The following is a 72,089-nucleotide window of genomic DNA, read 5'->3' as shown; positions in this document are numbered from 1 at the left end:
CATTTTTACTGAAGATTAGATCAGTGGTCCTTAATGCTGTGACCCTTTAATACAATTCCTTGTGTTATGGTGACTCCCAACCATAAAATTATATCTGTTGCTACTTCACAACTGTGTCTTTGTGACTGTTATGAAGCATAATGTAAATACCTGTGTTTTCTGATCATCATAGGCTACCCTGTGAAGGGGTCCTTTAACCCCCCCCAAGGGGTCATGACCCGCAGGTTGAGAACCCCCAGGTTAGATGCTCATGAAAGTGAATGGTGATAGTTGGGCAGATACTTGCCAGTCCTGTGCAGTGATGTCAGGATTTGGATAAATAGCTCTGGTAAAATTTAGTCTTCCAAGGCCTCTTCATTTGGGGAAAAATATACTGCATCTGCTTGCCACTGCCAATGCCAAGAACTGACGGGGATGGGTGGTGACTCACCATTGCTGGATGGCTACCTTGGGAGGAAATGAGAGCCGGGAAGATTGTATGGCACTCTTTTGGACCATTCCTTTTGATAGAGGAGAATAACATGGTGTAACGTTTTGTTATCGTTAGCTGTCAAGCTATTCCATGGTTACTGCTTGGAACATCTGTTAACCGACTTTGTTAAACACAGCAGTATGTTCTTTCCATGTGTATTAAAAGAGGAAAAGCAGAGACTCAGAGAAGTATTTTTCAGATTACTTGTTTACCAGCTTCTATCTTGTGATAAAGATTGTCTAAAATCTTCCTGGCGTGGTTTTTCCAGACTTCGAAGAACACATATTCTAACAGGGATTTCTTAGGACCCATAGAATAGGAAAGTCTGCAGTGAACATCATGGTGCGTTGTCTAAAATACCAGCAGTCTATTCAAGGATGTCCCACAGGCTCTTCAGCAACCTATGGCATTTGCTGTGGAGGCTGCCTTGACTCTGGGTGCTGCTGAGGACGTTGCTTGATGAGGCTTCTTGGCTCTTACAGAGGAACTAAGAGTGGGACCTCTCCGTTATTTTGATATTGGTGACTGCCAAGCCTGCCATTGTTGGTTATCTGGTGCTGTCGACTACAGTTTCTCCTAAGATCACAGACAGCTTTGTGATTTTTGAGCAATGAGCCCATTAGTCCAGAATCATCATGAAAACACCATGAGTTTAGCATGGTGATTAGTTTGGTATAATCATTTCTATGTGTTTTCCAGGTAAGTTCTATTGACCTTTCTTAACCTGGTAATTAATTCTACTTTGACTTCCACTGATATCCCCAAATAACAATTTATCAGGCACCGAAATATAATGCCACACCCCCTGTGATAAACAATCTATAGATTACTATAATGCAGTTAAGCTGCTTTGGGTGCTAGTTTACTTCTTTTTGAAGTTATTACATTTTTATTTTTTTATGTGTATGGGTATTTTGCCTGCATGTGTATCTGTGCACTACATTTGTGCCTGTTGAGGCCAGAAGAGGGTTTTGGATCTCCTGGAACTGGAGTTCCGGACAGTTGTGAGTTGCCATGCAGGTGTGAGGAATGTGAACCTGGGTCCTCTAAAGAAGAAACTGTGTTCTAACCAACCACTGAGCTATCTCTCCAGCCCTTGGCTTACTTCTTTACTTTTTCCTAAATTCTTCATTTTTTCTTTAAGTCACATTTTTTATAAGTCTTATACCATTGAGTTCCAATTTAACCAAAGCAATATTTAAGAACATAGAAATATCTGGGAATTTTTTCTTTTTTTGTTTCTCATCTTGGGCAATCTTAAAAAGTTTGACAATTGCAGAATTGTACTGTTCTTATTATATGATACAGCTGCATTGTTAAGCTGTATATAACTAACCTGTGGGGTTTGGGGTTTTTTGGTCTTTTGTTTGTTGTTTCATTCTCTTAACTGACACCATCAAAGTCAATTTTAGAAAACCAAAAAGTCCATCCCATCGTTTCTCTTTGTCTTCTCACTTCCCAGCAATTCCAGTCAGAGTCCTTGATCTGTATAATGTTAATAACCATCAAAATCCCTTGACTAATCACCATGTGCCAGGCAAAATTCCAAACACCTGCAATTTATTACTCTCTTTAGTCCTTAACACAACCCCATCCAACGTGTGTCATTGCTATTTTCAGCTCACAGATGAACGTCTTAGAGACGTTAAGCCAAGCAATTGACATCAGCAGACTCAGCTGGGTTTGACTTTGGACCTGTGTGTCACTACCATGTTTCCCTTACCTAATCACGACGCTAGATAGGCACTGTCACACTAGGGTGACCCATGTGAGCCCTCTGACTGCTGACTAGAAGGGCTGGATGAACTGGAACACGAGATGCTTGGTACATAAAGCAGGAGCCTGCTGCAGTATAGAAGGCCACGTACCCCACAGCCAATCTAGTCAAATTCGGTATGCTCTGTTGTTAAATGGAAGTGATCTCAGTACTGACCTCAGTATTGCACCCTTTCCCATTCCTCTTCTGAAGGATCTGGAGTTCGGAAACGTTAGGTACAGTGTTGGAAGGACAGGCTGGGCTTCTGGCAGGCCTTGTAGCATCATTGGAAGTGATCCAAATGAGCATCTTTGGGTTTCTCCCAACCCAGCAACATCTGTTTCAGGCTCATCTGAGCTGTGATGCAACTCAGAGATGAGACATTTGCTGAGAGAGATAAATTACAGTTTTACATTGAATCCTCCCAACAACTCTTCTTCCCCACCCCCACCCCCCCATGGTAAAAAAGAAAATATTGAGTAGGAATATGGAGCACCCATCATCAGGACTAGTGAGCAGTTGAAAGAAGAAGTGAGTTTCAAGTCTCACACTTATTCAGTTTCCTACACTGCTGCCCAGGTCCCGGGCACAAACCCCTGCATCCCTCTGAAGCCTAAACCAAACCCTGCAATTTGCATGGCTTTTAGGTTTATTGGCATCTCTTCATAGTCAGTGTTTTTGCTAGTTTTCTTGTCGATATTTTGATGAAAGATAATATTTTTTCTTTTCTTCTTGAGAATAAAGTTCTTCTAAAGCACTCCTTGAATGGACTTTCACAGAGATGTTTTTAGAGTTTCCAGGGTCTGGAGGCCTTAAAGGAAAAGAAGACTGATGGGAACCTACCTCATACCACCTCGGTGTGAACCAACTGGGCCCTGGATCCCCTCTTTAGCAAATAATCATTTTCAGCTTTAATAGGAAGTGAAAGTGGTAAGACTTCTGGTCTACCTCAAGCTTTGACTGTTTGTGAATCAGTGTGATTTCCTTTTTGTTTTACTCCTCAACCACAGAGATGTGGTGGGGTGCTGACAGAGAAAAAAAAAAAAAACCTTCTCTTGCCTTTAGTGGACCTGCTAGTTTAAATGAACAAGAGCCCAGAGAGATTTCTCACTTTCTGCTTCCCACTATCAAAGTAGGCAGTGGACGGGTGTGTGTGTGTGTGTGTGTGTGTGTGTGTGTGTGTGTGTGTGTGTTTGGAAACGGCATCTATCTAACACCTTCAGGGCATCAGAGGGGGAGAATAAAAGGAAATCTGTCCCGGAGAGAGCTGTGAGTGTCCTGTTAGGTAAATTCGGGTTGACCTGCCTCTAAGGTCATGAACAAAAGCTGAACAAATGACCCATAATTTGATTTTTTAAATTTATTTATTTATTAAGGATTTCTGCCTCCTCCCCGCCACCGCCTCCCATTTCCCTCCCCCTCCCCCAATCAAGTCCCCCTCCCTCATCAGATCCAAGAGCAATCAGGGTTCCCTGACCTGTGGGAAGTCCAAGGACCGCCCACCTCCATCCAGGTCTAAGAATCATAATTTGATTCTTAAGTTTGAATATTCACTGTGAAAGGCTCCGTGCTATGTTCTCTACTTCCCCCCCCCCCCATTCCCATTTATTCGCACAGCACTTCATTCTCTAAGTTGTAAATCTATCCTTTTCTGGCTCCTCAGGGTGCCTAGGTAAACAGTTTCCTCTGGGGCTATTAGCAGAATGGGTTCATGTGTCTCATTAGCTTCTCCATGCAATTGAAACCATTTCTTGTCACTTGAAATAATCATTCCCAGATTAATACCTAGATGGCGGTTTCAGCCTTTAAGTTTCTAAAGCCATTATATTGAGGTGGGTGAGCTATGCCGAGGAGGACTTTCTAGATGAATTAACAGCAAGGAAAATGTTTTCTCTTTTGCTGGAGGATTGCTGGTTCTGAAGACATAAATAAGGAAAAAGAGCACAGAGCCCACCTTGAGCAGGGGAAGAAGACTCACCTTCCCCTGAATCACTGCAGAGCGCAATGCCGAGCCTGCGAGTGAGCACTGACTCTCATCTGATCCGTCATTTCTCCTTTATATCCCGTATCCTTCAAGCGAATCCCAGCTTTCCACACAGGTTCTGGCTCACAATTTTCCTGTGTCTTTTACTTTTTTATCTAACCTGGTAGGATTCAACATTCTCCTCACTATCTTAAAAATGCTTATAAAAACAAATGTATACTATATATGTAAATTACTAATTATATATTTATATAGATATAAAGTAGATGAATAAATTAAAAATCATATTTTAAATACCAGTATCAGGGTTTTTCTGATTTCTAAGTTATCAATTATTTTCTACCTGCCAAAATTCAGATACATGAGATGTCAAATTTCTGCACTTTGAGAACTACCTAACACACACACACACACACACACACCGAGAGAGAGAGAGAGAGAGAGAGAGAGAGAGAGAGAGAGAGAGAGAGAGAGAGAGAGAGAGGAGAGTGTAATTTATATCCAATAACTCCTTACAAGCAATGAGTGGAGAAAACTCAGTTCCTGCTCATTTCTGCAACTCAGCTATCACTTATCTATGAAATCACACACAGTTTAATAAATTCAAGGTTATAGTGACAACATCAACAGATCTCTTCTAAAATAACTTACAAATTTGCAATTCTGCAGAAGTTGTCATGAAACGGTTCATTAAAAGCACTGTCCTGTTAGAAAAATGCCCAGATTCACATCTTTAAGGGAACATGAAAGGTGGTACCCAACATTTAACTTGGGTTTGGGATCTTCTCAGGGCTACTACTTCATTCATAATTGAACAATGCATTTAAGTTAGCTATTTATTTCTACTAAAAGAGGAACTATGAATTCCAAGCAGTCAACAGATGGTACATATAAAAAGACCCAGACTAGAGTCTTGTCTCCAATACTTTCAATCCACTATGTCTATAAAGAACTGTCCTATTTCTGTGCTGCTATTGGTGAACACACTCTCAGAAAGGTATTCTCCGATGAAGATGAATAAACGCATGACCCTTGGCTGGTGATGCACCTGAACTATATGCCAACCCGTTGTTAGAAATGATAGTTAGAAAGCAAGGGATACAAAGAGTAGGAAATCCGCTTGACATTGGCTTTCTTAGCTCTTCCCTGGGGATGCTTTTTCCATAATCAGGGCAAATTCATAACTATCTTCATGAAGTAGAAAGTAACACACAAGACAAAAAAGCCTGGAGCAGATATTCCTGATTGGCTGTGATCTGTTCTTCAGTCACGTTTTTAGTATACGGCCCGTTTAAATGCCCTGGAAGCTGTCAGGCATGCTGCTATGTGTGTGCTATGGGCACAGATGGCCTTGCCCCTGATCTTAGGAACCACCCACTTCCTGGTTCAACTGGCTACATTCCTTATTTCTAAGGGGAACCATATCTTAGTTCTATCTAATCCACATTCTCTCCATATGTAAACTGGCTCCCATGAAAACACAGACATTTAAATTTAAAGTGAAGTTTATGTAATTATATGTGTAAATCAGCTGGCATCCTGCCTAGCACATCATGAATGCTCGACACATTTTATACACGAAAATGCATTATGACTATGTTATTACTGTTACTGCTATTTAAGTATCCCTGGATCTGGACTGTCCTAGGTAAGGTGTTGATAGACAGAGAGCTTACCTGCATCTGGAATTCCTTAGGGTGCCCTGTGGCAATGGGAATAGATACACTGGAGGAGGCTCTGAAAGGGTCTTAAGGTTGTCCATGTAACGTGTATTAAGCAAATAGACATGAACACGTCGCAGAAATCTTGGCATCCATCATTCAAGATAGACAAAACTTTTCTTAGCTTTTTGAATCTTGGAAATGTTGATATTAGACTCCTACCCGAAGAGATACTAGGATTTTTTTAAATTTTAGAGAAGATGCATTCATTCTTCTCTATTGATAATCTTGATTCATTGCCTCCATAACATCTTGTAAAACATTTTTTTTTGTTTCAAATAAACAGCACCTAATTTTACATTTCTTCCACAAAAAGTCACACAGGCTTCCTTTTATCACTGCTTTGTTCATTTGAGGCAACTAGAAGAGGAAAGGCACAGTTTTCTTCAGCAGCCTTCTAACCCCATACAGGATCTTCAAGACTTAAGGATTTACATGGCACTTTGGTTTTTGTTTTTTTTATCAGAGTGCTGTCTCAATTCCATGTCTTTGTGATGTGGTGTGGAATAAAGAATGCAGAATTCTCAACAGCTAAGATTTGAGTTTCTGTAACCAACAACAATTCTTCTTAGTGTAGATATCATTTCCCCCCCACAACAACAACTCTTACAGTGTAGACACCATTTCTTCTTCCCCCCAACAACAACTCTTTTCAGTGTAGACACCATTTATCCCTCCTCCCCTGTTGTCACTGACTTTGACCAAACTCATCATCCTGTTTGTTTATAATACTGGATTGATCATCAATTATTTTTGCTCTAAGGGACAACCAGCATCTTAAGTAATAGTATTTTTAAAAACTCATTCTAAAAATGATTTATTTAGTTTATATTTATGATAATTTTGCCTGCATGTATACCTGTGCACCACATGTGCGCCTGGTGCCAGAGAAGTCAGAAGAGGGCTGTGGACCCTTCAGAACTGGAGTTCCAGATGATCATGGGTGCTGAGGACTGAAAGTCCTTTGCAAGAGCAACATATGTTTTTAACCATAGAGCCATCTCTCTTGCCTAAAAACCTCAGTATTTCAATGTTGGAGTTTACAAAAAAAAAGCATTATATTTAGCCATAAGAAATAGCATTAAATTGTGTTAATACAGAATATAGCAGAGTGCTATATTCTATATTTAAAAGAATCTTCCCTTTCGGTTTCCCATCTCAGAATGTTCCAGAAGAAGTGCTAGATGGTTTCTTTCCTCAATACTTCCCTCTCTCACACACACCAACCCTACCTAAGGATACATGGGAGAGTAGAAACTCAATGATTGGAAATATCACTGTTATAATTGATTGACCAATGGCAGGTGGATGACTCAGTTATGAATTAGCTGGTCCACAAGGAAACTCACAATTCATTCTGAAACTTTCCCTTGCCCAACTGCATAACGCTAGGATGCTACTGTGCCCAATCTGCTTTTCCGTGAATTGATATTTTGTTCATTCAGTTTTTGTAGCTATACAGTTTTAACGTTCTTTTTTCACCATCTTCAGGTGTCCATTGCAAAATATGGTGCTATGGTTCTTCAGCAAAGCTTATATAAGCAGGATTGATGATTTTTTTTTTCGAGACAGGGTTTCTCTGTAGCTTTTGGTTCCTGTCCTGGAACTAGCTCTTGTAGACCAGGCTGGCCTCGAACTCACAGAGATCCGCCTGCCTCTGCCTCCCAAGTGCTGGGATTAAAGGCGTGCACCACCACCGCCTGGCTAGGATTGATGATTTTTAAGTGGTTTGTTTTGAAACCAGTTATAACATTATTCTCTACCAGAATCTTTGCAACACCCAAAGATGTTTACTCTTCTCAGAATGTCCATTCAGAAAAAAACAGCCAAATAAGAGTTGTGTAAAATAACATATAAATAAATATTCATAAAAAATACATAACAACTGCCAGTTGATTAAGTACCAAATGTCCATCTGTTCAGATGCTCTCTGCTTATGTAAAAATATTATGACTTATAATATACATCTGAGCATTTATAATATGCAGCTGAACAAGAATCTTTATAATGGCCCTAGGAACATGGCTTCCCAGAGAAAAATATCAAAATCAAGAGGAAAAAAAACCTAGAAAGATGAAACTTGTGAACCTGAAGTGTCAAAATATGTCCATAATGGTTATACAATCCTTTTGCTAATTGCAGAGGACTGTTTATATGTGTGCCTCTATTCTGAATATTTGGCCAAATAAGGAAATGGTAAAACAAACAAACAAAACAAAACAAAAAATGTATTTGCAACTAACGTCTCCATGTATGTACATAAATGAAAAGATGCTTAATTCTTCTTGCTCTTCCAATGTACCTATGTACCTTAAACCATTGGCTAGGTCTACCAGCATGTGTGTGTAGACACAGGTTTACTCCATACTGTGGTGAACTCAGGTTCCGAACACCAGCACTTATCTCTCCTGTCACCTGCACAGAGACCTTCCCTATTTCACAACCAACAGATATTCAAGTCATTCACCACTCCTTTTCTTTCTGCAGAGTTTGTTAATAATCCTTAGCTTAGAGACCCTTATTGTCTTTGAGAATCCTGTATGAAAGTACATGCAATGGTTTCTCATTCTTGCTCCATCCCTGGCAGTGTTCCACACTTGTTAGTCATCTGCCTGTCCTCCGCAAGAAGCCACGGTACACAGGTTCAGCCATGGTCAAGCTTTAACTGCAGACCAACCATCTGGTTAAGAGAACCTCCATCTGCCAACAGCTTTTGGCAGTCTGGAGGAGCAATTTTCCTAAAGTAAAGTGAGAGTCGCTCATGAAATAGCAGCAGAGAGACAATTTTATTGCAATTTTCCCACTTTGACACCCTTGGGTCTTCTAAGGCGGAGTCTATACTTAGAAAATGCCATCAATGTTACTCGACTTCACGATTCAAAGAGAGTTCAATGTTCTCCAGAAACTTAGATCAATCTGGCATAGCTCATTCAGACATCTATTTTCCACACTGGCTCAGCCTTTACGGACAGTAGGCTAAACAAATGACCTAAGGGATAAGACTCATTACGGGCAAGATTTCCCATGGAGTAGTCTGGTCATAATGCCACAGTTTTAAATAACCATCATTGTGGACAAGGTCATCATATCGTAACACACCTACTGAGGAATCTGTTTAGGTTAAAAATAAAATAAAGATGGCCACCTCTTTGTGACTCTTTTTGACATTTGGTAAGTTGGTCCTTACAATTTTGGAATCTCCTAGGGTAGAGGCTGTAGTACAGTCTGACTGCTCAGCCTCAAGATACAAGAAACTCTGATTGACCCCAGTGAACACCAGAGCTGGCAGCTCAGGCATCAGAAGCTGTTTGATCCACAAGACCAGCAGTCTTAACCGGTTCCCGCTAAATTCAAGATTCTCTCTGCTTGTTTATTACAAGTTTGTTTTCTTTATTTCACTTTTGTTTTTTAAGAACTTGAAATATTGTGTATCACACAAGCCACACATGCCTATAGTATGACTGTGTATAGTCATGCATATTCTCCATTTATTATGTCATATTAAAACAGGAAAACATTAGGTAAACAATGGTAGTTTTTGAACTACAGTAGATACCAAAATAGAAGGATTGCAAGGCATTTGCTGGGATACTTAGGACTGTGATGGAGGGCAAGCCAAAGATGAGCAGAAGTTAAGAGTAAACAGAAGGGGCAGTCAGTACAGAAAGACAGGAATGGAGAGGAGCCATGGCTCCATAGGCTCAAGAAGGGGTTCTCTGGAGGCCTCGCAGCTAGCCGTGCCTTGAAACACACACACACACACACACACACACACACACACACGGAGGGGGGATTGGTAGTAATTTCTCTTTATGAATGAGTAACTAGAATAGGTGACTTCTATATTCAAGCCCCCCTTGGTTTGTTTATCACCAGAAATTTGAATAGGAGACGAGCTGACTCTGGTTTAGCCTACAGAACAAACATAAAGGGTTCTGCTATCTTTTGATCAAGGACTGACTAGTTGGAATTGGGTTCTAGATGATTTAGGCTGCAGTGCCTATGAGGCAGTTTGCATATAGATGTCTGGGAGGGTGGTGAGAGCAAACAGCGATCCCACGGCTGCACTCCCGGCCTCTGCCAAGTGCTTTGTCGCTGTTATTTGAACGTGTCCAGAATCCAGGGCTCAAGGTAGTGCAGGACTCTGTTGGTGCTTGGCTCAGGTCTTAATCGGATGAAGTGGGAGATCACGAGTCAAACTCAGGAGAAGACATACGTGTGAGGGACCTGGTAAAATGCATAGAATCCACGCAGGGAGAAAGTCAGAGATTCTTTGTGAAGATCAGTGGCCTAGAGGTGAATAAATGAATACAGCCAATCTGAACAATAACAATTTAACTGCTGCCAAAAATGAGTGTACCCATAATGTTCTGGATGTGAGACAAGCCCCGGTGAGGTCCTGGACCTCCACTGATGATTAGACGCTAAGCAATGCCTGCCCCGTGGCTGGCGAACCCCTGTTTAAAAATGCCTATTGCTCTCACTTGGGGTTTTACTAAAGTCAAGTTTGAATACAAATCAGATCATTCATTTTCATCTGCCCGTTTGCCATTCTTGAAAACCCTACTAAAAGCCCACAGTTAATATCTGTGCTTCAGATGAGAAAAGACAGAGAAAACCTCAAAGGCCCGGAGCTTTACATACCGGTAACGTGACAACCTCCCCTTGTCTCTCCTGAGGGAGCAACATACAAGAAATGCCCTATTATGGGATCCAGAAGGAAGGAGGAAGCTTGGGCCGAAGTCCAGAGCTGTCTCTGGAATAAGTAAAATGCGTTTGAGTAAGTTCCCAGCATGGAGGTGCTAAACGCCACAAAACTGAGTCATTCACTGGTCCGTCATCAAAGATAAACTGTTACCAAATGAATCAAAATTCTTAAGCCGCTGAGGTAAAAGAGCAGTTTCTGAGCTCACACTGTCTAGGCAAACGTTTGAGTGTTTTCTTGGATGAATCTGCTCACATCCGCTCGCCTTAGGTGGCAGACTACACAACCGAAGGCCACGGAAGGGAGGTCCTGGAATAGGTCTGTCTCCTCTCGTTGGGTTTTATTCCTCCTGGCATCCCTGGTGGGGCTGGTGAACATCAGCTACAGAAAGCCTCTTACCTCATCGCTTCCTTTGATGCTGCTTCCCACACGTGGGGGCTAAGTCAGTCGATGGCGCGGGTTAATCATAGGGTTGACAGTCCCTACATCAACAGTCCTTTTGAGTCTCCTGCTTCCAGATTTCCCAAAATACTCTTTTAAAATTGACAACAGCTTTTTGGAAGTACAATTCATGCATTGTACATTTGCCTCACTTGTCTTTAAGTACGTTTGGGGAGCCAATCCACTATCCCCACAACCGATTTTTGAACATTTTCATCACCTCAAAAACTCGATCCTTTCTAGTAGGCACACCCCATTTTTTAGAACCCTTTCAGTCCCTGGAAAGCATAATTCGCTTTGTGCTCTTTTGGAGTTGCCTATCTGGTTATTGATGAAATGGGATTATCCAGCAACTTGCCTTGTCTGACTTGCTCTTTTGACTAGCATGTGTGATGCATTTAAGGTGTATTTATTGCTGTAGACTGGAGCAGTACTTCACAAGTTTGATGGCTGCACAATTCCATTGTATAAACTTTCCGCATTTTTCTAATATATTTAGGGATGATAGATGCTTTGGCTGTTCCTACCTTTTGGATATTGAAGACAACACATCTGTACAAGATCTCCCAGCTGAGTGTTCTCACTTTACTTGGCTATACATCTCAGAGTGGAATTGCTAGACAATAATAAGGTCTTTTAGTGTTCCATCTTTTGGAGACCTTGGCTGTGTTCCAAAGCAGTAGCACCATTTTATATTTCAACTAGCAGCAAATAGAAGTTATCAGTTCTCCACATCCCCACGATCACTTGCTTGTGTCTTTTCTTCTATAGTCATACTCCTGGATACAGTACTCGAGTTAGTGTGATCTTATTAATTAGCATGATAGTTTGTTTATACTCACTCTTCCACCTCAATCAATATGCACCTGCTCCTAACAAGTTCCACCCCCCACTAACTATAATGTCTTTCTGTTTGGGCTTTGGTTTTGGTTTGTGACCCACTGAGTTTGACCATGGCCGCCTGCATGAGCTATCCATTTAAACACGGGAACCTCATCAATGGCCACACCACTGAGGACAGAGCATCCGTCTTCCCTATAGCTGATAGTTGCTAGGAGACAATGAATAGTCGTGACTTTCTCTTGCATTTCCCTAATGGCAACTAATGTTAGTCATGTTTTATTTTATTATTATCAGTTATTCATTTATCATTGGTGGAAACTCCCCACTCGTATCTCTTGAAAGATGTCATGAACAGGCTCATGACAGGGTTCACTTTTCTGCCTATCTATGGCGAGATTATCACGCAGTAGGTGCCTGGAGAAAGATTCATGAGTTGATCAGCACCCAAGGTAAGACCAAGATGACAGGACTATAAAACTGTGCTAGACAAACACCAGAGCCTGAGAAATAGTTTCCAGAACTGTAGCTGTCAGTTCAACGTGCCAAAATGACTCATCTAAAACCCCCCAAAAAAGACCCTCTTCATTCCTTCGTGTTAAAATCTTTAAGGTGATGATCTTAGGAGGCGGGGCACTTGAGAGGAAGTGGTCATTGAGGCTCAGCTCATGACCAGCAGCCATAAAAGAGATCCTAAGAAGATTCCCAGCCCTTCTACCATATAAGATTGTGTTGCAGACATCCTAGGAAGCTGATCCTCACCAGACACCTAATCTGTTGGTGCCTTTATCTTGAACTTCCCAGGATCAAGAATCTAGAAAATTACATTCACAGTGTCTATGAGCCATACAGTCAATGGTGTTCTGTTGCAGTAGCCTCAACAGGTTAATATACTATACGACCAAACCAGTTGTGACTGCGTAGGCATTTCTGGCTGTGATTATCACCTATAATAATTCACAGGAGTGTGACAGCATTCAAGCAAGTGTGGTAGCCCAATCCAGCTGGGAGCCTTACCAGCAGAGCCCAGGTTCCTCCGAGAAGTGTGGGTCCGGGCTGCAGCTGCAACTCTGGCCCCAGAATCCCAGCCTGGCTTTTTTTATAGCTAGCCTCATAGATTTCAGTCTTGCTTTGCCAGCCAGTTACAAGGATGTAGAAGATAATCCCTTGCCCTGTATCTGTGTAGTATATCCTAGTCATTCTATTTCTCCATGAAACCATGGCTGGCAGAAACGCAAAGCAACTGCTCTGCCTCAAAGGACTTTTTTTTACTACAGGTGCAGAGAATATAAGAAGCAGGTTGTGTGGGTTAATAACATACTCTCTGGAAAGCAGGTCTACTCCATGGGTGAACTGCAGTAGGTTATGGTTTCAATTGCTCCCTACCTCACAGGTTGTCCTCTGCCTTTTCCCCAGCCTTACCTTCCAACCCTTGACATGAGCACTGTTTCTCTCCTGGCCTGTCTTAGAGGTGGTTTTTCTTCTTAGAACTAAGAGAGAAGCCTAGCTTCTAGTCCAGAGATGAAGCTAACTCCAGAGCAGGGGACAGTTCCACAGTAGCTGTCATGATGCAGAGGCTGGGGGACCCTGCAGTGCCTGGGATGGCCCCACAGCAAATGCCATGATGCAGAAGGTGAGAGACCTTACCTTATAAATGTGGCTTCATCTCCAGCATCTTCCTTTCCTAGGACAGACTAAGGAGAATGTCCCTGATTTGATAAGGGATATTTTAACTCAAAAAATATTTCAAAGCCTTGAGTCTATAAGCACATTGAGACGATCAAATGGAATTTCAGATCTTCTCAAGGAATGGACTTACGGAAAGAACTCCATAGTAGGTGGAAACTGATTACTGCCCCCCATAAGGCTGTTGTTCAAAGACTGATTAATAAAGTTTTTATATTATTATATTAATAACTAGATGCCTTCCTGGAGAATGGGATTCTTGATGTTACCCACTAAAGTGTTTGCTTCGTCTTCATTTATTTGGGATGGACTCTCAGTATGGGAAACGAACCGCAAGGCTCTTTCGTTTTGATACGAGCACACAGAACAGATACAAGCTATCTTGCCAAATGATTGCTTGGCTTGAGTTTCTGAGCTGCAGCATTTGCTACCTTGTGAACATGGCTGCTTTCGGCAATCTCAGTTGCCAGCATTTGCTTCTGACAATGGAATGACTTCTTCACCCCTGTTAACATCTCCCCCAGTTGAAATCAAAAGTTTTGAAGGAATCTGTGTGCAGTATCCACTACCGTAGAAAGATGTATGAGCTTGTGCTCTCCCCTTTTAGGAATTAAAACTTATCTTCATCATTCTTTTGCTAAAAGCAGGGTGTTTAGACTGGCCTTTCCAAACTTGAGTTATTGAAGAAGTGGGGTCCATAGCTTGGGATGCTGGGAACTATTTGCGAAGCAATCCAGAGAAGGCACACAGGTTGAATGCTTAGTGGGACGCCCCACAATCTCGTCCTAGCGTCAAAGGCTTGCTCCAGATAGCTCGGTGTTGGCAAAGTGTGGTTTGCATTTAACTTTTAGCCTTCACAGATTTGGAAGGAAATGTTTTTTTGGTTGGGGGAGATGTTTCTGATCCTCATACACTTACCTCATCAAAGTGTGTTTTCATTCTGCCCATTTGATGTCGGAGAGGCCTCCTTAGGGTTCATTTTATTAGCACTGTTAGAGGGGTTCCCTGGGAAGACAAGAAGTTACATTCTCTGTGAAAATCCTGAGAGGCCTTAACAATCTGTGCAAATTTGTAATTCTGTCTCAGAGAAACCAGACAAAATCCTTGCTTCCTTTGCTCCCCAAACCCTTGGAGAATTGGAGAATTGACTTGTAACTGGCTTCTTAGCTGGCATGCCCACTTCACCGCCTCTGTTTTCCACTGTGGCACTTAGGGTCTAGGCTTTGATAGCCTTGAATTCTCTGCCACCTTTTAAAAGGCTCTTAAATACTATTGCATTCTAAGAGGCCATTGGCCAGACTCATTAAGCTCCTGGCTCCTTCTTCAGAGGAGAGACATGTGGGGAAACTAAAGCTATCGAAAGAGTCATGCCTTTCCACTTGTAAAAAAGAAAGAAAACGACTAGCCAAGCCTCCCAGGTCACAGGACCAAACTAGTCATCAGTTCCTCTGAGATGTTAGACCTGTTCTATGACCCCTTCTGCTCACCTAGCAGGTGCTGGATTTCATCTGCCTGTTGTGGGTGTTTATTCCCAAGTATTGTTTCTGGAGTCTACTCCCCAAGCACGGCATAGTCATTGGTGGGCTCTTACAGGCAATTTTTATGTATATATGCATCTAAATGCCTTTGCGGGTACATCTGTCTCACAACAGGGGGGATTATCTGTCTTTGTCTGCATTAGTTAAACCTTGGCCTTACCATGTTAGAGGAAAAAAAGATAAACTCCCAGAAAACATTATATCAATATATTATAGGGATTATATTATATTATATCCCTATAATATAAGTCTGCACCCATTTATCTACCTCCTGGTCTCAGGCAGAGTTCCAAGTATTTGCTTCCTTTCCTGGCAAAACATAAAATTGTCCCTCACTGGAATCTTTCTTTGCAAGTGAGTCAAACTCCTCTCTATGGATAAAATTTCCAAATCTCATTCTGTTCCTTGCATGTGTGTTATGATCATTTTTTGAGCAAAAAAAATTGTAAGAGCATATCCTTTTTAAAATATTTATTTTCATTATGTTTAAAGTGTGTGTTTATGTGTGAGTGTGTGTGTGTGTGTGTGTGTGTATAGGTATTTGCATGTATATAGAGGTGTCCTGAAGAGGCCCGAGGCATTGGATTGGCCTGGAGGTCTAGATACAGGCAGGTGTGAGACACCTGACAAAAGTCCTGGGAATCCAACTCAGGGAAGAGAAGTATGAGATTTCAATAACTGAGCCATCTCTCTGTCACCCTCAACTTATCTTTAGCCAATTAAAGGGGTTTCCCCTACAGTATACTCTATTCTTGCTTTTCAGTCTTCCTTAGTTTCTCTTCCCCAGGCTTATTTTGTTTCATACTAAAGGGCTCTCCAAAGAGAAAGCGTCACTTGGTACATTGCCTTAATCTCCTCAAATTTCAAATTTATGGAAACATTACGTGTTCATTTATGCTGAAAAGAAAAATGATGGCAACATCAATGTATATAGGTTCTTTGTTCCATCTTTAGCAATATTTGTGTTTGTCCAGTGTGTACATGGCTTTTATGATGTTCTAAAGCAACGAGGTACTGTTGCTATAGGAGATGCTTATTGGTCTCCGTGCTGGGGCTCCTATGAATCAGCTTGACAAAAATTCATTAAATGTCCTTTGTGTTTACAGAGAAGAAAAATAAACAAAAACTAAAGGCTTTTATATATTGATAATTACTTACTTCACAGGATTAATTTTCTTGCTTCTCCCTTTTGGGAAATCTGAGAGATCCTGTTTGTTTGTTTGTTTGATTTGTTGTTGTTTTGTTTTGTTTCGTTTGCTCCATGTGGTTTGTACTGGCTTTTGATGCTGATGGCAAATGGCAAGTTTCTGTAGTCTGAATAATTATGATTGGAGCTCACACTCATATAACCTCCCTTCTATAACCTCCCTTCCCATAGGCCGAAGCATGTCAGAATTCAAGGTACTGGCAACAACTTAGGCTAAGTGATCTCACGTAACTAAGTGAACACAGAATTTCCTATATGAAAACAAAAGAGGCTAGTATGGAACAAACAACATCTTAATATGGTTCTGTTTCAATTTTTCTCATACTTTTGATACTTACATAAGAGTGAAAATGCCAGAACCTCCTCTCTAGGACATGATTAAAGAGTGCAGTCACCAGAAGTACAAATTTCATTCTCATTGTGTGTGAATGGGATGAATAGACGATGGAGGGACAGTTGGGCATCTTGGATCATATCAATGTGTGGGGTGCCAATCAGGATTACTCAAGGATGAGTAGATGCTGGACAGGTGGGCATCTTAGATCATATCAAAGTGTGGGGTGCCAATCAGGATTACTCAAGGGTGAGTAGATGCTGGACAGTTGGGCATCTTAGATCATATCAAAGTGTGCGGTGTCAATTAGGATTACTCAAGGGTGAGTAGATGCTGGACAGTTGGGCATCTTAGATCATATCAAAGTGTGCGGTGTCAATTAGGATTACTCAAGGGTGAGTAGATGCTGGACAGTTGGGCATCTTAGATCATATCAAAGTGTGGGGTGTCAGTCGGGATTATAGAAGGATGAGCAGCCTGCTGACTGCACACCAGATGAAGCATTTCAAGAAGGAGACCCCTGAAAGTCTCTGAGGGAATTGAGACACGACACTGAGATGTTGGAGGGACATCCGCAACCCACAAGAGCGATCACCAAACTGAAGCAGAAGCTTTGAACATTGCTTACATCAGAGTGCTCAACTAGTGGCAAACATTGTTGGGCAGAAACACTATTTGAATGACTGAAGTCAGTTCTCTTCCCTGCTACTGCTTTTGGAACATATCAAATATTTCTTCAAAACTCCCATCGCACTCAGTCTGTCGGTTATTTATTCCCCTTGAAGTGACTGGATTGTGCTGGTCAGCACTCTTATCACTGTGACCAAACACCTGAATCAAGTTAAAATGAGGGAAGATTGGTTCAGTTTGTGGTTTGGAGCATCCCAGTGCATGGTTGCTTGGCCCCATTGCCTAATGTTTGTGATGAATGATGAGTTAGAACATCATAGCAATAGTGGTGGAGGAAACAGCTCCTCTCATGAAAGCTAGGAAGGGACCACGGCTCCAGCACACTCCACTTTCTCCAGGTTGGTTAATCTGCTAAAGTTTTTTGCCATATTCCTGTAACACCATCAGATGCGATCAAGTCTGAAACATGGGAAGATTTGGAAGAAATCTGAGACCAAAACTACAGTATGGTTCTTACTAGAAAATCAAGAATTAAGTTGAATTACTAAATTGGCTAATAATCTAGACTAATTTTCGTAGATCCTAATATTAATGACAAGAATGAGAAATACTGACTTAGCCCTTTTATATAAATAATTTGAGTACTATCCTAAAGAAAGAGAAAACTGAGCTATTTTTTTTCAGGAAAAATAAAGAGAATTATGGGAAATGAAAAAAAAGCTATAATTTTTGTTTCATTTCTCAGGAACCTTGAAAATTATTTTCTATTTTGTAATCTTTGGTCCATTTATGATAGTCTTTATAAAATATGTACCTTAAGAAAAATAATTTAAATTCCTACCAATATCTATTAGTAATTCAGCATACAGTCATTTGATTCTATCATGTATAAAATACAAATTATGTTATTTTTATTGTCTTTGTTTATGTCATAAATCTCAGAACCTTTCTGTAGCTTTGATGAGGCAGAAGGGTTCTGTATTGGCTAGAATAAAGTATGAAATTGGATGTTTGAATCTGCAGTATTGCTAGTTAGGGACCTGAGTTAAATCACAAAAGGAGACCGCCAAGCACCTTTTCCACCTGATATTAATTGACTTTCATAGAGAAAGCAATTTAATATGCTATGGTGTACCTTGAGTGTCCCATCAACCTACATGCGTTTTTTGAAGCTGTGAGCTAAAATTTTGGCCCTTTCGAACATTGTCCGAGTCACTGAGGTTTTTTTTTTTTCTGTTTCCTTTTTTATCAGATGTCATTTATATCCAGAACCATTTCGGGGACAATGCTTTCTTTGATGGACTGAGAGACTTTAGTAGGGCCATACTGGTTGGTCACTTCCTTTAAATCCATCAGAATCAAGGTAAAGAAATGGCCTGTCAGTTGCTGGTTAAACACATTAGCTTAGGGGATTTTAATGCCGAATTTCTCACTCAGTTTATTTTAGTTAGATGTCATACCCCTATGTTTCCTAAGCCCAACTCGAGTCTCCTCCCTTCTCGATTTCCATCCCAATTAAATGAGATATTGCTGAGAAAATGCTGACAAAATCATTAATTGAAAATTAAATTGGCAAATGGAGCTTAGTAAATGTTGGCTCCATGGCTTCTTGGATGACTTTTTTCCTGGTTTTTGTAATTTGATCAAAAAAGGGTGGGTGAAAATAAATAGATGATGAATGATAAGAACTAGAGGAAGTGGGGGAAGACAAGAAAATACAGGAAGGGGGTTCAGAAAACAGGTCTGTTTTGAGCATTCACTTTTTGATATCTTTTATCTTAAATTTATCTATTTTACATCTTGACTGCAGGTTCTCCTCCCTCTTTTCCTTCCATTCCCTCACCCATAGCAACCATCTCCCCCTTCAATCTACTCTTCCTCCATTCCTGTTCAGAAAAAGCAGGCCTTCCATGGACTTCAACAAAATATGGCAGATCAATTTGCAGAAAGACTAAGCACCTCCCCTGTATTAAGGCCGGGCAAGGCAATTCGGTATGAGACATATGGTCTCAAAAGACAGTAAAAGAGTTAAAAGTTAGTCTCTGCTCCCACTGTTAGAAGTTCCACAAGCAGATCAAGCTACACAACTGTCCCACATATACAGAGGGGCTAGACATAAGTTGTTTATGTCTAAAAGCAAAGTTAAAAGTAAATGTACAGAGATGAGTTTGCTCATCTTCTGGGACTTGTACCCAGATTGACCATTAAAAGATAATCACTTCGTGGCTTGCTTCCCTGTTGTTAGAGCTCCCTGTCTCCCACTGATTAAGTCACAACTCAGAAGTTAGTTTTCAATGGTAAAAAAATGAGTTGAATGTATACAATGCTGGATTCCTCCAAAGATGGACTGTCAAACCTTAAGCAGACATGTCTTACCATACGGGCAGATAGATAAGTCTAAGCAAGCATAAAATGAAGACTTTCAAGTTGCTTATGTCCTGTAACCACGTATTGGGATTTGGGCTGGGACACTTTAAAAGAAATAGAGTGATAGAACACAACAGTTATATCATAACAAGGGGAGAAAATGAACAGATTTCCTGCCATTTAGGCTAAATATCAAGGCAGAATAGTTTTCCTGGTGAGTTTGTGTCTACTTACTAAAAGTCCAGCAGTAAATCCAGCAAATAGGATTCACCTTAAACAATGACAGGAACAGAGCCACTCTTTCTCTGCGTCTTCTCTTTAACACATGGGTTAAGAGTTCAGGTGACCCAAGCATGTAAGCAAACATGAACTATATGTTATGCTTCATGTCTGCAGGGCCTCAAGGGTAGCGTTGCCTCGATGGTATTCTTACAAAGTGTGTCTTAACATTTTAATCCAAAGGGATTTTATCTAGCAGAGAATCATCACCATCAATAATGTTGCTTATGCTCCTATCCTCTTTTCTTAAGGAAAAATTTGCACTGATGTCACAAATCCAATTAATGTTTGCCATAAATCCAATCAGAAACCACTGCTGAACAAACATGCAACCAAATAAGCTATCCAGAGGGACTCATGTCAGTTCCAAAGGAGTATAATCACATGGCTTTGCGAAGGCAGAGATTTTCCTGTATGAACAGACGTGGCATACTTTACAGCATAGTGTAGAACTTGGCCTCATGGTTTGGCAAGCATATTCCCTTTTCCTCACACCCAGACCCACCATTAGAAGTGCTTCTACTATGTGCAGCAGGGTTTGGAGATGTTCAGTTTAGCAGCCTCAGAAGCCCAGCATACATGCATGCTACATAAGATGTCTCCCACACAGGGAAGAGAGTTGCTTTTAGGCTATCATTAACCAAAAATGCACTAGGAGAACACCATGAGAACTCCCTGTTACCCTGGTCACCACGGAGGATTTCTGTACCAGAGGGACAACTCTCAAGGAGCCATCACAGAACTAGATGTGACTGTTCTTCTCCACTGAAGCAAAATCTGTTGTGTAGTATCAGTGATGGCTGGGAACAGAGGGACCAACATCTCACTCTAGGCAGTGACTTCATCCAGACAGACAATTCCAAAGGGAAGTTGAAGTGTAAAGGTGGGTCCTGTCTGATCAGGGCCCATGAGGGCTAAGGGGTAAAAAAAAGGCCTGAGGCCGTTGGTTCCTTACAAGTAAGATGTGCATGCTGATGTTGGAACAAATGTCCAGTAATAACCACTGTTGGGTTTTTATCGGTGACAGGTACATTTGTATGCAAATAGATGCTTCCCATCCTTAACCAATGAGCTAGTGGCAATTGATAGCGCTTGGCAACTGACGTCTTTTGGAGGAGGGAAAGATAGTTTTCTTCAGGGATGTGTCCCCTGACAGGCCACCCACACTCCATTCAGTAGATGGCCTTACACCCAGGCACATAATGGAACACAGTGAACTAAGTAATTTCAAACAGAGAACACATGAAGTTGAAGGAGAAAAGTTGTGGGTAGAATGGGGAAGACTTTGGGAAGAGGAGATGGGGATTGATCTGACCCAAACACACTACATGCATGTATCAAACTCTCAAGCAATGAAAGGAAACACTACAGGATGGTTGCCTCATGTGTGGGGTACATGCTTGCATTACATGACAAAGTCCCTGAGCTGTGTGTGTGCTTCATTTCAATCAATATTCTGAAAAGAACTGAGTACAGCTAAAATGTTATTTACAGCACAAAGTGCCATTTAACAATAAATTTAAGATATATACCTAGATAGAGTAGGGGGTTAGGGTAAGGTTTATTGCAATTGTCTCTGGATGGCTCCTCTTCTTGACAGTGTGTTCTTTAGTGGTCAGCGTTCCTAAGCCCATGTTATAGAGTTGTTCCCTTTTAGTATTCTTCATATTTGGTACACAAAGAACTTCCTTTTAAATGAAATCTAGGTTTAGATACTATAGCTCCTAATTATGATTCAGAAGCCCCCAAATACTGGAAGAGATGGTCTGAAAAATTTGCATTTAAATATTTAAATTTAAATGACAGCATTTTCAAGTTTTAAAACAATAAACAAAATAAGTGTTGTTTTATATTATTTTAATTTTATCAGATTTAGACAAGCAGCTGAAGCACGGGAAATATAGTTTAGGCGCCTGAACAAAGGTACCCCGCAAGTGAAGGGAAGAAACCATAGACTACTGAGTGAAAAATGTCAGGACCAGGGGTGGGCTACTTCCCTGTGAGTTGTTTCCCAGGAAGCCCCACAAGCCATAAAAGCTGTAGAAGCCACTGTCGACCACATGTCGGAACCGGATGGCAATTCCTGCTCTCTGAAGACACTGTGTGTTTTGGCTGTGGGACATGGAGGACTGGGCAGAGACTGAGCAGCGAGGAAACTTCTCTTCTGGCCGGTATCACAGTGCCAGGGGCCACCACATGGGCTGCTGGAAGACAGTTGGCACTCAGCTTGTTCCCTCCTGTCCTGGTGTCACACAAGCTCATGAGCAAGGCTGAGGGAAGCTACTTTGTTCCTCTTTTAAAATTCTTTCCACGCTGAAGTACTTGTGATGCAGAGGGTTCCTTGGTCATCATAATTTCCTATATTGCGCTATTAAGGTCTTCGCCGGCATGCTCAATCAGGGATTTTTTTCCTTCCTCTGTATTAAAGACCCAGGGCTATCTTTTATCACGTTTACCTCATTCTCTCCCTCTTCGTTGTGCAAAGTTTCCCATGGGGTCTCATGCTTTGGATCCCAGCAAGGGCTCTCTAGCTCGGTTCCGACTTTCACCGTCTTTCCCTAGAACCCTGCCAGCTCTAGGAAATGGAAAGCCAACTCTTCCATTTCATTCTCCCCCTTTCCATTTTCCTCGTAAAATCAAAGATTAATAGAATACGCATGCCTTTTCCCATACTGTGTGCAGCCAACTTTTTGTTAAGAATTCAACTCAGCTTCAATTGCAAGTCTTAGCTCTCAGGGTAAGGCTACAGTTTGATACCAAAGTCTGCTTTTCCTATGAATGCTACTCTTAGAGGTTGTGATAAGTTCACTAGCCATCAGCCCTTTGGGGAACATGTCCATACCCAGGAAGTGGAACCATTCATCACATAGGCACATTACCCTATTTCCTATCATGTGCTGAAGGATGCCTTCTCTGTGATTTCCTACAAGGCTCCACCATTCTCAGAAATCTCAGCCTTAATTGCATGTCTCATCACCATCTCCACGTGGAGAAGGCACACCACCCTACACTGCATGGGGAAAGGTAGCTGTGTGAGACTGGCCCTGGGTACACTCTACCGTCACACATACTAGTCTCAGTTATGGATCTCATTGCCCATCACAGGATTCATGCAATCACTCATCTTCTCTCTGTCTGGAGAGTGATGAACAAATATCTGTTCACCACATATAGGGTGCAGATGACAGCCCGAGAAACAGATTCCACCCAGATAAATCTTGGTGAGCCAACAGGTTTATTGGGGTTATAACAGGAGTGTGAATGAGGGGCTACTTATGGGTCCACGAGTTATTCAATTGCATCTCCACCACCAAAAAGCACAAAGCTGCATTCCTACTACTCCTTACACAACTTTCAGAAAGCTACATTAACCATTCTTATTTCCTTGGCAAAGGGGAATGTGAAGCTTATAACTTGCTCGCCCTCCCAAGTCTTAAAGACATACACACACACACACACACACACACACACACACACACACACACACAAAGATAGATAAAAATACAGACAACTAACTGCATTGTTGAGCACTTTGTTAGTGAATGCATGCCTACAATAAGTCCTAAAAAGAAGTAAGAGGTTAAGAATGCTGCTTGACACAGCAGAGGGTATCAGTGATGGAACTGAGATTGTGATTTTACCAGAATGGGAACAAGAGAGACAACAGAGTCTCTCAAGCTTTGCTAATCAAGGCTGTAACATAGGCAGTAATGCAATCATGTTCAGTTGATGATTCCGTCTGCTCCCACAGCATCATGTTTAGAAGCATTGCTGCAATCAACTGCTTTTCTCTCTGGTAGCGGCTTATTTCAGTCACTTGCATAGAGCACTTTGCTTTTGGACATTATTTAAAGTTGTAGTTTATATTGAGGTAATATGTGACAACAAGAGCAAGAGGAAGAGTGGGCAGACGGCTGACACGGATTTTGCAATAGGTCATGGGAATGAAAATCACGATCCTCTACAGTCAGTAAACAGGGAAGTGGCCCGAGTCTGGAACAAAAGGAAAGTGAAAGGACAGGAATGAGTGAGAGGGTGGCATCTGTGGAGTGAGGAGTCTGGACAGCCAAAGGCTGAAATACACACAAAACTCAGGGTGTTATTTTCCCTATTGTTTGCACTCTTATCTAAAGTAATTTGAAGGAAAGACATCTCACCTTTCTTAGCAAAGGGAAAAGAGAGATGTTCCAAGAAGGGCCTTGTCTGACAGCGTCCTTACCTTGATAAGCACTTTGCTGGGGGATATGAAACATCCCATGCAAATTCTTAGAAAAGACGTGGAACAAGTTCACCTGTTCCATCCGTGTGTGTGTGTGTGTGATGAAGAGGTGTGATATCCAGTGGGAAGGGTTCCAGTTCTCTCAAAGGCATGCAGTCAAGAAGGAACAGTAAACATTAGATTGTGTTACTGTTCCAACTGGCAAGCCCCAAAGATCATCAGGTCTCCCAGAATGTGTGCACCTATGAGCAGAACTCAGTGACCTAGAGAAAAAATGCAAATACTGACTTAGTTCACTCTAATTGCCAGTGACTTGCTGTTCTATTTATCCCATTTGTTTGCTGCCCTTCCACAGCTTTAGGAAATTTCCCCTTGACAGTACTCAGACAACTGTGGTGATGTGTGACCTTTAATAAAGAAAAATGAATATTAAGTAATTATAGACTGTTATACTTTTAAAATGCTATGAATTTATGACCATTTTTTTGCAGTAAATTTGAATTGTAACAATGCATTTTTCTGTATTTCAAGCATAGTCACTAGGGTATAGAATAGCAAACAAAACAGGGTAGATGATTCAGGAAAAAGAAAGCAAAGCTATGAGCAAGGCTGGAGCCACAGACATGTTCGGCTCTGAAAGCAAGCCATGATAGTAGGAAGTTGTCCCATACATAGGACAGAGGCTGAAATAGTCCTATACAGGCCAGGGGAACACTGCAAGTCAAGTGCTAAAGCCATCCTGAACTCACAGAAAACTGCAGGGAAAATACTGGACCAGTTTGTGTTAAAGCATTGAGCCTGGCAGGGACCAGCATTGCTGGACGATACAGGCAGGTCACAATCATACAAACACTAAAGCAAGGTTCTACTGTTCAGTGGAGAGTGATGTCATAATCCACACAGTGCAGATGTCTTCAGAGGGACCTCCATGCACTGCAACAGCAGGGCCAAGGGGGGGTAGCGCTACCTGAAGATCCTGCATGCGGGGATAAGGATGTCTTCAGTACTAACTTGCTCTCTTTTTCTAAACTGAAGTTTAACCAGAAGATTAAACAAAAAGCCATGCCCAGTATTGCCTTCTAAAATTGTAGTAACGGGAATATTCTATCTCTCCTGGTAGCCAGCCCTCTCATCTTATGAGTGCTCCATGAGGGAAACTAATATAAGACATATTTTAAAGGGGGAGAATAGAATTGATGTAGGATTTTGAGGGCCACAAAAGCATGTGAAGGATTGGAAACAATTGCCAAGTCAATGGTGTGAACCTGAGGAAAACAGTGGAGGCCGACCAGCTGTCTCTGCGGCAGGGCATTGTAAGATCTCCAGGAAGGCGTTTTTTTTCACAATGTATTTAATAGCCAAAAATCTTAATACAGTCTTTACAATGATTGTCTTTCCAATAGTGTGTTGTAATTGGTCTTTTCCTTCATCAGAGAGTTGTATCTGCCTTTTAAATTTTATTTTCTAGTCACACTGAATGCTAGATACAGAGAACATGTTCCTACTTTGCGCGTCCTTACCCCTGTTTAGAGAATCTTCAGTAATCCTAGAAGTGGCCTATGGAGCACTTTGTTATTTCTCTCAGCTCTTCAACCATGCGGCATTGCTGCATGTACCTGCTACAACAGAACCTGCCTGTTCCTCGCCCAGATGCAGAGGAACTCCCCACTAACTGATGCTGAGTTTGATCATTAGAATGTCACCAGATGTCACATGGTTAGTGACTTGAAATGTTCTTACAAGGTTGAGTATTTTTTTTCTTTTACTTTTTGCTTTGCTATCTATTCTGAATAACCAGCGTCCCAACTTTGTGGCCAATATGTGAAGACAACTTGAGCCAAATACACAGTTTGGAACTGAACCCATCTGATAATAGCCAGGATTGATTAAACTTTAGTAAAACCAGAGATGCGTGGAATGTAAATAATTATTTTTTGTTATAATCCAGTGATTCAGTAATTTTAAACAGTATTATGCCAATGCTTGACTGAAACACTTTATCTTTTGCTGAACAGAAAAATAAATTCCAGGCAGTTTTAAGCTATAAATAAGAGTTGAAAAATCTTAAAGTATTTATGTAGAGTATAGGGAAATATTCTAAAAATTTAAGAATAAACTAAAAGGATAAATATAAAACGTATTGTTTATCATATATTTAATAATCAAAACATAAAAATATTGCTTATTTATCCTATATTTAATACTCTGTAAAACAAATACACTAGGTAATGAGATAATTATGGAGCCCAGATTGGGAAATGATACTTGAATTACTTACGAACATGACCATCAACACAGTGTCGTCTATAACATTTAGGATCAATACAACCATAAAAGTCAAGCAAACAATAAAAAAAAAATGTTCCAATGACAGGACAGAAGAAAAACTCCTCATGGCCAAGTGTCAGATGGAAAGATGCAAAATTCTCTCTCATTGTTGAGGAAACATAAAACAACATGATAATGAGATACTGTTTTGTGATTAAAAGATATTCTAAAGTATAACCATCCGGCAGTCCTTAATCTTGGTGAGGATGTGAAATGATAGGTTTTTGTATAATTCTGGTAAGAGTATAAATTGGTACAAGCCTGCTAAAGAATGTCATCTAACCAGAACCAAATCCAAGTTCATTCAACGCCTCTGGTTAAATGTCACTAGCCATGAGAAATGCAAGTGATTATCTGATATCAATCCAACGTTCAGGCTCCTTCTTTGCCTCTCTGTGAAGCCATACTTAGCTGCTTGCTCCAGGAACTATTTGCTGCAGAGACAATGGAGCAAGGTTGCAAAGACAATCTGCTTACCGTGTTTAACAGCTTGCACACACATACTTTTCCCCAGAGTCTTGTCTGACAATGCCCACCAACCCAAATCCAAATCGTGGAGGCTTAGACCAGAGTCTCTAGGTATTGCTTCTTGGTTCACCAGAGTTCCATCACAGTTCCTGTTGTTCGGTTGGCAATCAGACCTGCTATTCATTGACACTCTATAGTAGAGCATCCTTCAAGAGTGAAACACAGCTTGCTGACCCAAAGTTGTGCTTGCCCTAACCCTGTACAAGACCCTGGTCCAGGATGACTTGTCTACAGTTCTCCTATTCTCTCCTGCAGTAACTGAAAGAAAGGCATCTCTAGAAATGGTGTCAGAGAAGGGTTTAGCTCTCATGCCTTCTCTGAGGATCTAAAGAAAACAGAAACCATCTCCCTGGGTGGGCTGTGGGAAAGAGCAGGTGGCAGGGTGACATTTCATTTGAAAGCCCCCCGTGTGCCCTTTGCATCTGGAAAGTGTTCACCAATCTGAGATTCAGATCTCAAGTGGTTTAATTACGGGATGGAAACAGTCACTATCATTCATAACCCACCCATGAGTTACGGCTCCACGCTCAGCTCTCTGAGTAGGGTGCACAGACTGACTTGGACTGTTGTTTGTGTTGGCGCTGGAGGCAGCTCAGCTGCGCCAAGGATGGTCCTCTAACTGGATCATTGTTTCACAGAACTGACCAGTTGTTTGACGAGGCTGGTTGTAGGATCCGCTTGTTTGGATGTGGTGTAAACAGAACCCCACTCTCTTCCCAGTTCTGAGCCTTCTCTCTTGGAAGGACTTGGCCAAAAGCCGTTTGACATAAAAACAGGAGACATGGATTGAACTCTTCAACATCCAATGTGCCACCACGTATTCTGTCTCTGTCCTGAATGACTGAGGAAACTCTTTAAAATGTCATAAGAGGAAGAATGAATAGTTTTTGACAATGGTTGTTAGGACCACACTTAGCAGTGACAAGGTAAGACCAAGTTCAGTTGTAATATGAAATGTTAAATACTAAAATGAACAAATCTAATAATGGTAACATAAAAATGGTCTATTGGTCAGTTACCATGCCACATTATTCCACGCATAAAAGCAAACTCATCTTTACAACAATGTTATGAAAGAGGTCATGGTTACTACCTTTTTACAGCAGAAGGAACTGAGACATAAAGATTTTAAGTAGTCTTCCCAGGATTATAGAGTCTGAGAAGGAGCTTAATGGAGCCTGGCGAACTATCTAGTTAATACTCAACGCTTTACACTTGACACAGCTGGAGTCCTAACAAGGTGCGGTCACAGGAGTCCAGGGAGATGCCATTATTCTCTTCAGGAATATGGGAGACAATTATTTAGCCCTCTAGCCCAGTGAAGTTGTCCCTGGCTTTGTACTCACTTTTGCCAATGAGAGCATTTCATACAGGACAGGCCAAGAAATTTACTTGCTCAAAATTGGGCACTTAGGTCACGATGTTCAAGTCTCTAGATTGTTGGCCTGCTTTTCTTGACTGTGAATCTGGCTTTTTCCACCAACTTTTGTTCTCTTTGAATAATTTTAATTTGCCTTATTTTCCATATTTTTATATTTATTTAGAACAAGTCACCCTAGTAATCATACTGTAGAAGTAATTTCTAGAAAACTTCTTGTTTGAATTAGGTTTCATTAATAATGTTATTGTAAAGAGTTTGCCAAACCAAGTCTTTAAGATGATTAAGGACTGGGAATTTCTCATCGGTTTCTGCATAGAATTTGGCTGTATTCATTAGATCCTCTTCCGCAGGCCATATATTGAATGACATACATACTGGGGACACAACCCCCCTGACTTTTCCTATGGGGAGATGGCAACATCCCAATGACTACCTTTATTCATTGTTCCTCATAGAACAGAGCTTGGCTTGAAAAGGTAGTTGGAAGCAATCCGGCTGGTGTCCCTTCAGGAATTGATATGGTGCTAACTAGTACCAAACAGCAGGAAACAGATACTGTAACACCTCACATGCTCTCTTCCTCGTCTCTTCTCTGGAATTCATTTGAAAATTGCCAAAGAAAACAGTTCACAGCTACCTTTCTTTACCCAGCCAATGTCCGTCCGAGCACAGCACTGGTATCTTTGACAGAGGAGTTTCCTGGAGAGACATATCTTTATAAAATATGAACGTTTTGCTTTGGTAAATTGAAACACCATTTGTACTTTTAGAAATAAGTCATCTATCAACCTGAACCTCATGAATGGTGTTGGACAGGTATTGTTTACATGCATATCAAAGTACACTGTCATCCTGCTTCTGCTAAATGAGGCCAAATCCTGTTGGTGAAAGGGAGTCAACCAGAACAAACGCAGCCTGAGAAACCACTGCTTTACACCACATGAAGCTATTTATATAGCAGGCACAATTTGGTCTCAATAACCCCCAAATTAGGCGAGACTATAAGATTAGAGTCTTTTGCTGACCAGATAATATGAAGGATCTGTCCAGCCATAGTGATCAGAATATGATCTCACCTGTGCTGCCATTGGGACCTTCTAGGTTGAACACCATCCTGCTTTAAGAGAAGCAAAGTGCAAAGGAATCATTTTCAATCAACTCCTCCTTGAAAGATTCCAGAGGCTATGAGGTAGCCTTCTCTGGCTTATATTTTTATCTCTTTTGTGTGAGGTCAAGTTCAGGAGCTCAGTGCAGATTTCTGCTCAGCATCATGTCTTCTCTCCTAGGACTAGAAATTTATGGCCTCATTTCTTTAATACCCCTCACAAATAGAATCCTTCTTTAAGGATCAAGATATTAGAAACTGGAGGGGAAAGATATTTGTTAGAAAATACCAAGGAATTTGAATCATGCCCATGGACAAGAGCTTTGCACAAAAATTAAACGGACTGCTCATTTCTAGCTGAAGAAATTTCTAAGCAAATTATGGATGGGTACATGGTTTCTCTTAATCATATGCATTAGAGGAGAAAAGAGAGAAGTGATCTATGCAGCTTAATGTCAGAGGAAGGAAAGCATAGACAGCTGGAAAATCTCCCAGCCTGGCTCTGTAAAGATTTAAAAGGTATGTTCAGTAGAGAAAATTGAGGCCATGGCCAAGCCACTGTTGGGTTAATCTAAGCAGAAAGAGAACAGGTGGGCGCTCTTCATCAAGACAAAAGAAGTGAGACCCCCAAGGGCATGTCAGAAGTTGGTCAGGTTGACCCTACTCTAATAGACCAGAGTGCCCAGCACCTCCAGGAAATACAAACTTTAGAAGGGAGGACAAGAGAGCCTGTGGGACCTCAAGGCTCTTGGCCCAGGGCATCCTGGAGATTTTGCTCCCCCAGTCTCACTGTAATGACTGTCATTCCTCCAGCTCTGGCTCCGGGAGGTCAAGTATAACTCTGGTTGCCCTCCCACAAGGCAGAGGGCAGTGAAACTTTGATGTGTCCACATGATGATGATTCTCCAAAGATACAGGTTATGGAGGCATGGCTGACTTCGCTGAGATTTCAAAGGTTGTACTTGAACTAAGTCCTTCCTAGAACTTAACTGAGAGCCATGGTCGTGAGCTACCACTGAGACTCTGGAAATAGAGGGTCACCAGCATTACAAGTCAACTTGAGAAAGATACAGGCAAAAGACTCCCAAACATGAGAGGTACTTCATGGATTGAGTCCAGAGCTGTGGCGCGAGATTGCCTGAGGTCGTGGAGGACCAGCCCCTGTTCCAGTGTGACTGGAAAGAACAGCAGGGACAATCCCAAATCAGAAGTTTAGATATCGCTTGTTCTGAAGGGTTTTGGACTTGCTTGAGATCTGTTACTCCTTGAATCTTTCTTGTCTTAGAGAGGGTGACACAGAAGTCACATTCAACAGTTGCTTATTCTTGGCACTTTAAGGACTTCTAGGTATCTTTAGTAATTCCCGCCTATTGCAAAAAAAAGTCTCTGGTCACAGATAACAGCAACTGCTAACCTGTGGACATCAACATGAATATTCAGTAGGCATTTAGGCTGGCACATCACAACCATTCAGCAAAACATCATCAGTAGCTTCCCCACCAGGGACTATCCCCCTTTCTACCCTTTCTAGCTATGGGCTTTTGACCCAGTTGACAGTGACAGGAATTTTCTCCTGTGATGTGGAGCTTTGATCTGATCAGAAAATGGTCATTTAGCCCCGCCCCCGACACTCACACTTCTGTCACATCAGTGACATCTTGCCTGATCTGTCAGTCGTGGAGCACACAGGTCCACATCCAGCTAAGACCGTTGATGACTTGCCTCCCCTGCAGCCTGGAAGTTGATTTCTTGTTCTTCATTCCCAGCGTCTTAGCTAGGGGGAAATTCTCATCAGAATAAATTGTTATGGGAGTCTTACCAGGGTAATATTCAGATGAGACTTTGGACTTGTGTTTTTAAAGTTTGTGCCAGCATCATATGAGATTTGAGGGGGGGGTCAGAATAATGTATTTTGCACGTTAGATGAAGTTGGGAAGTCAGGTGTGGAACACTCTGGATTTGATGCATCACCCAGAATTCATGCAGCTAAAAACTTAACCATGAGTGCAGAACCGTTGGGAAGCAGGGGCCTCAGTGTATTTCCTGAGGGTTACACCCTCCTCACTGGTCCATGCCATTATTAAATGGCTGATAGGAATGGAAACTCTCTCCCACGCTTGCTGCTCTGGGTCCCGCTTTGTAATAATACAGAGAGAATCCTCCCAATACCAGTTCTGACTGTGGTCTTCCAATCCAAGCCTCCAGACTTGTGAGAAAAACCATTGCTATTCTTTTATAAATGACTATAAGTGTTATGAAATAGTACTATAAACAGACTAAGACAGCAGCTGCCTGGCTCAAGGGCCGGAGCTTCCCTTTGGATACTTGTAGGGTAGTCAGGGGGCAAGTCCCCACAACAACTATAAACTTTTTCTTCGTGTTTGTTAGTAAATACCCAGAGAGCTATGTCTGGTGGCACAGGCCTGTAATCTCAGTACTAAGAGGCTGAGACAGGAGGATGACTTTGATATCAAGGTCATCATGGGCTACATTGCAAATCCCAGGTCATAGCAAAATATATAAAAATTTAAAAAAAAAACCAAATCAATTTAATGATATCTAACAAATATCCATGTAAATGGCTGACTTTGATTTGAGAGTCACTTTTCTTCCTGAAGGTATTTCTCACTAGTCTCATGGATATGTGCAGTGTGTGTGTGTGCGCGCGCACGCGCGTGCATGTGCATGCGTTCAGGTGCATGCGTTCATGTGTGAGTGTGTGTGTATTCTATGTTTTGGAAGTCACTATGAAGAACATAAGAATTTGTGACCATACTGGTTAAAGTCAATCTACAAAGTCATTGCTATGAAAAGTCCATTAATATACATTTTGAAAATGTTTCTAGACCTTCCTCGGATTGTAGTCTTAGCCTGAGGCTACCTCTAAGGAAAGAGTCTCAGTGTCACATGTTAGAAAACCACACCCATGGTACATTCGGATGCTCACCACTCAGGAATCACTCCAGACTGCAAACGGACTCCGCAAGTCTACCAATAGAGTTAGTTACTGCGGTGAAGGGTAACGGAAAGAGATAAGCTTCCTTGTTTCCTCTGCTTCTCAAAGTGAAAGGCAGAGAGAAGCAAGCAGGCCTTGACAGAAGCTCTGGCTGGAAGGAAAAGGTCCTGCATCCTTTGCAGGACTCTCTAGAGATGCAAGTAGATGGGGCAGGACATCAAAGAGTCAATTCTTCTTCACTGTTTGGCACTGGGGCTTATGGGATCCTTTCCTCACTGGGATCTGAGGAGAGATTGGTTCCTCTCCATCTTCTCAGTGCCTGCCATGGTCTCAGGACAACCTACACCAACCCACTGGTGAGGTTAGGACAGACTTTCTGGCTATGTGCTGACACTCAATCTTGCCCGGTTTTCCCTGTGCAATGACTCTAGGAGTATTGAGGCCTTCCCACACTAAGTAACACAAGTTTTATCTGGAGCTCACCATCAGAACTTTGCTCCTGCTGTGTAAGGTTTTGATTACTATGCAAAACACTCTGGGACAGAAAGAAAAGTGGAGAGTGGGGCGGCGGGGGTGGCCTCTGAATGCCTCCTTTGTTCCAAGGCTGGTCCTAAGACTGCCAGAATTCCTCTGCTTCTTAGGAAGGCTCACCACACTTAGGCAGCTTCTTCCTTTTGCCCTTCTAGAATAGAAGCAATTGAATTTTAAGGATGCTTAATAAGTGGTCTAAGACTCTCAACTAATTCTCTCTGATTGGAGTCCCATCGTGGATGTGAGAACGATGGAAAGATGGTGGCTGTCATTCAAATGCTTGTCCATTGGTTTGGGAAGGGATTGGCAACACTAAGGGATTGTGTGAGCCAGGATAGCTCTAGGGAAAAAAAACCACACGTACATACAGACAAACAGACACTCCCTCTATAGCTAGAAATGATTCTCAGCTCCCATACACTGTACTGAACTCAGACAGAACGTTCTAGCCTGTAGATTTTGCTCCTCCTCTCCTCCTTCATTCCCTGCTGACTGATCCCAATGCCGATGATCTCAGGGAGCTAGAAATGAAACCATTTTTATTACATGAAAATAGCAACATCAAACCAGGACCTCAGTTTCCTAACAGCCTCCCCACCCGTCACTAACCTCAGTGATATATAGGAGATTAGTGCCTTAGACTTGGATCTGAGACAGTATAAACAGCTTACATCCTGCCACTGTGTAGCTGGAATTTGGCAATTCAACCAACCAAACATTTTAGGATTAGGAGACAAAAGAGGTAGCAGAGGTTTGGGAAGTGTTTCGTACATTTACATATGCATCACTCTTTTGGTATGTTTGAAGTCTGGATACCAGTGGTGGTCAGCTTCTTATGTGGAGAGAACCTTGGACTTGAAAGAAGAAACTAGTCTGCTTGGGCTTCCCAGCTCTGCAGTCTGTTAACTCTGTGTTGTCAAGGAGCAGAGGAAAAATATGGCGGGCAAATCTCTATCTGTATGTTGTCACATGCAAGAGTTAGAGTATCCGAGCTGGGGAGGTGGCTCAGTGGGAAAGTACTTACTGTTCAAACATGAGAACCTGAACATGAATCCCTAGCACCCACATCAAAAGCTAGACATGTCAGTGCACATCTGTAACCCTAGAACTGGGGAGGATGAGACAGGGGCATCCTTGGAGCTTCCTGTTTAACTAGCTGGATCTGAGGTTTCCATGTTCTTATAGTGAGAACTCTGATAGAGGATGATCTTCCTATGATAAAGATACCTAATACCAATCACTTGCTTCCATAGGTACACACATGGACACACACACACCACATCACACACACACACATAATATACCACACACCACATACATACACAACACATACCACCCACCCTCCCATACCCAACCACACACCTACACACCCCCAATTTCCTTACCCTCCACAGAGCACTTTCAGAGAGAAATTGGGAAACGTTACCAATTTATATTCCTCGTCTCTTAATATTACAGAATAATTTAACTAAAGAAAACAATGAAGGCCGATTGTTAGTGCATAGAACACGGGTAGCACTCAACCGGCAATCCAAATCTTGACTGATTTCCACTGGGTAGTATTGCTTGTTATCATCCTAATCTACAGCTGGGAATGCCACATGTGATAAACTGAGTTATCATTTTCAGTTTTGATATCCTGGGAAAACAGCCTTTCCTATGATTTCCAGGATCTCGGCAGTTTTCTCAAGAGACCCTGCAGCCATTTCTATGAACTAAAATCAAAAGCAAACTGGACCTTAGAGTAGCAGTACTGGTTTTTACCCTAATACAGAAGAGTGTCAGACAAAAGCAACACACTTCCAAACTAGCCTAGGGTGTTTTCATGACTAAGAATAAGAGTGAAGGAATTTCCTAAGCCCCCACGGAAGAGTCAGGTCTTGCAATTCATCATTAACCACAGAAAACATAGACTTTTTATAATGAGCAGTGTTTATGGCTCTCTGTTCTCCTCACTTAGCCTGGAATATGCCTTGTAGTTTATGGAAATAAGCAGATTTTAGCAGCATCTTTGAACTCTGAATAAGGAAGACAACAGGCTGCTCAGGGCAGTATTAAATCAGGATAAAGATGGGGCTGGTTGTATCTGTGTGCCCTGCAGCTAAGGATACAAAAGCAGAAGACAGAAACAGCCCACAGCTGGTAGATACCCAGTAGCAGCTGTGTTGGCACAATTGCCCTTTTTGACCATTGAACGGCATAAGTAAAAGGAGAACTTTTACTACCTGGGTGTAAGTTATCAGACTCCCCATCATTTCTGGGTCCTTGGGAAAACTCAAGTCTGAAAAAAGCATTTTCTTCCTTAGCTCCTGGCCTGGCTTGTGGCAGTCTGAGAAGATGCTGCTGCACATCATCCAAGGGCTTTCCAGCTCTGAGAGAAAAAGGAGAGATGGAGGGCAGTTTATAGAAGCCATTTTCCTCCAGACAGGTAAGGAAACCAAACACGGTCGTGCAAAGAAAATGACTGTTTTCTTGTTTGTCCATTTGCTTGGCTGTTTGTTTGAGACAGTATCTCGTGGAAAGTGTGTTACCTGGGAAATTCAGAGTTCTCCTTTGGTGGCCACAGTCTTATTGATAAATAAATTTCAAAACAAATTGAGGAGGAAACTTAAGAATACCTTTATTAGTTTTTGAGAAAAAAAAAACAACAGGGCAGGTGAGCTGTAAACCCTATCATCTGCTGGAGGGAGAGAGAAAGTCCTGCCTTCAAGAGAACAGGCAGGCCAGTAAGCTGCTGTTTGGTGGTAGGGAGAGGACCTTCAGAGAAAAAGGAAGAGATCCCTGATAGCCAGGGAAAGCATGCTTAGGCATTTGGCCGGTATCAAAAAGAAAGAAAAAGAAAAGATTGTGCTTCTCCAATTAAAACTTTGGAAGGCAGGTATGCTCTGCAATATTCCACAATGGAAGCCCGGCAAAGGGCTGCATGGAGGGCGGGACTTCCGGGCAGGAGAAGCCATCCTCTCATCCACAGTGCATTAGCGCTCCCCTCTCCTTAGCACATCTTTGGGTAAATCAGGAGATGGACTCTTTGTCAGCACTTGGTGGGCCCAGCTGGGTTTAATGATGTGGGAGTGATTTCTTTCTGATATGTTGCTTTCATTGGTTAATTAATAAAGAAACTGCCTAGGCCCATTTGATAGGCCAACCCTTAGGTGGGTGGAGTAAACAGAACAGAATGCTGGGAGAAAGAAAGCTGACTCAGTGAGTCGCCATGATTCTCCCACTCCAGACAGACGCAGGTTAAGATCTTTCCTGGTAAGCCACCTCGTGGGCTACACAGATTATTAGAGATGAGTTAGATCAATATGTAAGAGCTAGCCAATAAAAGGCTGGAACTAATGGGCCAGGCAGTGTTTAAAAGAATACAGTTTCCGTGTAATTATTTCAGGTAAAGCTAGCTGGGTGGCAGGATGCAGCCCCGCTGCTCCTAACACAACAGTTTAACCCTTAGAAGGAGGAGATGATAGTATGTAGCATGTTGGGTGGCTTAGGATCTCAGATCTCCACCCTCTGTCAAAGGTGAAAGTCACAGTCTATTCCTCTGACCAGGAGCAAGCAACTTTACATTAGTGGTCCTAAACATATATATGTTATTATATGCTATTTTGCACTGCATATTTGTGCAGTGTTTGCAGCATTGCCTATAATATCAATGATATCAATTAACTATGAAAAGTGTTGAAGATGTTCTATGCCCTAGTATCTCAATCAAGATTTAATTCTTTACAAAAATAATAAACAAACCTACTGACAATTTTCTTTAATCTTTAATAAATGTCTAATTATGTGTATAATACAAAATGTTTCAGAATATATTTATTTATGATTTATTGCTTGTCATTGTTTGATTTGTATACCTATTTTACACTCCCGTTCACACAAAGTCATATAAAGGTTATTCAGGGCAAATAGAGAGGATGGAGTGGAGCAGAAAAACCTTAGGAGGCTCGGTCCTAAATGACATCTCTCAAAGGCAGGCACCATGAGCTATGGCCTGGTGTGCACCCAGATCCCACCTCACAGGACTTCTGACATGGCTTAATCCTATGTTTCTCGGGGCCCGGATCCGAAACCATGAAATGTGCAATATTTATTTAGTGTCAGACCAGATCTTTTTCTGGAGTGATGCTGTGACCACGGAACTGAAACCGGTTTTGAGACGAAATGCTAGCCCTGTACCCAGGTTGGCGCATCCCTCTTTCTATTTTAAGGCACTGGTAATATGTCTGGCTACACAATGTATTTTGATCATTTCTAAAAGCCGTTTTTCTCCTTTCTCCTTTCCAACCACAGAAATATGTTGGGAGTGTCATAATTGTTTTTCTCTTTGGAACCTTAGAAAAGATTGTTTTTATGATAGAAATAGCATCTTTTTAATGTCTCTCTCTCTTCCTCTCTTCCTCTCTTTCTTCCTGCCTTCCTTCCTTGCTTCCTTCCTTCCTTGCTTCCTTTCTTTCTTTTTAATTTGCCAATGACTGCCATACCAAACCCCAGTCTTGGCTCATTGTCTTCAGAGTTCTAACTTGTTCTGCCTGGCAGGTGGGCATGGTTGGGATGCCCAGAATATTTTCTTCCATGGTTTGTTTCAGAAGCTGATCAGATGAAGAACTTCGAAGTTGAAACCTAGGGTCTAGCAGATGCTAACAGGTGTTGGTTGTTACCAGAGTGGTATTTCAAGATGCCATAGTATCACAGGCTGTATGGACCAAGAAAGGCTAGTTTTCTAGTGCAAGGATAACTGTTACTCAAGGATCCCAAACTAATGATTGTCAGAATTCACAAGACTTCTAAGAAGCTGCTTACAGATGACCATGCCATGTCTATGGTTTAGAAGGGCAAAGGGATTGAAGTGGATAGTCTGGGTAACCTTACTTGCAAAATGCTCCATGGTTTGGAAGGCAGAGGCTAAGCTACAGTTTCTATGGCATTAGAAGGGCACCCAATATTTTTTGAACTATAAAGATGCTTGGAATTAGCACAGAAGAACAAACAATTGCCATCCTGAAGGATTATGGGTGTTCAAACATCTGGACAGCATTTAGACATGCCAAAAATGTGTAAGGAGATAAAGGAATGAGTTCTTAATTAGGAAAACTTTCTTTAACCTTTTACCCAATTATTTTCAAATTCTTCAGATTATACATTAGAGCAATGTGACTAGAATATATATGAATAAATTATCTTGTTTATGTACATAAGTTGGCAAATATTTGTACAATTATAAAGATTTATTTGTGTAAACATCCACTATGAAAAATATGAAAATCACTGTAATAGATGATTGTTAGTAATAAACCTAAGAATCTTTCAGATTGTTGTTATCAAAGAATTTAAGAAAAGGTGGAGTAGGAGTTATTCTTTGGAAATTTGATAATAACAGGGGTGGTTGTAATCAATGACAGAATATGTCTGTTTCAGACAAGAGGTAGGAGGACTAGGCATATCTACAATAAGGATGAAGGGAATAAGCGAAGATGGATTGTTCTGATGATAGTGAAATTTCCCTGCAGACTCACTATAGAGAAGGATGTCGGTTAGATCCTGAAAAGATCCTGTGATGAAGAAATAAACCAGCCTGCAGCCTGCCTGCTTCCCCTACCATTCACCCACACACCTTCACAGGATGGAATTCTTTGGAGAACCAGGCAGTCCTGAGGAGGAAGATCCACAGTCCATCACGTGGAAAAAAAAACCCAGACCTTCAACCTAATCAGTCATCAAAAAGAGACTAAACATTGAAAAAGAAAAAAAAGAGAGAGAGAGGAAGAAAAAGAAAGAAAGAAAGAAAGAAAGAAAGAAGAAAGAAAGAAAGAAAGAAAGAAAGAAAGAAAGAAAGAAAGAAAGAAAGAAAGAAAGAAAGAAAGAAAGAAAGAAAGAAAGAAAGAAGAAAAGGTTTGGGAAAGAAGGCAGTGGGTATATCTTCAGACCTGCTAAATATGGAAAAGGGAATACCCAAGAGCTGTTGGGCTGACCAGGACAAGGAAAACAGTGTCTAATAAGCAATATTCAAGTCAGGAATTTGAAAAATGAGGTTTCAGAAAGTGGTCAGGACTAATTAAAAAGCAGAGAACCTTGAAAGCTTATAACTGAAGCTCGGAGTTGCTCCTCTTGCCATAGGAAGCAAACGAAAGCAGCTTGTCTGTGGGAAGAACGAAACCATAAAAGATTATCTTCTGCTGGGGTGATGGCGTGGCTGGCTGTGAGTAAGACCCGCAGTCCCCGCCATGTTCTGTGAGAGACCCTTCATGGATCATGCATAAAGGCTTAGATTTGATGGCACCGTGAGGTTGGATACAGGAAATTCGATACACAAATTACACAGCCTCACTCTCCTATCTTCACTTTGTATTGTGAACATAATCCACAAATCTATAACAGTAGTGAACATATACTAAGCTCTCAGGCATCTACACCCCACTTCAGGGGTGGAGGTTCTGCCAGTCTTGTTTCTCCCCGCCCCTTTCTATTCCCACTGTCTGTAAGTGCGTTTGACCATTTATTGCAAAATCTCTTCAGCCTTATGGAAATACTGCAAAAACAATGACCCAAATTCCCATGTACTATTTTGCTAGACTTCCCAACCATTAACTTTTTCTCTTTATCTATATTCATATTTACAGTGTGCACAGAATTCTTGCCCATGTTAATGGGGTACATTGTTATGTTTTGACTCGGGTGTGCACTGACTTGTAATCAACTCATGGTAATCAGCATATGGATCATATAGCATATTTTGTGTGTGCATGTGATTTCTTGTGGTGAATACATTCAAATATTCTAACTAGTTTAAGGGACATAATGATAGCTATTTTAAAAACAATTTAAAAAAACCCAAAAGTTGCTGACTATAGGCACAATATACTCATCTCTCTCACCTCTCTCTCCTCTCCTATTTCTGTCTCCCTCTCCCTCTCTCTGCTCTCCCTTTCCCCTCCTCTTTCTCCCCTTCTCTCCTCTCTGTTTTCCCTCACCCCATCTACTCTCTTTCTCTTCCCTTCTCTCTCCTCTCTCCCCTCTCTCCTCCTCCTCCTCCTCCTTCTCCTCCTCCTCCTCCTCCTCCTCCTCCTCCTCCTCCTCCTCCTCCTCCTCCTCCTCCTCCTCCTCCTTCTTCTCTCTCTCTCTCTCTCTCTCTCTCTCTCTCTCTCTCTCTCTCTCTCTCTCTCTCCATTTAAGAGTGGTAGAATCTCTCACAGATGCTTATGCTGGCCCCATCATTTCCATCTGAGAGTCTGAGTCCTTCTCTTGGACACACACAGTCATTGAGCTCACAATGTAGTTTCCATGCCACAAGGCTGGAAAGAAGCGCTTCTCTAAGGATCACTGTTTTCTTGCAGGGAAGAATGATGATATTCCAAAATGAAAATATGGGTATTAAGTGAAATCATGCTTTTTGCTCCTCACTTTAAAGACATTGTTAGAAAAAGATGTGTATATGAAATCATAAACTCATACAAAAACCTTCCGTTTGAATTCAGTACCATGTGGTCTGTTTGGTTTATTCTAGTCTTACTTGTTTGAACCGCTATCCACAATATCGTTTTTATATGAATTGTCATAATTTTACATGTGTTGTCTAAACAACTCCATTCAATAGAGCTGAACTCTCGGGTAGATTTAGTCACCTGGTTAGATCTACTCTTGCAGAGAAGAGGAAGAAAAATGCCAAAGATATTCACAAGGATGGGTACATTCTCCCACAGCTTTAAACACAGAGGCAAACACAGCCCATGGAGACGTCGCCTGGGCAGTGAGGGACCAGAGTCACCGCGCATCTGTCCTTGAATGGAGTTTATTTTCTTAGACTAAGTATGGACTGCACATTCCAGCTGCTAGTGCTTCTCCTGAAGAGTGATGTGCAGAGACTGCCAACAGCCGCTAATGGAGGAAACAGCTGTGTCTAGAGAGAGGACAAACCACCCTCCCAACTCCCCCATCTCCTCTCCTCCCTCAAGGGCAACAAGCACACAATCTATGCACCAAGGAGAAAAAGAGACTCCTGGCTGTTGGTTGGGAAGCCCATTGGAAAGTGAAAAACTTCTCTATAAGGAAATCACATTTGAACTGAATTTTTCCTTTCCATGATGGTTCAAAGAAATGGTGATTGAAAATCAATGGTCACAATAGTTTGTGAATTGCTTGAGTAGATTTATTCAGAATTCTCTAGAGAAGCAATAAATATAGATTAAGGGGAGATTTATTAGATTGGTTTACACGATACAGTCTAGGTCTGAGTCTCGGTAGTCAAGAATGGCTGGTCTTCATAGGAGAGAGACTGAGAACCTGGTAGCTTCTCAGGGTAGAAGGTCAGGTACCTCAGCAGTCCCGTTCTGGTACTGAACGCCTGGTGATTCCTGGAGAGTCACATGTCTTCGGTCTGTGTTGAGGAAGCTAGGTTCTGATGTCCTTGGAGGAGGGCAATAGCAGCAGCAGCACGCAGATGAGCTTGGCATGAGATCTGAAGACAAGCAGGTGAAAAGCGAGGTTTTTTTCTTGAAGCCCCTTTTATCTGGGCAGCCACTGGAAGGTGTTATCCATATTTGTGGTGGGTTCTCCCATTTCAAGTCACCCGAGCTAAAAATCTGCCACAGCTGCTTCCAGCAGTTTGTCTTTCGGAGATCCCAGACCCAGCCTTCTTGACAACCATGATTGTGACATACATGAGCTATCCACCCTCTCTGTGGGGACTTCTCTTAGAGGATTGCTTCCCTGGTCAATGGTGTAGTTACAGTACATTTCCTACGTGTCAGACACTGCTGAGCCCTTGGACTTTGGGATGGACCAGGAGAGCCCATACTGCAGTCACCATGAGCAGAGGGCTTCTTCCTCTCTCACAGATGGGTTGTAGCTCTGAGGGTGCACACTACTATGTCTGTAAAGCAAGTCCCTGCACACTGCGGCTGAGGTGAGGCCCAGTAGCTTCTGCTATCCTCGCTATCCTCTTGTCCTCTCTCCTGCTGTCTCGCATGCCCCCATTTAGTATTGCCTTTGATTCTCTCTTAACAGCTGTATGGTTTTTGTAGAAGTCACACTAAACAGACATACATCTTGTCAAGGTGTTGATGTGAGAAGATTGTGGCAGGTGAAATGCCCATGGTATTACTTAGCAGCTGGCTTACAGTTAGATCTATGGGAACTCATAAGAAAGGAGGGAGATTCAAAGAAGATGAAGGCAGGGGATCTTAGCAAACACCAGCAGCAATTTCATGCTTTTCTGACTGCACAGCCTGAAGACAGCTGGGAGCAGTGAAGGACGTGTTGTTCTACCAGGTTCTGCCAGGTTTCTGAACATTTTTTCAAGAGGAGACAATGACAGAATTCTCAACGAGGACTATATCCTAACTACCTACTGTCTTACTCCAGTAAATAGAAAACAGGTAAAAGATGTCCATGGTAAAAGATACCCCATGTTCCTCAGCTCAGGATGTCTCTTCCGTAACGCAGCTCTGTGTGTGAAGCCGTACTGGTCATCTGAGTGTCACTCTCTGTGAAGTGAGGCAGGAGATGGTGTTGCAGCTCCAGCTACTGGTGTGTGTGAGAGAGATGGGGGGAGAGAGATAATGAGAAAGAGATAGAGAGAGATAATAAGAGAGAATATGAGAGAGAGAGAGAGAGAGAGAGAGAGAGAGAGAGAGAGAGAGAGAGAGAGAGAGAGAGCTCCTTTGTCAGCAAATGAGAGAGAAGACTTAAGTCCTTTATTCGAGCCATGAAACTGGAAACATGGCTTGTGAGCTTGAATGTAGGCTGCAGCCTCTGATTTCCCACTCTTTTCCTGCTGAAGATCAGGGCCAACACTGATGGCCAGAACCAGCCTCTCAGATTTGTCCTCCCCGTGACTGTCCACTGTGCACAGACCAGCTTTTCTGTGAGCCCCTGCTGACCATCAGTCTGTAGAGAGAGAAAACGGATTGACGCTGTCTTTCTTGTCAGCGGCCACCACCTGTTCTCAGAGAACTATGGGTGACATCACTTGATCCACAGTCTCCAGAACATGTCTGTACTTACAGGGAAACCTACATTCCAAGCTAGTAAGGGTATAAGCCAGCCAAGTGGTGGTGGCACAGACCTTTAATTCCAGCACTGGGGAGACAGAGGCAGGCAGATCTCTGTGAGTTTGAAGCCAGGCTGGTCTACAAGAGCTAGTTCCAGGATAGACTCCAAAGCTACAGAGAAACACTGCCATAAAAGCAAAACCAAAAAAGAGTGTACTCCAAGAAACCATGCACAAAATCTTCGTGAACATATCTTCTTTAAAATATAAACAACTTAATGAAAATTGTAGTGACAATAGTTGTTTCAAGACTTTCATGAATGTCTTCATATGCCCTCAGTTTTATCCCCCTTCCCCATCCCTTCATATCCAACTACAGCACAGATCTAGGGCAAAGACAAATAAAACATTCCTAAAACAGAAGCTAGGAAGATGAAAGGATCTAACTCCCGAGGTTTAAAGGGAAGTTGTAGCACGTTTTCCTCAACCTCCAGCCCCCAAATCATGACAAGGAGACTTCTTACCAGTTATGAATGCCTGGCTTAGGCTTCTTTCTGGATAGCTTAAAAAAAAACGTAAATGAACGCATTTCCATTCATCTTCGTGCTGCTCTGAGGCTCATTTACCTCACCTATATACTGCCCACCCTGCTTTCCTGCTTCCGTGTGTCTGGCTGGCCTCCAAGGGGCCCGCTGCCTGCTTGCTGGCTCCCCTTTGCTCTCTGCCTCCCAGCCCTGACTATCCCTTCTCTGTCTAGCTATTGGCCATTCAGCTTTTTATAAGACCAATCAGCTGCCTTAGGCAGACAAGGTAAAACAGCAACACATCTTTGCATAGTTAAACAAATGCAGCACACCTTTACATACTATTTATAATATTTAAACAATTGTTTACATAGCTAAACAATTATTCTGCAACACAAACAAATGCGACACATCTTTACATAGTTAAACAAATATTCTATTCCACAACAGAAAGTAAATTTAATGAAATGATCATTAGGAAAGTCAAGCATTCAGCGATTGGTTTCAGATGCAAGGCTCAGCCGTCTCCCTTCCCACTCCTGCCCTGGCCTTGTTAATGTTGAATGTCTTTCTCCCATTTCTCCGCATGTCTGTCTCCCTGATGAGTTTTGGGGGAAGAGACACCATTCCATGTGCTTCAGTGTGGCACATTGGATAGACTTACAGCATCTGATTGTCCTCAAAGGAGATGCTGACCTGGCACTTCTAGCAAGAAGTGCAATGTGTTATAATGTAACAAAAGAAGATGGAACCTCCCCAACTCTGATGCAGGATTCCAAAAAAAGCTCAGTTCCCTTCAGCTAGAACAAAGAGGCTATATAAATTCCAACAACTTGAGTGGATTTGATTTTCTTGTCCACTAATTTCTAAAACTATTAACAACATATCCCATTTAAACCAATCAGAATAAGGGTTTCCATAAATGTCCCAAGTACCATTAAGTTCTTATTGAAAAAGTGCTCCAGGATGCACTGGGCCACTTTCCGGTGCTCATGTCTTTCTGTCATATGTTCCTCCAAATTGCTTGGTTGTTATATTAATCTTCTTAACGCCTTTGTTTGGCTTTAGCAATAATGTTAAAGCATAGTGCCTCCTCATAGTCCTGAGTCCTCATGCTTGCTCTGCTCTTTTATCTTCTCTGGGAGGGAAGAGAGGCCAAGAGCTGACAGGCTGAAAGTTAGCAACCAGGAAAGGACCAGTCTGTCTACTGCAGGCCTGTGAGCCATGGTGCAGGGATCCCTGGGACCCAGGCTTACTGACCAAATAGGCCAGGCAAAGAACCTCACTCAGTCTTGGTAGCCAGTGAGACCAGCTAACTAGACTGCAGGGGGTCGATTACCATGGTTTTTCTCATTTTCCTCTTAGATCTATACTTTGATAGGTTCTTCAGATTTTATCAGCCAAAGTCTAAGATGCAGGCCATTGTACCCAGCATGGAATAAGATGCTCCCACACGAAATGAAGAGAACTCTCAATTGATTGCATGCCCTTGTTCCATGTGGCTTATAGTCCCAAAATTGACAGGTGTCTGTTCAATTTGTTTCCTCCTTAAATTTCTCATGCTTATCCTCGTCTTTCTTGGAATCCTCTTTGCTAGGTGCCTTGATCAGGTATTTTTGGTTTTGTTGTTATTACTGGCCCTCTTGAGTCATCCGCGAAGAGGGAACTTGACTGATAAAATGCCCTCATCAGATTGTGTCGTACAATGTTTTCTTGATTGATGATTGATGAGAACATATCTAGTCCACCGCTGATGATGCCACCTTGGAGCGGGTGGTCCTAGGGTGTATAAGACAGCAAACTGAGCAAGCCATGGAGGACAAGCCAGTAAGCAACATTATTTGATGGCTTCTGCTTCAGTTTCTGCCTCCTCGTTCCTTCCTGTCCCAACTTCTTGCACTGACTTTCCCTCAGGATAGACTAGGGTATGAGATGAAATAAATCTTTTATTCCTCCGAGCTGCTTTTAATCATGTTTTTAATCACTTATCACAATAGATACCCCAACTAGGACATTATGTATCTGCCCTTATAGCAAAAGTTTATTTATTTTTAATAAATCAAACTTGCCTGAATATCAGAATGGCAAAGCTAAGCCACAAGAGGTCAGGCAGTGGTGTCACACGCCTTTAATACCAGGATTTGCGAGACAGAGGCAGATGGATCTCTGTGAGTTCAAGGCCACCCTAGACTACACAAAATCAATGCAGAAACAAATCCAGGTGGTGGTGGCTCACACCTTTAATCCCAGCACTAGAGGGAATATAAAATGGGAAGAGAGGGAGACTCTGGCTGCTTAGTCTGTGATCGCCCAGCCTTGATAGATATAAGACTGCTTTCGTGGCTTGGCTGCTATGCTTTTCTGGTTTTCGGGACCAGAATATCTGACTGGTTGAACCCCAATATCTGACTCTGGGTTTTTATTATTCATGTTACATGTCCTGATTCCTGTTTCTAGAAAGTGGTTGATTGTCTAATCATAGCTTTAAATGGATAGTATTCCTGTGCAAATAGAAAATAGCAGTAGAAACTGTAGGAAAGCCCTAGGAAGGAGTAAAAAAAAAAATAGTTTATTCCTCTGAAGCTTAAAAAAAAAAAGTCCCTTTACTCCTGATTGGATTTTGATTCCATGATATGTGTGTGAAACAGAGCTACCGTTTCTATGCAAAAATATTGAGCTTATGTGGGAAACTGGGCATCTAGTTCAGCACTGTCTCCACAGTGCCCCCTAAAGGAAACCAGCTCTTTCTTCTCCTTTCTGCATATAGGCATGTTGTTCGTCTAAAATCTCCGGTCTACTCTGCAGAGATAGAACTACCCAAAGTCCCAATACCCTCCTAGTCCAGTTCAGCTTCCTCCAGTGGACACTTCAGAGCCAGTGACCTTGTTTTCTTTTTGAAAGTGAAGTCTAAAACTCTGAGTCAAACCCGCTCCTGGGTGTGTTTTTCGGGAGCAGCCTGGAGGCACTCATGTGTGCAGCTGTCACACCTGCAGTGTCGCCGTGCCCAGTTCTAAGAATAGGAAGCCAAACTCCACATGAACACTGGGCAGAGAAACAAGGCAGGGGAACCAACGAGGCCCTGGTGCTGTGTCCTAACGCCAGGGCACACATGGTGCCCTGAACCATCCAAGGAAGGTGTGACACTGTTTACCAGGGAGAGCGGCTGCTGTTGCTGCCTGGCTCCCTACGCCCTGTCTAGCCTGTGAAATTTGATCTAAATCACAGGAGGTGAAAACATATTAGCCTGACCACAACTCACATTCCGTAGGAGGAGACAGGATTAGAACATTGCTATTCTTGCCCAGTGCTGCTAAATTTAAGTCAGTTTAACTGTTCGCTGCTGTCTTTTTTTCCCCAAAAACCAAAGGCGAGCATCATTTGGCTCAATACTAGGGAGGAGACGCTCATGTACCATCTGCACTCTCTGATTGGGGAAGGAAGACGAGAGGATAAGTGCGGCTAGTGGGCACCTTCACCGATGGCTCTTTGCCCTTCCTTACACTCAGCTAAGGAACCTGCATTCTGCATAGGACATAAAGATGAATGAGACACACTCTCGTCCTATGAGAGGCAGGCATGCCATAGACAAGGATGACAGTCCTCCATCAAATGGCATCTAGAACACTAGACAGGCTTCTCTTTCCTGCACTTTCGTACCTTGCCTTGGCTACTCCTGCATCTAGTCTAGCTTCGTTTCCTGCTAACTTATGGATTCCTAGTATTTGAAAGGGAAACTGTCTGCCTGACAGCCTTCCGCTTTCAGAAGGCTCATCCAGATCCATCACGTGAGACCCGGAAGCATCTCCCAGGAAACTTTACAGCTCTCTACGTGCGTTCTTCTGACTTAGCTTCTGTCTCCATGTATCCATCCTTACACTATTCACGCTTGCTGTTTAACCAACTTTGATTCACGTGAAATAATTTGTGTTTAATTTCACGACAATGCCTTTGTTTGAACTATTTCCAACTTCTTTCTATCATGTTGAATTCTAAATGACTTATATAAGCAACCACTTGGCTAGTGACTTGTTTCTATTGACCAGGCAGGATCTCTGATTGGCCAACATGAGGCTGGTGAAGATCCCTGGAGTTAATCGTGGCTAGGATTAGTAGCACTCAAAGCCTATACTTACAACTGTTTTCTATTTCTGATGGTATACTTGCTATACTAGTCTGAGGAAACCAGATCCTATGGTCATTTCCCTACCTCTGCTAGAAATGATAGTCTACATTGTCTTTTGTTTCCTTGCTCTGGTTTCATATACATAAGACCAGACTGTGAGTCTGAGGAATGGCCCAGAACTTAACGCTTCCCCTATACCTAGGTTTTCCTTGTCCTATGCAATGAGGAGACCCAGGACTCACATTCTTGCCTTCCTTTCTTTACTCACTCCCAACATAGGAAGGGGACACCATCTTTCTCCTGTGATGCCGTGTGCCATCACCAATGGCTTGCTACTACCAATGGCTGTTGCTGTGGGCTAACATTCAGTTAGGCCTTTTCTTCATTTCCATAAACATGACCTCTTTCCAGAGAGAATGAGGGTCAGTTAGGGAAAACGGATGAGAGATTGGAGAATCAGAGTTAAGATTGGAATTTGAAGAGGGTTCTAGCTTGGGGGAAACTTGAGAAATGACCACTTAGAATAGGATCCGAAAACCAAGTAGATATTATTTGCACAGGAAAAGAAAAACTAAAGGAAAGAATTTGAGTTTCTTGGAGTTGTCAGCAAGGAATTTGGTGATTCTAAACTGCCATAATCTGCCCCAGGAAAGAACAAATCCCTGGCCTGGCTGCCACATCCCCAGGCACCTGAAACAGGAGATGTAACTCCCAACATACTGAAAGTGCATCAACTCAAATACTCTTTTCTTTCCATGGAAAAATTACAGCAAAGAGATTAGGGGCATGATTTAGGGCATTTCGGAGGAAAATAAGCACCCGCTACAATAAATAACCGTGAAATAGTGTAATAACATCTAAAAATACTCTTGTGGATTGGAAAAATGGGAAGACTCTTTTGTTACCATGCTTGATTTTTTTCACAGAACATTAAATGAACAATTAGAAATTTCTGCCGCTAATTTGGGATTTGGAGTGGCTCACTGAATGCCCCTGTGCTTGCTGCCTTAACTACAACTCCATGGCTTTCTCTGAAAAAAGAATAGAGGGCTTCTCTTGCATATTCTGAAGGGAATAAAATAACAAAGGTGCGTTTTTTTAGAAAACATGACTATAGTGGTTAAACATTTTATTTTCACATATAATCCCTTTATCCAATAAGTGTGTATGATCCTCTTTATAACTCCCCTACGTACATATATGTGGACTCATAAAAACCGTATAATAAGAAGTAGGAACAGCTCTAAGAACAGTTTCAAAGTGGCAAATGTTAGGGCCACAGGACAGACCATATACACTCAATAATACAGAACACTTTTTAAATAATCCAATAGCACATTAGGTCAAGATAAGTTACATACTAAGTGTCAAAATATAGAAGAGGTGCCATCGATATTTTCCCCAATATGTCATTGACAACACTTTTCCCAACTCGATATTTGATATATCTCCTTTGATAACCTCTAATATCCCACAACATTATCTCTGTGACATTGTTGACATTTTTTTTTTACCAGTTGTTGTCACTTCTGGCTGGGAAATTCTGTTCCCAAGTCTCATGTGCAGTTCATTGTACCTAGTTGGGACTGAGGCAGCCCAAATTTTTCCAAGGTTCACCAGGGACAAGCAGCATGATTAAGCAAGTAAAGTCACCTGCTGCCAAGCCTGATGACCTGAGGTTGATCCCGGCAGCCACACTGTAGAGAGAGAAAACTGACTCCCACAGGTTGCCCTCTTACCTCCATAGGCATGCACACAGAAATAAATAAACAATAATTAAATAACTATGATATGACTTTAAAATAAACTCACAAATAAATGAAAAGGCCCTCCAGGCCAATCCAATGTGTTGGAAGACAAAATGCTAAAGCTGGGGTTTCCAATTCTCCAGGTGGAAAGAGTTAAAAATCGTTGATGTCTAAGGTATCACTACTATTCCTGGACCTGTAGGTCCTATAGGTTTGTCACTGAAAACCCAGTGCACAGCTCACCATGATGTTAGAAGCTGCCAGCTCTCAGAGGCATTCTGCATTCACCATTACACATTTGAATGGGCCGACCATAACAGTAGTGCCTCAAGGTAGAACATTTTTGAGAAAGAATCCTACAGTCTAACCAGGCAAACTAATATATTCATCCTCATTGCAGAGATTCCTTGCTGGGAAAACTTGCCCTTTGGACAGAATATTTTTCTCATTTTAAAATGGGAATAACGACAGATTGCAAATAGACTGAAATGAGGGCATTTTTTATGAGAGACTTCTATACACTTGAAAATGTAAAATATAAACTTAAAATACTCCTAACTGAGCCAAACACTTGCCACGAAAGAGCCTGGGATGCTTGCCACCGACTTTTGCCTGAGCAGCGTGTAGTGGGGAGTTATGTTGCAGAGGTCCATCACTGCTAAAGTGCTGGGCCTAGGTGACTGTTGAGTGCTCAGCCATATAGGGAAGATAATATCACCCTCTCCAAAAGTCAGAGGACATCGCAGAAGATGAGAGGCAGAGCAAGTACTAAGAGCCAGAGGATAGCGTAGAATGGTGTGGAATGCTGTCTGTAAGACACGGCATGGGTGTTACAGTCTTGAACTCACGACTAATGTTCACTCACAGAAGACTGGTGCCACACTGAACCCATCAGCATCCTTCTATAGAAAAGGAGGGATTCAAAATGTCCCATCAATTAATGGTTGCTGGGGGAACATGTCTTGATAAAACCCATTATTATACATAATGAATATATTTCTAGTAGAAATATTTTTTAAAGAAGTTGCGATACTAAGGAAGGTCAGAAAATGAGAAATGGCAATGGTTGCTCTGAAAGCAGTCCCCACTGAGAATCTGGGCTTAAGGTGAGCTGAAGAAAGAAATCCACAATCAACGCTGCTTGTTTGGTAATGCCATCACTATCATTGACTTACGACTCTTCCGGTAACCCATGAGGCAATAGGGCCAGTCTAAGAGGAATGGCTATGACAAGAAGCAGAAGAGCATCATGAAAAGAGAGAGAAAGGGATAGCCGTTCACCATTTACAAATATGAATGGATTCGTTAGAATAGACTATCCCACTGCATCTCGGGACCATGGCTTGCAGGATAACACGTGAAGGGCGTTCTTTATCTGGGAATCCTACTTAATACCATAGCATAATAGATATCAACTCTGCCACATCCTGCATCATTGCCACCTAACCGGGATAGTGAGACATGAAGAAAAGTCAAGCACATCAACACACAGAAAAGCTGGGATTCGGTGGATTAGGCTTTCTGACGGAGAAGCCACAGCACCCTTGAAACATATGTTTATATGTACAGATTAACAAAGAGATGGGGTTGTTCCATACATTGAAGAAGAATGTGGGTTTACAGTATACTGTTGAAACAAGTACCTAGGTTTAGCTAACTTAGAAGCAGTCTCTGTGGGGGACCAGTCTTCAGCCTGTTAATAGTTGGGGGCAGAAAACTACTTGTACATCTGCACACACTATCCACATTCACATGAAGATCAGGAGGGAATAGTTTGTTGTTTTTCTGAACCTAACCTGGGGGAGACTTTGCCATTCCCAGAGGACTGAGGCATTAGGGTCTTTGGCATGGCCATGCTCACATCAACAATACACATTCACTTGAGACTCTCTCGCATTCCTACAGAGTCCGGGCTCGAGGCCTAATAACTAACCCCCACAGTCTCCTCTTCTGTGGCCCCATCTTTTGAGAGTATTTTCTTCCTCCCATGGCCGTGCACATTCTCAGCCATATGGCACTCTCCTTACCTTGTAACCAGAGAGTAGAATCTCTCCCAAGACATCTAAATCATTTATTTGCAGACCTAAAATATTTTTTTTTTGTAGACTAAACCCGGATTAAGTTAAGCTTTTTCCCTTTTTTCCAATACAAGGGAAGTAATTGAGAGAAGAGCCGAGTGTTATTGCAGACGCAGTGGAGTCACTGTCCTGGAATGCGGAAGTGCAGCAGTGGACACAGAAGCACGAAGAATGCCAAGGAGCTGGCTGATGCTTTCATAGCTGAGGCCAGAGAGGGAGGGAACGGTGCCCTCTCTTCGCCTTATCAGAGGGATAGGAGACAGATGGAAGGATGACCGTGGGGTTGAGCTTCATGCACCATGACAATAGATTCCTTACAGAGAAGAGGTATCTGTGTCCCTTGTGAGGAGAGCCAGAGTCTATAGATAGAATGGTTGACACTCCACCTGCCTGGTTCTTGAGTGTCTGTGTCTGAGTCGTAAAGGAGTTTAGTAACTATGAGTAGTTTGTCAGCAAAAGCTAGAGAGAAACCAATCACTATGCTTTGTAAATAATCAGTCTTTCCTAAATAAAATATTCCCAATCTCACACGAAACATGGCACTAAGACTTTTCTGGGATACCCTACTCCATAATTGTTAGTGTACTGGACACCAAACTTCAGCTTTTGGATGTAGAGAATGAAGTAGGAGAGGTAACTAAAAGTCCAGTTGCCCCAAGACCTGGCTATGAGGTGCTTTACCTACCCTGGTTCTACAACCAGGAGAGGGCTGAGATGAAGTGGGGCACACTGTCACAACCTCTTCACCACGGAGTTGTTCAATGTAATGAAACTGGTCAACCGCTTGCTCTAACTAACCCCAAACTCTAACTCAAACAAAAGCCATGTGGGCATGTATCCGCATCAAAAATCACAGGATGAAAAGACCCATTGCCTCCTCCTCTCACACCTCTCTTCTAGGAACCCTCATAGGTTCCTTTGGTTGTTCGTGAAGTGAGTATGTTGCAAAATTTGAATTTCACTATCTAGACTTGGAGTCTTTTGACAGCAAAATAGGGTTAACAAAGCTAACTGGATTCAGTCGTCCAGCTCAGTGGACTTCTGCAAGAGAGCTGCTGACGATGTTGTGATGTGTGGCAGGAGGAAGGCTTCCAGAGTCATAAACATGATGTCAGCTCAGGCTAGGGTTGTTTTTATTTCCCCTCCTTATTCTTTTTCTCCTTGTTCTTTTCTCGTTTCCTACCTCCTATATCTCAGTTCCTCACAACACAAAAAAACCACATGCATACACATGCCTTGATGGCAGTTTAATGGCATTTCCTTGCCCACTTTCAATCCACCCAAATTACTAGATTCTATTGCCCTGTGCAAAGGTGCCAACGAGCTTTCTGGTACCACCCAGCAATTCACTGTGGTCATGATGGTCAGATGAGGTTGTGCTTGGGCACGGCTTGTCTCACAAACTCCCTTTGCTTATTGCTTTCTACCATTGTAGTAATGACTCCTTTGGTGCTGCAAACCAAGCCAAGGGATGGAAAGGGGATGGATTCCATGCTAAATGCGAAAAGGAGAAAGGAAAACAGCATTCATTTTCAAATCATAAGGCAAGCAAAAACATGGGCAGGAACCAGTCATTAAAGACATTGTTTTTATAGGACTCATGGCAACTTCAATTTCACTTTATGTATAAAAGACAGTAATTTTAATTGACTAGAAACCAAACACACCACGCAGCAAGCGCTTGTGTTTCCTTGGGAAAATTTTTCAAAGCTTTATTTTTAAATTATGCGTGTCTCTGCGTTAGTATGCACACACGCATACATATAATAGTGGGGCCAAAAGAGGGTATCAGACCCTGAGCTGCCCAGCATGCATGCTGGGAACCTAATGTGTCTTTGGCAGGAGCAGTATATGCTCTTAATCCCAAAACATCTCTCCAGCCCCTTGCTTTAATTTTTAATTGCAAATCCATTCAGTCCTTAAGACACGTTCTGTGATTTGGAAATGTTGTATTTTGACCACTGCAAGATGTTCTTGCAAACCCCAAGTGTGAGTTGACTGAACTGCCCAGCTAGAATAGGGAAGGACTCGACTCCACTCCTTTCCCTGCCGAGTTGAGCCTTCCCCAAACCTTCTCTTCTTCAAGTGTAACCTCCTTCTCAGTCCCAGGTTGGTCAGCCCCCTTCTCAGACCTCATCTCATATTCCCCCCCTGTTGCCGTTTTCCCTCGTTTCCTCCGTTTTGTTTTCCCAAGTTTTAATTCTATAAATTTTTTATTGCTAGGAATAGTAGACAACTGCACATAAATAAATAAAATGTAAATTCCATCCTATACATTGACGAGCAGAAATACAGTAGCACAAATAAATATTGGTGATTATGGTCATGGTGACAGTCAATGAAAAATGTCAAACAAGAAAGGGAGGGATCTGGGTGCTTTCCTGAGACAGACTCATCACATCAGTGCTCAGAGACTGCTCTCTGTCACAGTGCTTCCTGTCTCCTTAGAGCTTGAGTGACAGCTGCCAACCACGTAGTTAGACAACAGATTGCAGAACAATATTCTTATTCCATATGCCATGCAAACACTGATTCAGACACTAAAGGAGGCAAAAAAAATAAAATAAAAGATAACTTTGGTTTTATTCTGCCACTACAATAGATCTCACCCTCTAGAGCAATGGTTCTCAACCATCCTAGTCTGCGACCTTTAATACAGTTCCTCATGTTGGGGTGACCCCCCCACCATAAAATTATTTTATTGCTGCTTCATAGCTGTAATTTGTTACTGTTATGAATGTTAATGTAATCTGATAGGTGATCCGCCAGAGGAGTAGTGACCCACAAATCGAGAAACACTGTTCCAAAGGATTGGAAACTAGAAACCTAAGTTCTTAAGGGCTTTTAAAGCACTGAAGAAACCATGCTATGCTTTCTAACCCTGACCCTAAGGATTTCTCCGTTGTGAAAAAGAGAATCGGCAAAGCATTGATCCTGTAGTTTGATAATCATTGCAGCCTTGAGTAGTGTGAGCAGTGGGGAGAGGATCTTCATGATGAAATGAGCTGTCAGCTTCCTGTAGTACCTGCTTCCTTAATAGAGTTGTTCAGATTGAGAGAAGTTTTGGTTTGGATTTTTTTGTCTTTTAGAGTCAAGTTTAAACATATCTTAAACTTAAATTTGTTTTAAAGTTTACATCACAACAGAACTGTGCACATTTGAGAGATAACTGTGTTGGTTTGATTAGTGTGTGGACATTGTGAAACATTTAAACTAAACTAAACAAGTCTATTCAAATCCCATTCTTTAATGATGTTTCAAAATCACTTCTTGTAGCTTTTGAAATGGAAAATAATTGCTGCTAGCTAAGGAATCAGAAGCCATCTTGCTTAGACAAAAAACGAATATTGGATTTGGGGATATCCGAGGCATCCAGAATTTTCAGGACAGGGCATTGAAGCAGTGTGCTCAGAGAAACGTAGATAAAGGTCTCCATAACTGAGTGTGTGTATTGGGTGTGTGTACAGAGAATTTTCAGGACAGACATTGAAGCGGTGTGTTCAGAGAAATGTAGATAAAGGTCTCCAGAACTGAGTGTGTGTGCAGAGTCTCTGATAAAGCAACTCCGGGAAGAAAGCAGTAATGAGGCACAACAGCCTGAACAACTCCTGGAACTGGAGGACATCCGAAGATAATCAGATTCCTCCTAGTCAGTGCAGAGAGCCCACACTGAACCCTTTGGCACTTATGATGAGCATAGAAGGCCACACCTTTATGCCTCACAAAATGTAGACACAGGCTTTGAATGGATGTATAAATCTAATTTGTAAGGAACTTAACTGTATGATGCAAGTTTCCACATCATTAAAGGAAAGAAAAATACTAAGGTCTCAGTAAACTATAAGTGATATAACATATTGAATATAGATCAAATCCAAAAATTGATAATAATACTATGAATAGGAGCAATCTACAAATGAATGAATGCATTTTCATTGCAATGGCTTCCATTGGGTTGCTAAGTAAGAGTCTCTCTTACCACAAGCATAAAATTAGCATAAAGAAAAGTTAAAAGTCACATGTACTGAATACATCATACATATACATACTGAATACAAATACAGGTTGAGGAAAGTGATTAATAATTCAGAGATATTATGACACCTAAATACCAAAGAATATTCATGATGTCTCCATGAGGTATGTGAGGATCATCTTTGCCATGAGTTGAGATACTGATACCTTCATATTCCTTTTCTTCAAGGCAGAAGTTGGAACTCTCTTCCTGCAAAATAAAATAAAATAAAAATAAACCAAAAAAAAAAAAACTTTAGGAATGGGGTTCAGGCATGTAACTTTGGTACTGGTGATCAGAGCTACCAAATCTGAAAGGCTTAGATTTGCAGTCGAGAGGGTACTCAGCTCCCACCTTTCAGTGAATGAGGCAGAAGAGCCACTTGTCTGTTGAGTCCAAGAATGAAGAAGCTGTGCCATCCAGCCACAACCATTTCTTTGCTGTTGGTGGGTCTGGGTCTGGGCTGAGCTCAGTAGCACACACGTTTTCCTAAGGCAGCCTTTGACACAATGCCTAGTACATAGCTTCCTCTCTGGTTATCTGGGTCTCCTGGGAAGCTGGTGAGGCTCCTAATTTCTTCTAATAACTTTCTTTTCTAGTTAAATTGAATTCCAGTGCCGGGCGGTGGTGGCGCACACCTTTAATCCCAGCACTTGGGAGGCAGAGGCAGGCGGATCTCTGTGAGTTCGAGACCAGCCTGGTCTACAAGAGCTAGTTCCAGGACAGGCTCCAAAACCACAGAGAAACCCTGTCTCGAAAAACCAAAAAAAAAAAAAATTTGAATTCCAGTTCTGCTACAGAGAACCCTGCCCAAGTGTGATACTCCAACAGTCTTCCAGAGTCTCTGTCTCCTGTAAATCTCAGAATGTTCTAGATTAGGGAGAAATTCCTTTTTAAAAATCCCTCCTGCCAATATTTTTGCATCTATATATTTAATTTGACATTCAAATGATTTTATATGATTAATAGGAGGGCGGAACTCATTTTCTTACATATAAAAACATGAGGAATATCCTATTATACAATATACACAGGGTTGTGGCTTCATGCTTAGGGATGGGCCAACCCCACAGCTCTTGAACCATGAAAATGTTTCCAAATACCTTTCACTGGGCTTTTAGTTTGTCAACTCCTCAGTTACACTGGGTAATTTAGAGATGAGATATTCAATCCATATGTTTCTAATTTGTGTTGAGTCAACTCATTCAGATGAACCTCCAGGATGGTAGAACTGTGGTCCAGGCAGCCAATGTCTCTTAATGAATTTTCTTGCTTGTTGTACAATCTTGCCAGGAGTACCTCAGAGCCCAAAGAGCTGAAATTAGTTTAGACCTTGGCTCAATTATTTTCCTTTACCACAATATAAATTTCCCATCAAATTGAGTCATGCTGACATACTCTGCATTTCTGGTTTCCTTATTGTCTCATTTTTCAACTTCAGTACCACTGAAACACAATGAGTTGAAGGCATTCCTGCAGCGCTGACAAAGGTCTGGGCGCATCCTTCCTGATTTAAAGTTTCCATGATGAAGAAACGCTAGCATTGGCCAAGTCCAACCTTTCCCACCTCCTAAGGCTCATTTACTTCGGATTTACCCTAAGGGATACAGAGAATGCCAAAGTCATGGGAAAAAAAGTATTGAGATCTTTAAAGTTCTTGGCTGAATGTTCCAACATCTCTTAGCAATGATCATATTTTTAAAAGTCAATCCATTTCACCAAATTAATCTCGGCTGAAGAGCACCTGTTCATTGAGTATGGGAACGTAATTTGCAGTCTGCATTTTACACTGCAAAAACTCATCATTGCTACCTTGACCTATGTCTGTCCCAAAAGCTGTGTGCTCATGCCGTGATAGTTCACACCCTCAGCAAAGATATTAGAATGGATATTTGGGGATGACATCATAATTTAAGGCAGAAATGAAATGCCTGACAATTCCTTTTTATGGGAATTTCATTTTCAATAAAAATGAGCCAAGTTTCTAAAAAAGTGTACTTATTGTGCCAAGATAAGCCTCCCAACAGATATTGTACATAACCCTTCCCTTTCGTTCTGTTTATATCTCTGTTGAACTAAGCCCAATTCCTCATTTCTGCTGGGTCTTTCCTAAGGCCTATGCACAGTTGTTAGTGCTACTTAAAGCATACTCACTATTCTTTACTAACCCTACAAGCAGACACAAGCTATTGCTAACTGGCTCCTTCTTTTCCTTGGGACCTACAGAGAGCTTTTCACCCAACTCTCAATAGAAATTCTCCCTCCTAGCAACTTTAGCCTTCCTTGTACATCATAATTTTTATTCAACTACTTATTTGATTATTTTTTATTTACTTGTTCCTTTGAGAGTGTAAACCACACCTGATTGGTTCACCATTGCACACCTAGTACTTTTAGCAAAGGGCCTGGAATATGTGGGGGATATTCCACCAACTCCACTGAGAGAGTTGCCTATTCACATGGCAATATGGATATCATTTTAATATATTAATAGAAAATGTGTTTATATCAAAGGGTTGTGCTCATTAAGAAAACACATAGCTGTCCTTCCTCATAAATAGTTATTCCTTTGCAGATTAGTATATGCAGGAATTTCCTGGCAATCTCTGTAGACACGGCTGTGAACTTGTGCCAAACAGCAAAGGTCACAGGACCTTCTTCCACTGAATTCGCTTGTGCTTACATTAGGTCCAGTCCAAAGCAAGAGGAATGGAAGCAGTTGTTCATCTTTGAATTTTTTTTGATGTAGTAAATAACCCATTGTATTCTCTGCTTAAATTAATCATCCCTGAGCACTTTATCTCTGTTTCTTGTTAGCTATGATTCCCAGAAGTGAATAAGTTTCCAATATTCAGTGCATAAACTGAGATAGAGTGGAAAAACTTAAGAGTTCATGCAAGGATTCAAAACTTTATGCCTTTTAGGTTGACCTGCATTCCTTCGGTCTCCTGATAAAAACGCTAAGCATGTCTAACAGAATGAAAATGTAAGGCATGCCTGTAAGTTCCATGGGGCTAGGAACTGCTAAAGCCAGTTCCAGTGAAGCATGGGCCAAACAGGAATCAGAGCCTGTATGTCTTTCCCTCTGGCCCTTTGAAAGACCATCTAAAAAAGAAACTTTTTACTCAGTGGCCTTTACTTAGCAGCCATTATTCCTCAGTAGAATTGTCATTCAGTTGCTTTGAGTGAGGCAGTCTTTGGCATAAGTAACTAGGCTGACTAGTTACCTGATGCGAAAGTACAACCAGACTAGAGTGCCTTCGGGGGAGTGTTGAGGCCACAATGGGAAAAGAATCCTATCTTAGATCTTTTCTGTTTTACTTTTAAAAGGCAGCAAAGACACAACACTTTTGGTTATATAAATGAGACTTTCTCAGAATGGGAACTTAGTGCATGGAAATCAATATAGAGAAGTTGCCAGGCGGTGATGGCGCACACCTTTAATCCAGGCACTCGGGAGGCAGAGGCAGGCAGATCTCTGTGAGTTCAAAGCCAGCCTGGTCTACAAGAACTAGTTCCTTTGCCTGAAGAGTTCTTTATTTCTCAGCTCCTATCAACTCATCTTACTCCTGACTTATTACTGGCTGGTGACAGAGACTAGACACAGGTTCCCAAGGCTCATCTTTTGGGGAAGTCACATGAGCTGTGCTTAATTTCTTCCACTTCTTCTTGCATTACCTATTTCTACATACATATTTATATATAGGAAGCTATACCGGAGCAAATCAGTACCTGTTACAAGAGCCAATTGTTAAGGTATTACTTTTATGAACTACACTAGCTTGAAATCACCTATGCAAAAATATTTACGCCACATACATTGGCACGTGCTTTTATGGAGCATGACATCTACTGGAAGAGACAGAAAAAAAACATGAACAAGGCAGAACTAAAATAGTTTGACATTAATATACAACTTGCCTCCCTGTCATAAAAAAGGCAGAGAAAAGAGAAACTTTTTTTTCTTCTCTTACTCCATGATTTATCTTTCTGGGTTTGATAATCTCTAATAAACATGATGATACCCTTCTTACAGTATACAGTAGTCTTTGTTTGAGGATGGTAGAGCCAGTGAGAGATGCTAGCTGGGGAAGGAAAGGGGTGTGTGTCTGGAAGAGGTAAGTCAGAGCTAGGAGGGTGTGCATCATCTATAGCATGGACTAAGGATGGTCCACTTCTCCTGTTACTATGAACAATTGTGCTCCTGCGAAGGCGCTGAGAAAGGGAAAAGCTGCTGAGGGAATGGGACCCAGAAGGTGGAAAGGCAGTGTCAGCTGAGTAGTGGAGCCAAAAATGAACTGTGCAAACTCCCAGAAAGCAAAGCACACGCAGCAACATGGCAAAGAGTTCGGCATGCTCTGGGCCTTGTTTCCACTGCTGCATGCGCTCTCATAGTCTCAGGACACCCAGAAGTCCTGAGCAATAGCTAAGGAACTCCCCCTTCCCTCTGCCTTGTGGTTGGAGTTTTCTCTTGTCCAAGAGACATTTGCAGCAAGCTAGCCCATGAACCTTGGTGCTCAGTAACCTCAAGAAAGAGGATCAGATGCTAGATACTGATAAGATCCATCATTTTCCTGGCCCTTGATTCCTCTCCCATCCACTCTAAAAGGACAGGACAATAGACTACTATCTTGGCCCTATTCTGTTTCACTTTTTTAAGACACTAAAGGGCACCATAATTTTTGGTTGAATAGGTCAGACTCCCTTAAAATGGAAATTCAGTTATTATAGCTAGCATATTTCAAATACGTTTCCAAGTGGCGAATATATTGAAGGCAAGAAAAATCCAATCTTTCTGTAATTGCATGCTCGCTTCAAAGGTAGAATGCTAAATGCCTCAGCTGTCAGTTTAGTGGGGTGTAAATACACCTAAATCATGAAACAGACCTCTTGCTTAGGAAATTCCCGTCTTTGGAAGTTCACTGATACTCTGAGTTTCTTTTTCATCTGACTGATTCCCCTGTGAGCTCCATCATCTAAATTCCAAACAGAAAGGGATCCCTTTCGTCAGCATGTTGATTGAGTTTAGCATCTGAAGAAAGCTGCTTCTGCTAGAACTACCACCCTGATAGATTAGGACATTTTCTGCTGTCTTCTGCTGATTGCCATACACTTTTGAAGAAAAAGATTCTATTGTCTGTTTAAGATTTTGGATTTAAGAAATCTACTCTGTGGGACTTGGGAGATGGCTCTGTTGGTAAGTACTTGCCTCATAAGTGTGAGGACCAAAGTTTGTGCTGTAGGAGCCTGCTTGTTTGTTCCTGGCTGCCCAGACCACGAAATAAACACACAGGAACTGTATTATTTGTAATACTGTTTGGCCAATAGCTTAAGCATATATCTAGCTTACGCTTATATACTAAATTAACCCATCTCCATTAATCTGTGTATTGCCACGTGGCTGTGGCTTACTGGGTAAAGTTCCAGCGCATCTGTCCCCGGCGGAGGCTACATGGTTTCTCCGTACTCTGCCTTCTTTTCCCCAGCATTCAGTTCAGTTTTTCCCACCTAACTCTGTTCTGCCCTGCTCTGCTCAAAGCAGTTTCTTTATTCATTAGCCAGTAAAAGCAACACATAAACAGAAGGACTTCCCACATCACGTTTGGACTCCCAATATGCAGGCAAAAATCATGCACAGTGTGCAGCTGCATGTGCCTGTGAGCCCAGCTCTGGGAGGTAGAGATGAGGCTTGTTGACCAGTCAGTCTACCCAAAGCAGTAAACTCTAGGTTCAGTGACTATGAAGAAGAGGGGAAAGAAGAGGAGGAAGAGAAGGAGAAAAAGGAAGAGGAGAAGAAGGAAAGAAAGAACAGAAAGAGGGAAGGAGGGAGAGAGGGAGGGACGGAAGAAGGAGGAAGGAAGGGAGGAAGGATGGAAGGAGAACTAGAATGACTGAGGAAGAATTCCCAGTATCAATCTCAAGATACACCTGTGCTACACTACAAGCACATATACCCACAAAGTGATTTTTTTTCTTTTAAAATGAAATGTACTTTAAGACTTTATTAAGATCCACCTGTTTAGGCAGGTGGATCTCTGTGAGTTTGAGGCCTATGTTCTGAGTTCCAGGACAGATAGGGCTATGTTGGGAGATCCTGTCTCAAAAAAAAAAAGTCCTTTAAGGATGCTGTTATTTAAACCTTAGCTATCTCCAAATCTCCAACAGTATCTTGGCTACATTGGTGAAATGACATTGCATTGCTCGGCTGAGCATAGGAAAGATGTTAGAAGCAGGGGACATTTCCCTAACATGGAAGAAGACGTGGCTTGAACTCATCTTTCCCATTCCTGCTTTCTCTCACCTGTCACTCTCCTCTGGCCTTCTAGCTAAATAAAGTGCACAGAGAATCACTCTCTCAAGCACCCATCGCCAGAGTATGACCCAGGAGTCACTTTCCCTCCCGATCCTCACAGGGCCTAGCAATGCCTCCACTTCAGTGAGCACAGACTTTCTTCCAGCAATGAAAACTGCCACTCTAGTTCTCATTTGCCAGCGCCTGCATGACTTGGACACCCCTCTTCACTGGTCCCTGCCCCTGTCAGATACCCATGAAGGTCAGAAGGAATGCCAGCAATGCAGATAAGTCCCCGATAACCGGCAGCTGAATGAATGCAGTCACATTACCAGGAAGGCTGCTATCAAAGTGAGCGAAGGGTTCCTGAAAGACTTGGCTGCAGTGGCCTCAACTTACAGCACCTTCCCCTGAGCCAAGCAGGCTGGCATGTCCTATCTAAAGTCTCCTAGGAATGAGACAGTCCCTCTGATCTTTGTGACAACTGCTTGACGTGGCAAAGCCATCCCCAGTGGCTGCTGGGAAGGGGGGCAGTCATGTATTTTCACCCACAGGAATGGATTCAAATGGCTGTGAGGGAAATCCTGACTCAAGTGGCGGGGGGCATTGAAGAACTTATTGGCCTCTTGTGTGGGTGGATCTATTGACTGGTTTTATACTCAGAACTTCATAGTCAAATGAGTCTCTTAGATCAACAGGTAAGGCACTTTCTAACCTGAATACTTCGGAACTATCCTTGCCTACTACCTATTTTCAAGATGGCGAGGACCCAGGATGAGTTCACAAACAGAACCCGGGGAGAGTGGGCTTCCATCTTTTCTCTGGACTCCATCCACCTCTGACGTCTGAGCAGCTTGCTTATTGGTTGGATTCGGTGCTCACTCTCCGCGAGCTTCTCAACCCCATGGCCGACCTCAGTTACAATTTGATCTTTCTTTCACCCTCGACTGTGATTTTAGAACAGCTGGTGTCCTCCCGAGCCCGACTAGTAGTTGGTCACAAGGCTGGCTCTGGGACATTAGCTTCCCAGTCCTGTAAAAAGAACAATGGGGTTTCCAGGAAAAGCTGAGCAGGTGAGTCATGAGGCACTTCGCGTGACATGGCATCCTACTTGTGTGCGGAATGTATTTTTGTGTAAAAATGAGTGTGAATATTTTGAGTAAAGAAAAAAATAGGGAATGGTGAGCGCTTCCTTCCAATAGCAACCATCATTCAGGACTCTTAATGCTTTCACACTCTATTAAGAAAAGTGAAGTTCGTGTTTCAGAACACTCGGTTTAGAGTCAGTACAGTGTTCCTAAACCCCAAAGTGGTCTGTCTCCATCATTAACTAAAGCCTAGAGGGAGAGGCGTTTAACGGTATACTCTGCCCAGCTTGCTGAGAAGCTGGGTTCTAAGCCAGCTCTTTCCACCGAGGCCTTTCACAATAGCCCCTTTACCTACATTTCCTATCGTTTCCAGGTTTTAATTTAGAAGCCCTATGATATATTTGACATAAATGCCAAGGAGATTGTACGTAATTACTGATTATTGGCAGCAACCCAGATGTGAGGCAATTATACATCTAGACAAAGTCGATAATTGGGCTGATAATGAACCTGAAACAGAAACACTCTTACTCTGTGCCTCCTGGAGCTGAAAGGAAAGGCTTCTGAGTCGTTTACACAAGGTATTGAACGGCTTTCTGCCATGAAAGCCTGCTAGCCATACCAAAAGGAACTACTGCAGCTCTTTAGGCTATCAAGGGTCTAATATGAGCGCATTCTCCAGAAAAGTCCAAGGAATTATTAGTATAAAATCATTCATGAAATGTTTAAAATTTGTGTGGGAATGTACAACTACGTTATGCATAGTTCTAACTCTGGGTCATGGTCAAAAACGTGGGAAAGACAGTGGCCCAGTGAGCAAACAGACATTGACCTTTCAAAGATAATTAGTGGAATGTTTTTTCAAAAATAGGCTCTGTTTTAGCCCCCTAAATCTCTTTGTATTCTACAGAAATCCGTTCTGAGTGAGTGTCAAAACCCAGCAAACTATTAATAAGTTCAGCTTCTCCTTCACCCCTCCGATCACTGCAAACACTGCAAATTTGACCTCTTGACATGGTGACAATTCAACCTCTCCACTTCCATGGCCACCAGGCCAGATCAGGCCTTCTGTCTTTCCCATGGCAGCTCTCTTAATTGAACCAAAAAGAGTCAGACAAAATGAATATGTCAGACAGTCTGAGACACACATAAAAATATCAGTCACCACAGGCAAAACACCCGAAAATGTAGATTTCGTTTGTTAGCTTATTCTGACAGTTCAGTACCTTACAGCGGGCAGTTTAATACATAACAGAAAGCTGGGGAGCCCAAGAGCAAGGCACTTACAGGCTGATTGTCCGGCGAGGGCTTGATGTCTAGTTTGTAGATGGTAGCCTCTAGCAAGTCTCTGGCATTGTGAAGAAGCAAGCTTCCAGAGGCTGTGTTGGTAAGGACACCAATCCAGTCTCATGCTCTAAGAATGCCCCCAAAGGTACCACCTCTTAATACCATCTTGTGGAGAGGAGAGAAATTCACCACAGAAACACAGTCTGACATAGTCCATGGTGACATGGAGGCTGAGAGGAATTTTCTGACTGTGTATCTCTGCTGGATTGGATGGATTTGGAGAGTATGCTTAAAGCTTTTAGACATTATCCAAAACCCAGCCCTACATTTCATAGTCAGAGGAATGGCAAATGAGTCACTGGTTTACATCTGAACTCTGCAGGTGATCTAGGTGAGCGTCACTTACCCAGCTCCTGACCATAAGTAGCACCCGTGAAAGCCATTACTGGAAAGATTACCAGGGATTTGGATTTGCCCAAGTGCTAATGATCTATTAATTGCCTTTTTGCCGCCACCCTATGCGTGTTTAACTTCCTCGAAGGGCTCGGCTGGGGTTTCTACAAATACAAACCAACATTTACCCAGAACTCAGACAACATATGTGATCCTGCTTTCTGCCATCAGATGAATACAGACAGTTAACAAGGACCAAGACTTGATTTTATTTCTATTGAGCTTGTTCATGCGAATCTGACTCAAAGTCTCAAACAGGTTGGGCAGACTCTTCCTAGCAATATCACCCAGGCCCCAACCTCTTGAGCTAGATGGTGGTCTCTTCATTTATCTCAAGCTGGCCATGCACTCATAATCTTGTCTCGGTCTCCTGAGGCCCAAGGACACAGGCATGCTCTTCATGCCCCATGCCATCAAATTGTAACTTATAGACTAGTAGATGTCCATTCTGGGGAAATGGAAACGAGCTGCCAGTAACCATGGTGCTGTCTGAGTTCATGTTTGTGCTTGAAGAGGGCAAAACCTGCTGTTTGTCAGTGATTGCCTTGAAAAAATCATGAGCGATTTGGGCAGGGAATAGAGTTATTTATGAAATAAATTAGACTGTTTTACATAAAGCACAAGATAAAACAAAAGCTGTCTAACAATCAGATGGTTTTGTTTTTGCTTTTGGCTTCAGGATTTCTTCACTAGAGGCTTCAGGTTCTTACTCATTTATATTGGTAGGCTTTTTCAGACTTGTGGAATAAAAGATTCTGCAGCTCCTTTGAAATTATATTCAGGACAATGAAATCACAAAAAATATCCAGCTTCTTTGCCATGATACTGCTGTGCACTGGAGACACCGGTCTTTGCCTGGCAAGGGCCTGCTCCCAGCTGCTCTATCTGCGGAGCAGACAGAAGGGCTCTGTGTGGATGAAGAGGAGCCAGACACAACTGTACCAAGCCAGTGGAAGCAGAAGCAGGCATCAGGGGTCTGGACATCTGAGGAGAAAGTTGAAAATGAGCCAATGTATGAAACGTTGGGAGGTGTTTTAAAGGGCTCTGAAAACATCAAAAGCTAGGCATTAGAAGAAAAAGAATCAAGAAATAAAACTGCCATTTTTTATAGGCCTTTTGGGCTCTCTCCCAATTCCATTGAGCCTAGAAATACTTAGTCGGGCTAAAGCTATTCATAATATAAAAATAAAGAAGACATACTTTAAAGAAGAGAAAATGAATGGAAAAGTAAAGCTTTGGAAGAATGCAACCTTTGATAAGTTCTAACTTAGAGTTGATCTGATTTGCCATTGTTTGGCAGTGTTTCTACCTGGTGAGGATTAGACAGTGAGACCAATGGTCCTGCAGACCCTGAGGAACTAATATCATCTTTGTGGGCAGCTTTGTTTGTGTAGGGAAACCTGAAAGGTGGTAAAGAGGGCAGAGAAGAATTCAATTTGAGCCACAGTTATCTTTGTGCATACGAGTTGCGCACTTGTTGAGATAGACCCAAGGTGGTGGTTAAATGGGGTCCTTCCTGCAGTCTCAGCCCTTGTCGAGAGGTCTTTTTCAGAGTTTCTGAGACATCATGTTAGTTGATGTTTTTGTCATCTCTCCTGGGACTTCCTAAGGTGTCTCACCTCACCTTGTATAGAAAACACTACAAAATTTAAATTTTCACTAAAACAGTTTTTAAAGATTTACTCTAATTATAATCAATCAAGTTATTAGTTAGGATTCCCGGGACTCAGTAGCGGCATTCAGGTCTAGCACGTGTGAGGAGCTGTTCTGAAGGCTGAGTACCAGCCACAACCAAGCAATTACATACCTGAACCACACTAACCATATTGAAAGTGCTTGTAGCAAGCTCAGTATCTTCTGCACTGTAGAATCTGCAACTTTCCAGCGCTAGGTTCTCCATATCTGTAAAGTAGAGCATACTGTGTGGTGCGGATATGAAACTCGGCTGCTTAGAGTAAGTCAGTTGTTGTCAATAGTACAATTTTCTTTCTTCAAGATTTCCTGATGGGGCTGGAGAGATGGCTCAGAGGTTAAGAGCATTGCCTGCTCTTCCAAAGGTCCTGAGTTCAATTCCCAGCAACCACATGGTGGCTCACAACCATCTGTAATGGGGTCTGGTGCCCTCTTCTGGTCTGCAAGCATACACACAGACAGAATACTGTATACATTATAAATAATTAAATTAAAAAAAAGATTGCTGTAAGAGTTCTTTCATCTTACACCTGTCAGAATGGCTAAAATCAAAAACACCAATGATAGCCTTTGCTGGAGAGGTTGTGGAGTAAGAGGCACACTCATCCATTGCTGGTGGGAATGCAAACTTGTCCAACCACTTTGGAAATCAGTATGGCGGTTTCTCAGGAAATTCAGGATCAACCTGCCCCAGGACCCAGCAATACCACTCTTGGGAATATACCCAAGAGATGCCCTATCATATTACAAAAGCATTTGTTCAACTATGTTCATAGCAGCATTATTTGTAATAGCCAGAACCTGGAAACAACCTAGATGTCCTTCAATGGGAGAATGGATGAAGAAAATGTAGAATATATACACATTAGAGTACTACTCAGCGGTAAAAAAACAATGACTTCTCGAATTTTGCATGCAAATGGATGGAAATAGAAAACACTATCCTGAGTGAGGTGTCCCAGACCCAAAAAGATGAATATGGGATGTACTCACTCATAATTGGTTTCTAGCCATAAATAAACGACATTGAGTCTACAATTTGTGATCCTAAAGAAGCTAAATAAGAAGGTGAACCCAAAGAAAAACATATAGTTATCCTCTTGGCTATGGGAAGTAGACAAAATTGCCGGGGAGAAAATTGGGATCTTGGGGGTGGGGTGGGATGGGGGTAAGGGGAGATGGGGAGAGAAAAGGGAGGAGGGGAGGATGGGGGGAACTTGGGGAATTGGGGTGGTTGGGATAAAGGAAGGATGGATATGGGAGCAGGGAAGCATATATCTTAATTAAGGGATCCAGCTTAGGGTGGGCAAGAGACCTGAACCTAGAGGGGTTCCCAGGTGCCCAGGGGGATGTCCCCAGTTAGTGCCTTGGGCAGCTGAGGATAAGGAACCTGAAATGATCCTATCCTATAACCACACTGATGAATATCTTACATATCACCATAGAACCTTCATCGGGCGATGGATGGAGATAGAGACAGAGACCCATATTGGAGCACCGGAATAAGCTCCCAAGGTCCCAATGAGGAGCAGACGGAGGGAGAACATGAGCAAGAAAGTCAGGACCGTGAGGGGTGCACCCACCCACTGAGACAGAGGGACTGATCTATTGGGAGCTCACCAAAGCCAGCTGGACTGGAACTGAAAAAGCATGGGATAAAACTGGACTCTCTGAACAATGAGGACTGATGAGAAGCCAAAGACAATGGCACTGGGGTTTGATCCTACTTCATGTTCTGGCTTTGTGGGAGCCTAGCCAGTTTGGATGCTCACCTTCCTAGACCTAGATGGAGAGGGGAGGACCTTGGACTTTCCACCTGACTGCTCTTCGGTCTGGAGAGGGAGGGGGAAAGGAGTGGGGGGAGGGGAGTGGAGTGGGAGGAAGGGGAAGGGAATGGGAGGATGGGAGGAGGCAGAAATTTTTTTCCAAGAAAAAAAAATAATAAAAAAAAGATTGCCTGAGAATTTGTAATCACCTAGATGGGGCAGTCAGAGCCTGAGAAATCAAAGAATAACAACAACACAGCTCTTATAAACCCAACCACAAAGCAACAAATTATATAAAGGTAATGAGAGATGTCTTTTTTGCATAATCACCATGACTGGTGTGAAATGAAATCAAATGGATTCATCAATTTTTCTTGCTAATATTTTCCATGAGGTGCATAAGGTTAAACAGTGTGAGGAAATTCACAAGTAGTCGTTGCAGAGTGTGTTCTTTGGTGACTTTTGCTATGAGCGTCATCATTTTAAAGGCAGCACTTCAGTAGACTTTCGTGTGTTTTCTGGGCTGTGTGACCATTGCCACTCTGTGATTCTGGCAGCCACATCCTTATTAACACTGTGCCCCAATATCCTCCTTCTGATACCCCTGGCAGTCACTCCTACACTTCCTGTGTCTTTACATTTGCCTGCTCTTGAAATTTCACAGGAAGTGAACTCTATATTATGCCTACTCTTTATTATATAGTCCATAATCTGCTCTTTATTATGTAGCCCATAGTCTACATTTCATTATATAGTTCATTGTCTTTGTTTTCTTTTCAATTATATGTTATTTTATCTAATTTTTTTTCATGCAATATATTTTGATCATGTTATTTCCTCTCCTCCAACTCTTCCCAGAGTATCTCCACTCCCAGACACACCCAAACTGCCGGGAAAGGAGGAGTCAGTTTTCTCCAGGGGGGCAACCCTGGTTTGATCAACCATCCTCCATGTATATCAGGCTTATCCCTTCATGTGACAACCATCTATTATGATAACTCAACAATCCCCCTCTATATGGACATACCACATTTTATTTATCTGTTCATCAACTGATTAACATTTGAGCTGTCTACACCCACTGGATATTACAGACAAGCTTTTATAATGTTTGTATACTGTCTCTAAAAGACCCCAGAAAGATTTTTGTCTGCTCTTATGTTGCTCGTCAAGTGATGGCTCTTGGAAAGCGTTCAGTTCAAAAGTCTAATTTAGAGTAGAGTCTTCACATGCAGCTCTGCCTCGGGTTGGTCCAGCAGGATTTCACCTCCCTGATTCCCAGCACGACAGACCTCCTAGAGGAATCCACCCTCTGGTTAGAAGAAGACAGACTGGGACAAATCCATCAGGCAGTTTCCAATCAGATGGCTGCAGCCTGGACTTCCCTTTGGGGGTCACTGATGCTCCATTCTTGTCTTCTTTAGCATCCTCCACCTATCCCGGTGTTGGAACTCTCTGTCCAAGGTGTGGCAACATAAACAGGTATTCCTACAGGATCTATGGGCCATTTAGTGACATTCTTAGCCTATAGTGTATAATCATTTTATTAAATCCCAACTATTATTCTTGTTCACAAGCATAGCCTTCACATGACAAGGCCAAACATTCTCTCTGCACACATTGTCACAGGCTTGGCTAGTGAGTGGTGCTTGCCTGCCTATACATACAGTACACTTGGACTTATGTGCACAGACCTGGGTTATGAAGCAACTTCATTTCTTTGCTCCAGATCTCCCTCAGAAATGTTTAAAGGCCACCTGTCTATGGAAGTCTGTGGTTGTTTTCTTCTTTTCTGTTCTGTAGGGGCATTTGTAAGTGTCTCTGAAAGCCCTCAGGCTTGTGAGATTCTGTGAGTTTCTCAGGCAGAGGTTTTTTTTTTTTTCCATTTGATCATTTCTTTATAACCAAAAAAATAAAAAATAAATGTGTAAAAGGCATTTGTGGTGTCTTTTATGAGAAAGGACAGACAAGGTGTGCTCTGGTATGTAGGAAATACAGATTTCTGAAATTGCTAAATGTGTTTAAAGAAATAAAATTATCACCCTCTTCTATCCCCAGGGACAATTCCAACATGGCTTAAAAAATGTTATTTGGGGGCTGTCATAAAGGAAGCCAAGGGAATGAGCAGCACCAGGAGACCAGATGGGACACAAAACATTCCGATGTTTTGTTTAGAAAATTCCAACCTGTCCATTATGAACATACATTGTCACATAGCTAAGAGGTCTCCAAGCCAAATTCTTGGTCTCTGTGTTTCCTGAACAGAGAGGAAAATGTGTAGCTCTCTTTTTAATAGTTTAAAAAGCACAGTTAAACCTTTGATACATTTCTGAGCATTTCCACAAAGAAATTGTCCTACATGCAATAAAAGTCTATTTGGTAGGAACTGAACCAAGGAAAGCCTTGGGAACCTTTACTAACCCTTTATTAACGCACTTCCTCTGCAACCTCCATTATTCCACCAACTCATGCAGGAAGCACATCTACATAAGTCCCTATACCTTGGCAGTTTGGGGAAAACTGCATAAGCATGATTTTCCGTTGAGGGTTTGTTGCTGAGCCCTAATGTCTTCCTTGGGGGAGGGGGTGAAAAGGTGTGATGTCAACAAACACAGACACTAGGAGTTAGGTCTAAGGTTTACAGCAGACTCATTTATTCAACAATGGGGGTGGAGGAAAACTTATAAACCCCTCTGACAGGGCCAGACACACTCTAGGTTGGCTTCTTTGGGCCTGGTAGGACTTCCTACAAGGGTTCTCCGCGCATTGGCTGTGTCTAGCGTTTCCTGGATTTAACTCTGTCTCAGTCACACCTTTGTACTAGTAGAAATCAACACAAGTTAAGATGTTGAGTCCTCCTGAATTCCAGATTAGTTCTTCTTCAAACCCTTGCTCCTTTGCAGTCTAGACTTCTAAGGGATATCCCAAATCTCACAGTGTTCCTATAAATTCACAATGTGGCTGCCCTGGCTGTCCCTCCATCCATATTGCCATCACCCTCATCCTCCAGATCTCCCAACCCTGAAGTCAAGGTCCTTTCTAGTGGTTCTCAGTTCATTGAAGACTATTATTATTCCTTCAGGAAAGAAGTCTAAACATCATTTTTGAAAAAGTGTTCATCCAGGGGATTTTGGAAATATCTCAATTGGCAAGGTCTTTGCCACGTAAGTATGAAGACCTGAACTCAATTCCTACCACCCATAGAAACAGCCAAGTGTGATGGCCTATGCTGGAAATTCCAGCACTGCTGTGTACGTATGTGTGGCAGTGGGTCGAGACAGGTGGACAGCTGCATTCACTGGACAAGTAAGTCTGGACCAGTCAGTGCACCCAGGTACAAGTGAAAGACCCGGTCCCAAAACACAAGGTGGACAGACAGCTTCTGAGAAGTCACACCCAAGGTTGACCTCTGAACTCCAGACGCATGCGCAGACACATTCAACCTGCACACGTGTGAACGCACACCGCTCAGACACATGTGAACAAATGTTCATCCAGAATTTCTCATCCATCAGTCAAATCATTCATTCTTTGGAATATTGGGATTTTTCCCCCTTTTAGCTAAATATCCTGGAACCAACATATTCACAGCTGTCTTCACCGTATACCAGAACGATGGCTGTAGCCTCTTAGTCCTTTGTTGGCTGATGAGGAGGTTACAGGCAGGACGACAATTTAAAACTGCTACATGTGCTAGGTGCTATCAGTCCCATAATATGTACTGCAAATGAAGACCCACCGTCACGTAAGGTTGTGTAGGGTCCCCTGAATGCTACCAGACAGACACTAACATGGACATCCTTCACCATTATTGCCATCAGATCAGTATCCTCCCTCAGAACTTGGAAAGTATCCCGTATTTGCTCCACATCGCATAAATGTGTTTGTGGAGGAGTTTCCTGTCTGGAAGGATTCCACCTGTTCATTCTGTTCCCTTTCCATAACATCACCAGGGATGGTTCGTTTGATGAAACAAACTGCAAGACCATCTGGCCCCATACACTCCTAAACATCCTCACGTTTACCG

This window comes from Microtus pennsylvanicus, chromosome 2, assembly GCF_037038515.1.
Source record: "Microtus pennsylvanicus isolate mMicPen1 chromosome 2, mMicPen1.hap1, whole genome shotgun sequence".
NCBI classification, from domain to species: Eukaryota; Metazoa; Chordata; class Mammalia; order Rodentia; family Cricetidae; genus Microtus; species Microtus pennsylvanicus.
Note: the sequence above shows the minus strand (reverse complement) of the source record.